Here is a 59,050-nt window from a genome sequence, read left to right as displayed (position 1 = left end):
AGAACTGCTGCTTTCCTCCTGGTGCTCCCCTGTCCCAGGGACAGGGATATTCCTGGGGCAGACTTTCTGCTGGGGCTGGAAAAGTGGTTGGTAGCACCAGGGACTCTGTGTCAGGTCCAGGTCTCTTCCTGGTGGGTTCAGCTGATTCCTCTCCACCTCCTCCTCCTCAGCAGCATTACTGCATGGCAATGTTGCCAGAAGTGCTGGTTGCATCAATGGAGCTGGAAATGGTTGTGTTGGTGTGTCAGGAAATGAACAGATTTTTCATTGGTGGTTCCAGGAGGGCAGAAAAAGGGGGTCAGTGGGCCAGTTCATCCCAGCAGAGTTACCTTTATGAACTTGGCGCGGGACTTTGTGAGATAATTTTTGTACTCAGATTCCATTGAGGATTTTTTTTGTTAATCTTTTCCTGGCTTGTTTATTTAAATTAAGCCCTGATTAACTTAAGAAGCTTTCTTTGGCACTTAATAGTTTATCAGAGTAAAAGATTACACTGCCAAACCACACACACATTTTGTCACACAGCTGATTCTGGGGCAGTAAAATTTGCTATGCTCTCTGTTTCACTTACTGCACAGAAAGCACTTTATCATGAAATGACTTAAGGCACATTTATTGCCAGTGTCCTGTGGAGGAGCAGAGGATCTTGTGGGTATAAGGTTAATGGCCTGTTTGCTTGTGGTTTATGATGCTGACATTTGCTGTCTGTGAATGCTGAACCTCACAGGCTTTGACATGTAAATGTGTGCTGATGGCAACAAGAGTGGGGTTGTAACTGGTGAAAATAAAAGAAAAACCAGATGGAAAGTTTTCTGACTGTATTTACTGGTTACTTGTAGCATGGGTCAAGCAAAACCTCATGCAAAGGTGAGAGCCTGTGGTGCCAGTGGCTGTGGTTTGTGTCCCTCCTTTCCCTGCACAAGGAGGTGCAGGGCCAGCAGTGGCAGCTGAGGGGACCCCTGGGCTGGACCAAGGAGTGACCCCAGGGCATGCAGTGCCATCCTTTAATATCAAACACAAACCTCAGCACCTGCAGGACAGCTGGCAGCTGCTTTCCAGGAGGCTTCTGCATCTGTGAGCCAATGTGCTCTCTTCTAGGTTATGTCTGATTTATGTAACTTTTTATTGGAAATCTTCCAGGATTAAAAGGAAATGGAGAAAAAGCAAAATTCTAGAAAGTCTTTCTGCTTCATCAGGCAAATAAAATATGTGGCCTATGGCTATTTAATATGTAACATGAATAATTACAAGTATCAGAAACTATTGAAAATAGTTCAGAAGCTAACTAAAGAAGAGAAAGAAAGAATTGTTGAATCTTGAATGAGTGTTTCAGCAGACATGAAAAGAAGTGGCTGAATTAATTATCCATTACTAAATATTTGCCTTGCTTTATCCTTCACCAAGACAGGGAAAATTGAAGTACTGTAGAGATTTGGAGATAAAAAAAGGCTGGCTAAATAAACACTTGTAATAATGTGATCTGTTGAAATTAAAAATGCTGCATTTTTGCAGGCTTGTTTAGTCAAAAAATGTATCAAATATACTGGTGTATCAAAAACTGAATAAATATATTTCTGATCCTGATAGCTAAGCATGAGTGTATTCAGCATCAGGTTGGATCATTTTTTTAAATTGTCTGGTTTGTACTTGAAGATTTTTCATGGCTCAATCCTTTCTCTTTTCCACCTGCTTCCTTTGCACCCCTCAGGTGTTAGAGGGGGTGCCTGGAGGCAGATGTCCCTCTGAGCACTGTCACAGAGGTTGTCAGCAGAAACTGGGAAGCTCAGTGTGAAGGCCCTTGCAAAATCAGTGCCCAGATTTTGGTCCATGTTCCTGGAGCTCCCAAGAGCATCACTGCTGCACGAGATCCACTGAGAGATCTCCACCCTGGAGAGCCTTTGAAACAGAAATCCCTTCCCATGAGGTCAGCAGGAGCAGCCACTGCTTCCAGGGATGCATTTTTGAGAGGTTCCTGGAGCTGGTGGCTCTGCCAGAAGGAGCAGCTCTGCCAGGGTGAAGTTTGTGGGGCTGCAGGAGGACTCAGAGAGTTTGGGGACAGCAGGACCAGCTCCTGGCCTGTCCTGAGCAGGAGATGGCTCCTTTGGAGAAATGAGGTTTGAGCAACAGTGGGCAACTCCTGAGTGGCCATTCCCACTTTTGGGGTGTTTGCCACCTTCACCCATGCCTCTGAACAGGTTGGTTGGTTGGTTGAAGGTGCAAAAACTGAGCATCAGTCTCCAGAAGACCCATGGAGAAATTACTATAAATGGTTTATATGAGATCTCTTTCTTCTGGGAGAGGGATGGGAGTGATGGAGAGCTGGATATGTCTCCTTCAGGAGCCCTGCAGGAGTCTGGTGGTCCCTGCCCAAGCTCTTTTTCATTTTGCATTAATTTCCCATTCACTCAGCTTAAATTCCCCATGTCACATAGTAAAGTCTGAATGAAGGGTGAAGCTGTCAGCAGGCAGAGTGGAAAAACACAAACAGGAGCAGGGGCTGAGCTTGCCAGGTTGGCTGGTCTCAGCAGGTTCATGCCTGAGGGCTCCAGTAAATATTCCTGCTGGAAAGGGGCTGATGTTCAGTCGCTGCCCTGCAAGTGACCTGAAATATGTGCTCGCTTAAGCAGACAGATACTTGCTTTTTAAAATGTTGTAAGATCATATTATGGCTGAACTTGTCTCTGGGCTGAGGCAATTCAGCCTCTGGTGTGGACCCAAACGAGCTAAACCAGCCCTGCTTTAGGAGGAAAGGAAAGAATCCTGTGCATGAAGGCATTTCTGTGGGTCAGTTTTCATTTTTTTTTCCCAGGGCTGCAGTCAGGGTTACGTGAATTACTTGGCATCCTGGATATTACAAAATGGAAACTATAAAACACCACAGAGCCACAAGTCCTACCCCCTGCAGCACCTTAAAAACCCCACAGCTCACCCTTAACAGGCGTGGCAGGCTGTGCTGAAGGGGCTGAGCAGAGACTGCTCCTGTGTTTTCCCTTTCCCTGCACACCAGCCTGAGCAGCTGCTGAACTACAGACACCACCAGCAGGAACAGAAATCAGATTTCATGCATCTAACAACCCATAATACCATTACAGTAGTTGTTAACCATCCAAAGTAGCTCTTGAGCTGTAAGCAAGCAGTCTGAACTCTGGACTGGAGGGGAAGCCGGGGAGCTGTTTTCTGGCAATATAAGTAGCTCAGACACCCACTTTATAGCAAGAAAAATCACAATAACCTCGTTCCCTTCCCTCCTCTCTCTCTCCCACTCACCATTACTAATTTATTCTGATTGTAATGGCTTCTATTTGCTCTAAGCAGATCCTGTTCCCTTCCTGGGAAGAACAGCTACAAGGACATAATATTCCCAGAGGAGGATCTGTGCTAGGATTCAGGCAGGCTCAGGCAGATATAATGATCTCTTGATGGGAGGCCCCTTTTCGATCAGGCAGCCCATGGCCATTCTAATGTGACTGTAATCTGAAATAAGACACCAGGAGCTGCATCTGGAGTGAGCCCTCCCGTGGTAAGGAGCTGCTGTTTAATTTATTGTCACAGGGAAACATTTTGCAAATGTTTTATGTCTCTTCAAAAAGCCCAGGTGAGTTGTTTGCATGTGCCTGCTGATGGGGCTAGAGGCTGTGTCAGGGGTGCTGAGGGGCACCAGAGGGTGCCTCTGCCACTGGCAGGGATGTGGGGACAACCTCAAGTGGGGACAAGTGGGTCACACTGTATGAGAGGTATGAGAGTTCAATCTTCCCTGTCCATTCTGGCTGCAAAGCAAATGCTAACACTGCCCTGGAGCACTGCTACCAACTCCAGAGGATTCTCTGGTTATTTCTGAAGTTTCTCTGCATTTGCCTCTCTCTCAGTTTCTCCCAGTGCCATGGGTCCTGGCTGGATTTGCAGCCCTGTCTCTGTGCCATGTTAAGCTCCTTGTGAGGAGGCAGAGCCTCCTGCTCAGGGATGGGGCAATTGAAGCTGTCTGAAGCTGCTCTGTGCTGGGCCCTTTGCTCCTCTGTGGCCAAGGGAGAGAGAAATGCTGGTGGAGGATGGTTCTTCCCATCAAGCTGAGTGGGCTAAATAGCTCTCAAGATGTTCCTGCCTCTCTCAGCTGGGTACAGAAGGAGCCTGGGCACCCAGTGCAAGAGAGCCATTTAGGTAATGGGTTCCTCTATTGATGGGGGCCATTAATGGAACAGCCAGCATCACTCAGCCAGGACTCTCCTATCAAGCTTTACTGCTTTTGTTTTGTTTTGTGACACTGGGAGCTGGTGGTAGCTCTGCAGGATGCCCCCCCTGGAGCCCCAGCAAGCCTGGAGCTGCCTTGGTGGGCAGTGCTCACTCCCTTGTGCACCAGAGGCATTTTGCTGACAGGGGCGTGTTTGGGGAGGGAGAACAGACAAGTTCTGGGGACAGAGGCTGCCAGTCTGCCAGGGAATTCCACCTCTCCAAAAGGCACAAAGGCCAAGGTGGGACAGAGCTACACCATGTGCCTCCTGACACTCAGCCCTGCCTGCTCTCCCCTCCTGCTACTGCTGCTGGAGGCTGGAGGGCTGTCACCTCATCACAAAGTCCTAAATTATGCTCCCAGTGCCTCTGTCAGCTCCAGAGCACTGTGTGGTGCCCTTGCCTTTACGCTTGTCTGCACCACCCTGACTAAGTGTGGGCATGGTATAAATAATAAACACTAATAAACACTTAATACCTTCCCTCTGTCCTGGGTTTTACAGCAACACATTCAGCCATAGGTCATGGGTGCCATCACATCCCTGTCATCAGTGCAATCTGTCTCCATGTCACATCTGGACAGGCCTAATTTAACAGAGGTGTTTTTTAGAACTAGCTAATAAATTCTTTGCTCTGTGTGGTTCCTGCTGTCAGCACTCCCATCACCTTGGTGTGTGGCCTGTGACTGTTTCCAGTCTGTTTTGGAGGGATTCAGGGCTCTGTTGGGTGCAGTTTGTCTCTGCAACAGTGAGCAGCTCCACTGTGCATGTGGCTGGGATGTCACACCTGGCAGGGCCAGGGATGGCAGAGTGTGCATGTGGAGCTGCAGCTCACCAGGGTGATGTGATCACTGCTCTGTCCCAGGCTGGGGCACAGACACAGGCTGCCTCACAGAGCTCCAGACCTGCAGAGAGGGATTGTGGCTGATTGATTGTTTTTTGTATCCTTGGAAACTGAAAGGGCATTAAAATTGCATGGTGTGTGCAGTGCTGATGCACTCTGCTCCTTGAAGTGCAGCCTTGGGCTTGGGGATGGCTTCAGCCTCCAGCTGCCCTGCAAAGGGCACTGCTTTGAGAAAAGCTAAGCTACAGCTGAACACCAAACTGCTCAGAGGGAACTCTATCCATTCAGAGGGAATCCACCCAAGGCCAGGCTGGATGGGCCTTTGAGCAGCCTGGCCTAGTGAAAGGTGGCTCTGCACATGGCAGGGGTTTGGAACTGAGGGTCCCTTCCAACCCAAACCATTCTGTGAAGTACCTTTGTGGATTGCAGTGCTGAGCTCCAGGAGGGTGTCTGGCTCTGAGACATCCCTGACCACAGCTCAGCACCTTCTCTGTTGTGTTTCTCACTCTCAGAGTTCCTGTCCAAGAGGAGTTGTCTGCCTCCAGACCATCCCACCCCAGCCACAGGGACTGAGGTGGAGTTCCTGCACAGCAACCCCCACCCACCAGCCTGAGGAACAGGGCTTGCAAAAAGCCCCAGAATCTGCCCAGGGCTTCATCATCCAACACTGAAAGGGAGTGAATATGATCCCTCTGGGATGGAGACTACAGAGAGCACAGGGGAGCAACAGAGTCATTCTCCAGCCTTTGCCTCATTTTGTCTCAGCTTTTATGCCTTAAAATAAATGTACTAAATAAGAAATCCTTGCTGCAGTGGCTGATGTGTGGATGTTTGTCACCTAGTGTGCACAGAGCCCTTGGGCAGGGCTGTCACCCGTGTTTGCTGGACCCAGCACTGCCTACATGAGAGCTGCCCTTGGCTTCCCAGTGTGGTGCTGGCTGCTGGACTGGACCCTGCCTGTGGGGTCCCAGTGTGCTGCCAGCAGGTGGGAGAGCTCTGGGGTCAGCCCTGCCCTCACCTGTGCTCAGGTGGTTCTCGGGCAGCTCTCCCCAGCACCACCTGCTCTGAGGGAAAAGGGGGTCTCTGGAATTGCCCCCAGGGCCACAGGAAGGGCTGTCCCCAGTCTGGAGCTGCCATCAGCCCACAGGGGCTGCTCCCAGGGCTGCCATCAGTGCACACGCACTCTTGGTGAATCACCAGCACCTGCCTGACCTCAGCCAACAAACCTCACTTTGCACCAGATCTGGGTTACTGTCTCTCAGACACCAGATTTTCCATTTTCTACAACAGCACCAGAACAAAGGCTCTCCCAGGATCTCATTTGCTCCTACCTTCTCATCGCTGCTAATTAATGCCATGGCTGCCTAGTCACACAGTGGGTGTTCATCTTTATGCATGTGTTCACAGAGAATGAACAAAATATCTGCATCACGGGGTCCTGAAAGTTGATTTGCTGGGGAAGACAGGTGCCTGATGCTTCAGGAATTCCTCTGGCTACGACAGGATCTGCTGGGCACCTTGGTGCTCTCCTCAGTAAGTCCCAGTGCTCTGGCTGCTCCTTGTCAAAGGTGACGCCAGGAAATGTCAGTGGGCCTGGAGCTGCCCCTGGAGCTGCCCCTGGAGCTGCTGCTGGTGGGTGACTCAGGGGTGCTACTGAGTGCCCTGTGCCTGCCTGAGCACAGCCAGACCTGTGGGAGAAAGGGAATGGAGCAACTCCGTGTGTGTGAGCACATGGGGAGGAGAGAAAAACAGGGAAGAGAAACCACAATTGGTTGTGGGCTTCAACTAATGGGCATGGAGTACTCAGAAATCATTCTGTAAAGTGCACCAGATCCCACAAAGCCTCGCTGGCAATGAGTCACTGGTTAATGTACCACTAACTTGGATTTATAGGTTTAATATTTTTCTGTTGCGCTGTTGCTGTTGCTGTGTAGATTGCTTCATCAATTTTCTTTCCTGTTCTGAGGTACGTTAAAGTAAGATCTTTTGGGGTTGTTATTTTTTAATAAATAGATTATATTTCAAAGAATATTGAAAAAGTTCCTTGCCATTTATTCTTCAAGACTTGAAATGGTCTCTCTAATGTCCTAGTCCAATTTACATGGTGGTTAACTGTCTCATGCCTATATAAATGTCCTTTTTCTGAGGACCCAATGAATATAACAGCCACTCTCAATGCATTTATTTCAATAGTAGTCATGAAGGAGGAACTTTTAAATGAAACCATCTTTATTTTTTAAAAACCCACCAACCTATTAATAAATGTTTAAAAAGTGTCAATATTCCTCCTTTCTGTGTCCAACTGAATACAGACATTTTACTCACTGTTTTTAACACGATACATGCCAATTTTCCCTTCCAGACATCAAAACTCTGCTCTGGCAAGAGATTTAAAAGTAGGTGCTCAAACTCAGCCATATCCCACGGAGCCAGGGGAGAGTGGCTGTGCTGTGACAGTCCCTGTGTGGGACAGGCTGGCAGAATGGGCAGCCCGAGGTGTTTGTGCTTGCAGCGTGAGATGTTCACCGCATGTCACCCTGCTGAGCCCGGAACCCACTCCAGCAAAGTGAGGGAAATGCATTTAAGACTTGTGGTATTTAGATTGCTGGGTATTTAATGTCCATAATTACTAATTTTTGAGACTGTACACATATGGTATACACACACACGATATATATATATATATATATACAGACACACAGGTATGTGTGAGCATGTGTACTTGTTGGGTTTGGTGAGCAGGACGCCTCCTGTTACCAGTGTCCCTTTCCAGAGAGGCTGGTGCGGTGCAGGTGACCCTGGGGCGGTACCGATGCTCTCCAGAAGTGCCAGGAGCACTTGGCTCCTCCGCCAGATTTCAGTGGGAACGGAGCCCCCAGTGCAGTAGCGAGGAGCCTGAATCTCTCCAGAAACGAGTCTCGGGTTTAAAACACAGAAAGGTGATGCGCACCTTGCTCGACTGCCCCTTTCCCTTGGCGGAGCGCCGAGGAAGATGAGCTCTCCCCAGCCATGGGCTCAGCACAGCCTCTCCCGGTGCCGGGGATCGCTCCGGTGCCCTCGGCCAGGGCTGCCCGGCCGCCCCGCACGGTCCCGCCCCGCCCCGCCCCGCCCGGCTCCCGCACCGCCGCGTTCCGGGGCTGGCGGCTCCTCCCGGCAGTGCGGTACCGCGCGGCCGCCATTGCATCACCGGCACCGCGCCGGCCGCGCCTGCAGCCCGCACCCATCCCGCACCCCATCCCGCATCCCCCATCCTCCATCCCGCATCCCCCATCCAGCATCCTCCATCCCCCATCCCGCATCACCCATCCCGCATCCCGCATCCCCCATCCCGCACCCCGGCTCCGGCTCGGGCGGGGAGCGGCGGGGCGAGCGCGGTTCCGCGGCAGCGGGCAGGGACTCAGGCCGGGCTCCAGCGCGGGTTCGGCGGCTCCGGGGCCTCCCCGGGCCCGCGTAGGGCGCAGCGGAGGCGGCGGGGGCTCGGCGGGGCTCGGCGGGATGCGGAGGTGGTGACGGGCCCGCGGCAGCCGCGCAGGTCCCGCCATGGGCCCCGCCTGAGCGGCGCGGCCGCGGCCGGCCCCGGGCCCGGGCCGGGCATGGGCGGCGCGGCGGCGGCGGCGGGCGGGCGCTGAGGGCCGGCGGCAGCATGGAGGCGATCTGGCTGTACCAGTTCCGCCTGATCGTCATCGGCGACTCCACCGTGGGCAAGTCCTGCCTCATCCGCCGCTTCACCGAGGGCCGCTTCGCCCAGATCTCCGACCCCACCGTGGGCGTGGATTTCTTCTCCAGGCTGGTGGAGATCGAGCCTGGCAAGAGGATCAAGCTGCAGATCTGGGACACGGCCGGGCAGGAGCGGTTCCGGTGAGACCCGCGGCGCGGGGCCGGGGGCTGCGGGGGGGGGCCCGCGGCCGGGCGAGGCGTGCGGAAACGAGACAAAGAAGAGTCAAATTGGCACCTTTTGTGCCCCCCATCCTCCCCCGCATCCTTCCCCCATCCCTGGGACCCGTGTCGCCCCAGATGGCCGCAGGCAGGTGTGCGGGATGTGCAGGTGTGCGGGATGTGCAGGTGTGCGGGATGTGCAGGTGTGGATAGCGAGGGGCGGCTCCGCCGCCGCTGGGGGGGATACGAGGCCCGAGGCAGCGCTGGGTCCGCGCTTTGCCAGCCTGGAGCTGTCCTTGCATCGGCGGATGCTGCTGGCAGGGAGAGCGCCTGCTTCCCTGCTTCCCCCGGTGCGGAGGCAGGGGCCGGGATGTTTCCCAGGCGAACACCACGGAACGCAGTGGAAAATGCGTTTGGGTGCTGTGCTGCGACAGCAGAACTCAGCTCTCCTCCGTAGGACAGAGAAAGGTCGGGACAAACCTTTGGCTGTGGCTGTGCAGGGATGACAGGTGCTCTCTGGAGAGTGCCAGCGCTGCATGGGCACAGACAATCTGGGGGCTTAAGCAACAGTAACCAAGTCTGGATGAAGTAAAATAAAGGCAGCTTGTGGGACCATGCCAAGTTTCCCACAGGACTGTGTGGGAAAACCAGCAGCCCTGGCTGGAGCAGGCTCGGCCCCAGCCAGAGAGGAGCTCAGACCTGCTGCTCACAGTGCTCATTTTGAAGGTGTGTGAGTGTACCCGCAGCTCCTGGCCTCCTGTTTTTTGTCTGTGTTTTTCATGTGTCTTTAACCCTGATCCTCTCCTCCATCCTGCTCCCTTGGGATCACTTCCTGTGTTCCACATCTCTGTGCAGCATCACAGTCTGTGCTGTAATGACTCGCCTGAGGAATGTTTTGGTTTCATTCAGTGGATGAAAACTCCCCGACCCCACCCCTCTCACCACCTTCCCTCGCATCTGTGGCACTGGCATCTGGCCCAGGATGTGCAGTAGTTGGTCCTTATCCACTGACAGGATTTTCCTCTGCTGCCTCGATGCCTTGCAGGCAAGGAGCTGCTGCTTTATTCTGCTGAGAGAGGAGGTGCTTTAGCTTGCAGTTGCATCAGCTCCCAGCTTTGGCTCTGGCTGAGGTCTCTAGAAAACACCTGAGCGCTGTGCCCTGTTCTGCCGTTGCTGTGAGGAGCCCGAGCTCTCGGATGGCTTCAATTTCCTTTCCTTTGCACATCAGGAACTCCAGGGCCCTGGAGGCTGCTGGCCCTCGGTGCTGGGCTGACCCAGCCCTGCCCTGGGGGTGTCAGCAGGATGAGCTGGTGACCTTCAGAGCAAGGGCAGCTGCACTGCTGCCCTGGCCAGCAGCCTGCAAAGGCAGGAAGGGTGCAAGGGGCAGGAGTGGTCGGTGACAGTAAAAAAAACCCCAGTGTGCAACTTTGAAACGCCCTTGCCAAAGTGCAGACTCGAATTCCCAATGTGAAAAGCTGGAGCAAAGCCAGGGGCCTTTATGGATCACTCTGAAATGTGGAAAAAAAATATAAGGTAAAATCTGGTTTGTGTTTATCTCTTTCAAATTGCTCTTAGCTCTGTGTGACGAATGGTGCCCCATGAAGACAACTCTTGGGCTCCTCCTGCAAGGAATGTTTCTTGGCCAGAGACAAGAATTAGCTGTTACTGGAATAAGCCAAAGCCCCTTGGATTTATCATAGGCAAGAAGCACAATGGAGAAGGTACTCTCCAGAAACCTGAAACTTTTTTTGTCATTTGTCAAGCACAGGGAGTTTTTGAGGAGGGAAATCTGTAAGAATGAGCTCCCCGTTTTCAGATCTGAGCATTTCCAGTCTGATTTACATAGTTTAACAGCTGCCCCACGAGGACAAAACCACTGTAGTTATTTTGAAAACACCTTGGCATTCTCTGAGCAGCAGCTGTGTTACAATTTTGCTCTTCCTGACCTCCTGTTGTGAGCTCTTTCACTCTCCATAAATTAGTAGCAATTTCTGTGCAGTCAAGGCTTAAATTACAGTTAAACATGTGCCACTCTACTTTGCCAGACCAGGCCCCAGCACATGCTGCCTGGGGCAGTGTTGAGGCTGCTTTGGAGCTGTAGAAGAGTAGGGTCCAATTCTTGCCAGATCCAGCAGGTTTTGCCCATCTCTCGTTGCTCAGATACTGCTGTTCCCTTGTCAGAAACGTGATGTTGTGTAATGCTAGCAAAAGCAAAAGCCTGTCAGCCCTCTCTCCCTGGAGCTGTGTCCCACCACCTACAGAAGAGCTGTTTCCTCCCAGCCAGCAGCTCTGCCTTGGCTCAAAGGGGAATACTCAAACAAACAGGCCCTGGCTGCAGGAGTCCCACCATGGGTACAGAGCAGGGGACAGTTCCCAGACATTGTCCGTGTGTTAAAACTTGGCCAAAGTAGCTGCAAGTCCCTGTTCTGCTCTGGTCAGTGTGTGTGTGGTGAGAGGAGGGCAGGTAGAGACCTCAGAAGTGAATTGGGGAGGGATGTGCAGCATGAAGGCAATAGGCTTTGCCTCCTGCAAATTGGTGAGGAAAATAGTTGTGGAAAAGGCTTTAAGAAAAGGCACTGAGACCTTCACCTGATTTTACCTTGAAGCAGCATTCAGCTTAGATCCCATCATGTCTTTCAGAAGTACCTGGGGCATTGTTGTTGCTGGCAGGAGGAGTCAGGGCTGATGGCACAGAACACAAGGGAGAAGCAGAAATGTCTGTGACAGTGTTGGGGTGAATTCAAAGTGCCAATATCTGTTTGCAGCTGGCCAGATAGCAAAAGGCAGATCTAATTCCCTCAGTGCCAAATGTGCAGAGTGACTGTTGTTCCTAAGCCAAACAGTTGGAGAGGAGAAATCATCCAAACATTGCCAGCTATGTTTTTCCCCCTGCTACTGGCTTTCTTCAGTTTTGTCTGTGAATTTTCACCCATCACTATGTTTGTCGATAAAACAATTCTTGAAAACTCTAGTTCATCTTTTCTTGGGGCAATTTTGACAGATACACACACTACAAGACCAAATGGCACCTAACAACAGTCTTGCATAGCCAAAAAAAAGACTGTCCTAAGGTAAAAATGCAGCAGTGCTTGTATTACTCCAGCAAGGAAAGTTCAGGCCTGAGCGTGAATTCCTCCAGGGACTGAAATCGATTGTTGCTTCTGGATTTAGAGCAAATCCATGACTTGCAGAAACACCACTGTTCATCAGCTTCTTGGTTTCCCTTTGTGTAGCAGTCACTGAACTGTAGCTCTGCTTTAGCCCCATGGCCTCAGCTTTGCTCCATTCGTGTTTGCTGATTTCCTGTGCTGCTTCTGGCTGCCTGGGGCTGGCCTGGCTCAGAAGAGCTGTGGGACATGTCCTTCATTTTCCAGCCTGCAGTTCCAGGGTCCTTTTGATGACTATTTAATGTCAGTATTTGCAGGAACATGAGCAGTGTTCATGCAGCTTCTCCTTGGAAGCTCTTGTATGATTTTGCTGTTTCTTGGTCAGTGCCATGATCAGTACCAGTGTCCCGTCACTGCAATGTCACTTTCATCCAGTTGTGTAGAGGAAGAAGCTGTAGGGATGGGTGGATGTCTCTGTCCCAGGGCTCTGGGTATATGGAGGAGAGCTACAGCCCCATGGTCAGCCTTTCCAGATCTCTGACCTCCTGCTTTTATGTGGCTGTCAGAGAGGGGGTGTTTGGTTCCAGTTGAATCCTTTGATTTGTCACAGTGCTTCTAAACCCATGGGTTAGATGAGGTGTCCAGAGAACTGACATGGTGGGGTGGGACTCAACAGCCAGAGACATACAGAAATCCATGAGAGAATAAAATGATGGGGGCATTTTGAAGAGAGCCATAATCAGTGGGGCAGTTACCCAAGCGTGAAATCTTTAAGCCAAAATAAGTTTTCCTTTTAGATGACAAGCTCTACAGAGCACCAGCTGGAAGCTCTAAGGCGTTGCCTGGATGGCCTTCTCTTGCCCTGTACTTGCAGGGTGGTAATGCTGCTTTCTTCAAGGCCATGTGTTCAGAGAGCTGTGAGCTAACACTGCTGTGGCTCCTTGGCTTGCAGGTCCATCACCAGAGCCTACTACAGGAACTCGGTGGGAGGACTGCTCCTCTTTGACATCACAAACCGCAGATCTTTCCAGAACGTGCACGAGTGGCTGGAGGAGACCAAGGTGCACGTGCAGCCCTACCAGATCGTGTTTGTCCTGGTGGGGCACAAGTGTGACCTGGACACGCAGCGGCAGGTGACGCGGCACGAGGCAGAGAAACTGGCTGCCGCCTACGGCATGAGGTACATCGAGACCTCGGCCCGCGACGCCATCAATGTGGAGAAGGCCTTCACCGACCTGACCCGGGACATCTACGAGCTGGTGAAAAGGGGGGACATTTCCATCCAGGAGGGATGGGAAGGGGTAAAGAGCGGCTTTGTCCCGAACGTAGTGCACTCCTCAGAAGAAGTGGTGAAATCAGATAGAAGGTGCTTGTGCTGAGCTCCTCTAGGGAGGCCGTGGTGATGAACTCTACTAACCAAACGTCCTTTACTAAGTGAACTCAGTGTGACAGAGTGGAGAGCCACGCCCCCGTTGTGAACAGCCTCCCGTGTTGTTTTGGACACCAGGACAGACCCTGGAAAGAAATGTTCAGTTCCAAATAACCTTTCAGAACTGGGGGCTACAAACCTGAAGGAGAGCGAGTGAGGGTGCTGTGGATGTTGTAAGGAGACAGGAAGCAGAAATGAGGGGCTGCACAACACAGGAGAGGGTATACAGAGCTGAATGGGCTGGTACATGCCAGGGTACTGTACATGTTCTCTTTTAAGTAAACCCATAGCTCCCTGCTGGCTTTTGGAGCCACAGGATGGATACTCAGTCGTATGACAAACAGGCAGACAGAGAGAAAGCAGGAGGACATTTTGGTTTGTGTCAGCTATTTCTTTCCAGGAAGGTCTAAAGGCAGCACAGATACCATTTCCTCATAAGGTCAGTTCCACAGGAGAAGTTTACTGACATGGTATGCACACTTCTGAGTTTTCTTTCTTATGTTCTTGAACCTAGTTTGATAGCAAAGAATATTTTGTGGGGTTTAAAGAGGAAAACTACTTATTTGATTGGTAATTAAAGTTTAAATTATTCCTCCCTTAACAGTGTTTTTCTTGCTGTGCTGAACCAGGACTCTAAGTGGCAATTCTTGCTGCAGTAGAGATTATTCAATGCAATTTTTACTCATTTAGTGCCTGGGTGAGTACCTTGAAAGTACCCCAAGTTCAGGCTTTCCAGCAGAATTAAGTGATCAAGAGCATAAAGAGAGAACCATGTCCTCAGGTGTTATGTGTTAAGACTGGGGTGTTGCAGCCAGGTGGGACACACCATTTCTGTCTCAGTAACAGCACTGTGCTGACCTTACCAGCCAGGTCACAAGGAGGAATGGAAAGGAAGGAGGGAAAAAAGAAACCCAACAAAATAAAAAACTTGAAAAGCTTAACTCAGGTGCATCAGACATCCTAAAAGGTGAGATTAGCTCTTAAAGAAGTTAAATAGCATTGAAAGCAACGGCTTCCATAGGTACTTTCTGCTGTTGAAGTGTCATTTTCTGTTTTGGCCTCTGTGGAAGAGAATTGGCACTGGGAAGGTGGAACACACAGCAGGAGTGTCTGAGCAGGTGGGAAGGAAAGCCTCAAGACACACTCAAGAGTAAAGTTTGTTTTCCTCCATGTTTTAGTTTGACAAAAGAGGATCCATCTCAGGCTGGCCATCATGGGATGGCAGCCATGTCACAAAAGCTGTATGTAGGTGGATGTTTTCTGGGAATGCCATTCACCACTTAAAAGCTTTGCTTCTGCCAAATTTTAACCCAAGCTTTTGAAGTGCAATGGGGTGACTGTGCTCCTGTAGCAAATTAGGGAACTTGAGCCTATTGAAAGTGAGCAAACAAAACTATAGTGACTTTTTTACTTGTGTTTGAAAGCTTTATACACCAAACTGCAATGGGCAGGATGGGGGATTAGGTAAAAGCCACAGGAAGCATCTAGTGTTTATTTTTGGCCTCTGAGTAGAGACAAAGAAAATATTTGTTCCAGCTTTTTAATCTGCCCTGTCTACAGAAATACAGGTGTTGACTGCTGTTGAGTTCAGACTGTTTTTCCTTCTGAACCTGTTCTCACAGTTTGCAGCAGCACATGGGCAGCTCTGTATTAAGAAAAAACCTGTGGTTTCCATACTGAAGCTGTAAAAAACCCAAACCCACAGCAAACCCAACCCAGCAACCCAAACCCTGAGCACTTTTGCTTTTGGTGTTCTAGGAACAATTTCAGTTCCTGGGCTCTGCAGGGGAGCAGCAGCACTGCACCTGCTGGGAGGGCACAGGGAGCAGATGCCAGGAGGGGGGCGGCAGTGGCCTGGGGCTTCTTGGTGAGCTTGTCAGTGCTGGAATAGGCTGTGGGTGCATCCAAGAGCTCCTGCTGAAGGGCAGTGAGTGCCAGGCACTTGTGGTTGAGTGCCCTGAAGATTAAAATGGAAAGAAAAGTGTGCCCTTTACAAAATCTGTTTCTGGGTGAGCAAAGGTGGGTGCAGGGAGCGCTACAGGAACTGGGCAGATGCCAGGGCAGAGTGTGGGGTTTGCTCAGACCAGCTCAGTCAGTTGCATTTCACAAAGGCAGGGACACACAGCACCAAAGGGTCAGTTTCTTTGTTCCCTGGATGGAAAGTCCACCTAGCAGCTGCTTCAGCTTTTTCAGGGGCCAGCTGGGCACTGAGCGTGTCTGGGGGTGTCTGACTGAGCCCCCAGGGGCACAGAGCCAGGGTGTGACATGAGGGGCAGTGAGGAGTTGGATCAGACATTTTAGCAATAGTGAAATCCGTAATTCCCTGTGTGAGAACCTGGCCAGAGGGGAAAGATCACTTTTCATGAGACAGACAATATTTTATTTAATGGGTTTTGGACATTCCCCGTTACTGCTCCCAGGGAGAAATTCCAGAAAGCCTAAGCCAGTAAGTGCATTCTGGCCTTCAGAGTAAATCTTCAATTTAAATACAGAAGCGTTGTAATTCTAAAGAGGAACAGTACAGAAGAAAATGTACATGATCTTAACTATTTAGAGTTAATAAATTGTTATATTAAATGATAGAGAAATCATTATCTACATCTTTTTCTAATTCCTTGCATTTTCTAGACAGCTTATTAAAATATAGGAAATGTAGATTCATCTGTACAAAATTTGGAATGTTTTTTCTAAGATGAAGAACTTATTGGATATGCTAAGAATTCTTTTCTAACAACTGGTTTTAATGCTTTGACTTAGAGGGACTTTGAGAAAGCAGAAGGTGATACCTCTCACAGGCTAAAGGTCAGGAGCTCTTATACTCTAGGACAAAAAGAGAAAAAAAAAAAAGCAAAAGCTAACTTTCTGTGGTCTCTACCACATGTTAAAAACAATCTGCATGTTAAACTGAACTTGCTCAGAACCTCCAGAATAAAAGCATACTTTACACTGTCCTCGCTTTGTTATGCACTGTAACGAAATGTGAAAATAATGCTGTATTTAGCTGTCTGTATGTGACTGAAAATATGCTTGTATTTAGCAAAATGGTTACTACGTGATAATGTGAAATTCAAAACTTGTAAAGAAACTTTGGTGGTTTTTTTTTTTCCCTTTCCCCCTGCCCATTCTCTCTTAGCGTGTTCCCTGCTCCCTGTCCCTGCTCTGTATTCCAGCCAGGGCTGGATCCACCATTCCCAGCACTGCCTCACTCAGCAGAGCCTGTCCTCTGCCTTGCTGAGAAAAGCCAGACCAGCTCCTCTGAGAGAACACCACCCCCTGCTCCCAGCAGCTGCAGCCACCGCAGCCTTGGCCCCTCCAGGAGGCCTCTGCAGGTCTGGTGGCACCAGCAAAGGGCAGAGCAGACCCAGGCAAGGATTAGTCATGAAGCTCATCTGGGAGTTCTGGGGTTTTTTATTTACCTCAGATCAAACACAGAAACACCAAACTCTGAGTTGTGATGGCCACAGCCACCTCCCATTCCCCAGGAAGCAGAGCCCTTTGAACACAGGAGCCATTTCAGCTCCAGGCTGTCATCCTGTCCCCTCTGACACGAGGCAGCAGCTTCCTGGCAGTGGCATTCGGCTGATTTTGCTCGGTTCTGCTTTTGCTGTGCAGAAATGCTTAACTGGTCGTTTTGTTGTGCACAACAAAGGCAATTGCTGCCTTAGGACCAGCCAGGGCTGGGGGGGAGGAGCACAGCCTGTTGGATCTCATTAATCCAAACTGAAGAAAAAACTGTGAGAGAAAGACAGTGAGAGAAACACAGGCTGTGTGTGCAGCTGCATTTCCATCCTTGCTGATGCTAGAAAAGGAAAATGGAGAGCAGCACCCTGAGCAGTGCCACATCCTGCTGCTGTGGCAGACACCTGTTGGAGAGGACAGCAGGGCTCCACGTTCCTCTGCTGCAGCCACAGACACCGAAACAACAGCAGCGCCCTGGGGAAGGAAGAGATGAGCCCAGGCACTTACTGCTGACCAGGGTTTACCTGCTCTCTGCCCTTCCCTGCAGCTCACTTTCTGACAGGCTCAGTGTGGTGAATCACTTGCTTTCAGTCACCAATTCAGATGTGCTGACTCACACTCCCCCCCCTTTCATTCACACCAGCATCCAGCAGCCACACTTTTCACGTCTGCTGCTTCCACGGAATTTTGCATCCCCCCACGCCCAGTTAAGGGAGGGAAACATTACAGAAGATCACACATCAAATTCATGACTTTCACACAAAGAAAAATGCACAAAACCAGATGTTTGCCACAACTGTTTAGTTTTACTATTTTAATATCATGAAATAAAAGTACAAAAAATTTACAGGTATATTGTTTCTTACATGAAGATTGAACAGTTAACATTTGCATTTATTTTGCAGTGAAACCTGTACTCTCAGTCACAGAATGTGATTATTAGCCACTGACATCACCACTGAGCATTTCATTTTAGAAAGAAACTGCAAAGGTAAGAGGCAACAATCTCGCAAGGCTTCGTAAGGACCAATAAATACTCCAACTGTACCAGCAGAGGTCATGCTCCAGTCAGCCATCCCGACCTAAGCCAGGCTTCCCACCTGGAGGCTGAGTTCAGACACCTCAACTGGAAACCTGGGGAATGGAAATGGGAGGCTCTCACAAGCTGGGGGCTCTTGGGTCCCTGTTCAGCGCCTCCCCTGAAATACCCAACGTGGGCACAGGTATGGAAAACAGGGGTGAGGCCTGCAGGTCTGACATGCCCTGTGCTGCTCACTCCCTTCCCAGTGCTCTGACAACCACAAACTGCTGCCTGTGAGGTGCTCAGAGCTCAGTGACAGGCAGTCAGCTCACCCAGAGTGACCAGGAGCTCATCCATATCCAGGAATGCCTGCAGGCTGGTGCTGCCATGAACTGACTGAAACAAACCCCAAGATTCCACTCTATTTTTGTTGTTTTCTAGAACATTACAGCTGCACATCTTCCCAGCCCAAGTTGAAGTTAACTCCATCAGCTGTACAGAGATGAGAAAGAAAAACCCTGCATTGCCTTAGCCTGTGAACATGTCAGGCTCCATTTCATACATGCCCCTCAGCTTTTCAGACAGGCTTTCAGGTAGAAATTTATTTATGATGGACTGGTCTGATCAAAATACTAAATCCTTTGCTGGACTGTGTGGTGCCTTTTCAAATAATTCATTTCATGAAGCATGCATGAAACCAAATTTTGAGTTTACAAATAAATAAAATGGTGCTCACCATTAGTTTTTATATATTTTACCATTTACTGAAATGCTGAAAGTAACTCAGTCCTGAATGAGGTTTGGGGGTGTTTAAATAAAAAATACTTGGAAATTGAAACCACATTTAAAATTGGAAAAACTATGCTTTGTTTTTGGATGGGTCTTGCTTGTTTCTTCTCTTTACGTCCCAATTATAAACTCTAGCCATATCTGAGGGTGTGGAATTAAGGAAACAGCTTTCTTATGCTATCAGAAAAGAGAAAAAAAGATTTTTTTAAAAAAGAAGAAAGAGCAGTTTACAGAGTTGGCCACTTAGTTACAACACTCAGTACAGAAACCATTTCATGAAAGGTCTGACTTGGTGCAGAGCTTCAGCTCTCAGGAACACTGGTAACTGTTGGTAACTGCAGTATTTAGATCATTACTTTAAAAATCTCCAAAAAGATATTGCAGAGAAACACAATTTTAGTTTTGCCTAACTCTTTGCTGATTTCAAGCTGCCCATATCAGCTGTATTTGCCTCTTTCAGGGATCCCAAACTCCTGCTGCACTAAGACAGCTCAAGTATCAACCTGAAAGAACAAGCAGTTGTGACTTCATTCAACTAAATCTAATGCTTCAGTTAATGGCTACACTCATTAAAATAGTTTTTAAGTAGAAAGTATAAAAAACAACCCCATACACCCAGGAGGTGGTTCATGACAGCATAAAGAAATTTAAAAAACACTGAGCACAGCCCAAGCCAGTCCCTTGCTTGCTGCAGCAGGGCTTGTGCTGCTTGGAGGCAGCTGCAAAGGCTGTGATGGGGCAGCAAAGAACAAAGTTCCTGTGCTCTAGAGGAAGGGTCACTATGGTGACCCTGTGGCTTTAAGGTGGTCACCTGGGCATCAACCCAACCTTCCAGCTCACTCTGCAGCCAGTCTGGGTTGCAAGCACTGCACTAGATTTCATGAGGACATACACACAGGTTTTGTTATCTCTCACACACCAACCTCCAACTTAGCCCTGCCAACACAATATTGCATTACATTGCTAGGACAGTTAAGTTCACAGGTGCCACAGAATTTTGAGGAAGCCAGTCTAAGATAAAAACACATCAGAAAGTTGGTTGTTACCTGGATGTTGGCTTTCAGATACATCTCCTTCCCCCCATGAATGAAAAGGATACTGACTTCTGTAGTGGTGAACTGATCTCTGAGAAAATCCAGGTCTTCCTCTAGAAGATCGAGGTTTTTTGTGGCTGTTGACAAATTCTTCTCTAACAGAGCCTGAGCTTCATCAATATCATATTCAAGCATCACATTGGCCTGAAAAAGCAAGATTGATAAAGCTTTTAATCTTGCATTGTAAGGACTAAGCCCCACCAAGTGTATTTTAGGCTGTTGTTCAAAACTAATCCCGTTAACAACAGACTGTCCTGACAGGCCAAGCAAGATTCAGGACAGGCAATGCCCAAATCCACTTGAGGCCTCCACCCCTTCAGTAACTGAGTAATAAATCTCCCTAGTGACTTAAAGTTAAGCTCTCTTCCTATAGCTAAGCAAGAAGGGATTTCTTCCCCTGTGGATCATTCAGCCTTTCAGGTATTAGCATCTCATCCTCACTGTATTTGAAAAGTGAGACCTTACATTTCTTAGCAGCACCTTTCAGGTGCCACACAAGTCTAGAAACAGTTTTTGTTGGATTCAAGATAGACCTCAGGCTCTGTGTGGAACACTGACAAACATCTGGCACTGTCAGTAACAAGAGCTACTACAGGTACTAGAGATACAACAGGTATAAAAGTCCTCTCTGATGCTGTGGTGATGGTTTTTAATTCCATACATGGTTATTTCAGTAAGAAGCTACCACAGGATGAGATAATAGAGCAGTATCAGGTGAAAATGCACCAATGAAGCTTTGTCCTCTTCAAGAACTGTGCCCTGAATGGAGGCACAGTCTGTGACTGACAGGATCCCACAGAAGGCTGCACTGAGCTGCCAGAGCTGGATAAGCTGCTCTCTAAAGCAAGTGGAGGACAGAGATCCCCAGTAACAGTGACACAACCTAACACAGAGTGCAGGCAACAAGCAGGAGAAAGGCCAAGAACACCTACATAAAATTAACTGTGTGTGGCATTTCATTACAGCTTTTCAGTGTGAGCTGTTAATAAGATGAACCTTCTCTGATGTTCTGTTAGAAAATAAACCTGGGATGTTCCATAAAAGTCAGTGTTTATGAATTCTGAAGACAGTCTCCTAATAGTAACAGCTATCAGAAATTTTTTTCTGTTTATGATAGAAGTGGGAAAGCTTGGGAACAACTGTCCCATCAGTCTGGATGGTTCATGTGTCCACAGTGTTTCTGTCCTAACCAAGAGGTTCTGTCTGGCAGCCAACACTGGGATTTAGGAACATCCATGATTTAAAAGTCTCAAAATAAGCATCAGCAGGTTAATCTCCACATATAATGAAGCCTCTAAATACAAAATGCTCCAACCTGATAGTGCTTAAGTACTTAGGAATCTAGGCTGTGAATGCTGATCCCAACAGGCTTTAGTGCAAAGTCCACTCTAAATGCTGGCAGATACCTGTGAGCAAAGCATCCCATCTTTCCCTAAAAGGTGCATGAAAAGGGAAAGCAAGATACTGAATACAAATAACATAGAGAAGATGGGAAGCTACTTGCCAAACTAAGTTATTTTGCTGGGCACATTCCCATGCCAGGCAATGTCATTAATTTGAACAAAAAGTGACAGAAATGGTAAGGGAAACACAAACAAGGTTTTTGGAAAGACCAATTGAGCAAGAAGACAATTCTCTGAAGTCTTACTGTTCAGGAACCAAGTAGAATGGAACAAGAAATCTTCACTAACACACTGAAGTTACCTGGTTTGATGTGCTCTGCTGCCAGGGCACAGCACCACCACGCACCCATCAACAGAACTGTGCCCACTACAACCAGGGCAGACAGCAACCAAAACTCCTTCACAAGTCTTTTATAAGTTATTGAAACAGTTTCAGAGGAAGGTCCATTTTACTTACCCCCAACCACAAACAAACTTTATCTGTAGGAGGAACTGAAGCTTTGCAGTAGAGATTATCTGCCAATAAAAATCTGGTTTCCATTGGATGTGTGGAATCCTTAAGACAAATGATAAAATTTACAATTGTTATTTTCACTGGAAATATGTTAAAGACATAAAACTTAGAATAAAGAGCACACTTTTCTGCTTTCTGCCATTGATACAGTATTAACTTGTGTGGAATTCTACATAACTTTACTTCAACATTAAAGTTAGAGCTCCAAGAATAATGCATTTTTAAAAGATATATTTAAAAACAATACAGAAATCTCTATAAAGAATGGAGATGAAGTCAAAGCTTAGCTGCAATCTATACACTATTAAAAATGAAGTTTGCATTACAAACATTAACTGGTTTTGAACTAGCTTTCAAAAAGTACTACATACCTTTAAAAATAATTCTGTTATTTATAAAGGCATATTAAGTGTGCTCTCCAAAACATTTCTTGCAATGTGTTCTGTTAGGGTGGAAAGGTAGTTAGCTTTTCTCATACTCATTAGATATTCAAAATAATTTACCTTTTTCTTCTGCATGTGTTTTAAAATTTCTAATGTCTGTTTAATTTCAGGAATCTGACTTTTTAGCCTGTGAATTAACAACAGTCATAATTTATTATTTTACAGAGACACAAAGTTTCCTAAACAAGTGATCACTTTTATTATACAGTCCACCCTCCATTTAAAAACTTGTTAACAGCTTTTTCCAGCTTACAAAAGCAGGTTTGAAAGACATGGCATGTAAAGGCAGCTCAGCTCCAGCTTCACCTGGCCCTCACAACAGCGAGGCTGGCTGGCTTTGGAAGCACAGCAATCCACTCAGCTTTCACAAGGAACAACAACAGGAACAGTAACACCCCCCTTTCACTAAAACACTACATTCCAAATATTTGTCATCTCCCAGAGGACAGGGAAACCTCAGCAGAAATACAGGGTGAAACCCCTGCAGGTAAAACAAAACCAGTGTGTTTATTCTGAGGCTCATGGACTATTCTGACACTGAGAGCCACAGGACTCTGCACTGTTCAAGCCAAAGCTCCCCAGAGCTGAGGGCACTGCTCCCCCTGACAGCCCTGGCAGAGGCACTGGCATCCCAAGGCCTTCTGGGCCACTAGACTTATTATTTAAAAAACACAACTGTGCTAAACATTTCCCAAATCTGCAAAAATTACAACTTACCTCCTTTTCTTTTGAGCAAGATTAAGTTCCAGAAATTTATACTTCTGATACTGCTCATCCAACTTCTTAAGAACTACATCTGCTGTTTCATTTCCAGGCTGTTTCATAAAAGAATCTACATCTTCCTTTAAGGGGAGAAAGAAACCCTCAGTGTTAGAAGAGTTTTATGGAAATCCCAGACACAGACATGCTATCATCTTACTGCAGCTACATCTAGAGGAGGTTTGAAATGTAAACTTTTTCTCTGGACTGAAGTACAAAGCATTTTGTTTCTTTTCTTAGTCATCTCTTCATTTCCCCCTCCCTGCCTTTTTTTTTTTTTTTTTTTAGGGAATTAAGGGACAGGTGCAAGGATTGCTTCATAACCATATTTGTGAGAACATGGTTAGTGGTGCTTTCAGTCCTGGCTGATGTCAAGGGCCACCTTACAGGGGTGGGTGTCCATGGGGCATGGCTAAACCTGGGTCTCCTACCTGGAAAGCAGGGATAATGCTTCTCTGTGGCTAACCAGATCATGAACCATTTTGGACAGAACTGATGAAGGAAAAGAGCCTGATCAAGCATGTTGTGGCAGAGGAAGATGCAAAGGGGGGAAAGCTGAGGTATTTGCTCAGACAGGCACTATGGAAGTGAACAGCCTGGTTTCAAAAGCTCCTTCTATGGTTAGCAGGAAGCCACAGAAACCTCCAGAGAACAACTCCAGCCAGTCCTACCATCAACTGACAGTGAGAGCCACGGACTGGCAGGAAAAGCTGCCAGAGAAGAAAGGCCTGAGCTGGCAAGGATGTCAAGCTTGGCATGTGCCTCCTTCAGAATCCCAGGAAGCAGCTCATGTGCTGGGGGCCAGTGTTCCCAGCTGCTGAAAGGTACATCAGGGATCAACCACGTGTTTCTGGCCTCAGACCATGTACACACAATTCCAGACAGCCCCACCCGCCCAGAGAGGTAATTCTGCCCTTGTCTACACAGCTCAGTAAAATCTGATGGAAGCCCTACCACAGGCCCCTTCAGCTCCTCCTTTTGAACTTGGTGTCTCTATTCCAGAAGCTTTCCACCAGAAAATGACTGTAATATGTTACTAAAGTGATACCAAAGATGGAGCTGCTACCCCTCATTATGATCCCTTAACTCTCCTGGCTAAAGAAACTTACTAGGAAATTACTGAATCTGGTAAGGAGTCCCTGCCTTCCTTATCATAAAGGAAATCTGTAGCAGAACATGAACTCCACAACCTGCAGCAGGCAGCACTGTCCAGGTGGTAGATCCAAATCAAGGGACCACAGCTCAGACTGCCTGAAAAATGCCTCGAGGTAGGAGCTACCTCACAGTCAGGGAAGCATTCCTGCCTCTGGATAAAGCTCCCAGAGAAGCCTTCAACAAAGAAAACAAGGATTAGGTATGGGAAAGTGTTGTGGAAGTGAGGCCTGAGGATAGTGTGAAATGGAACTCCCTCTTGTGGAGGCAGCTCTGCTTGTTTAAACCAGCTGGGGCAGAGAGCAGAAGCAGGGGGCAGCAGCTCCCCCACACGTGCCTGGCACGCAGCTCTGCCTCAGCTCCCATCTGTGTGTGCACAGGGACAGCACTGAAACAAAGATGCTGAGAAGTGAATCCAGAAGTAAATCCAGGCCCCCTGCATTCTGGTGATCTCCTGCCACTGCATAATGTCCCAGCTCAAGGTGAGCTCAGATTTACCCCCAGGGTGTTCCTGCTGGGGCTTCCAAGCCTGGTTAGGCTCTTGTCCCACCTGCCCATCTGCAAGGCTGAGGCACAGTCACTTCTTTAAGCTTGACCAGAGCAGCTCTGAGGCACAGCTGGCTGCCAAAGCCATTAGGATCCCCACTTTGTGGTGTGTTCACAGCACCACCACTGCAGAATTCTTACAACACTTACAGCTTCTGCAGGGACCTGCCAAAACTCATCTGTATCTTTTTAGGAAGAGAATTCACTGGGAAAGCAGCATTTTGCAAAGCTCAAGCCAAGGCCCAGGAATGCTCTGCAGAACCCTGAAGTGCAGCAGGACAGCCCACTCCCACGTGTCCCTAGGGTTCTCTTCTGAGTGGTGACCCAAATAAAGAGCTGCAGGCACGCACTCTGCAGAGCTTCATCACCTGGGGGCATGTGCAGAGAACATGACAAGAGACACCTACTGCAGACCTGCAGGCTCACACCTGCTGAAGGAGGCAGAACAAAGAAGGCATTTCATTTGGAAATGTCTGGGCAACAGCTCAAAACCACCAAGCTGAAACTTCTGTTTTGAGAGTTTGCTATCCAGTAAAACCCTGCGTCTTACCACTACTTACTCTGAGTGCTGAACATCACTTGGAACCTGGAGAGGGGCAGGAGTGTAAGAACAATGGCCTCAGAGAAGGCACGAGCCATAAATTGTGTGAGGAGCCTCTACTGAACCAAGACACTGACAGGAAACATCTCTGAAGACAAGAGCCACAGTGAGACTGCCCATGCAGCATGTGGTGTGGGGAAATGCCAAGCAAGAGATCAGCAAGTCTTTAAATGTTTTTGAAATAGAAACCTATTTTCTGAAATAAAAAAGCTCTAGTAAAACCTACCCTCAAGACAGTAGTATTTTCACTCTGCAGAGCAGAAAACCATTACAACTCCTCAGTGCAGGCTTATTTTGAATAAAAGAAAGTCTATTTTAACATCTACATCCAACTACTCTATGATCACCATCGAGGATCTCTTCTGCAAACACACCTGTATTTGACCAGAGTACCTCTCAAAACTGAGAATTAGGAAGCTTCCAAGATGTTCAGATCCAGAGATTATGAAGATCCACAAGGTTTTGAAGAACTGAAGAGAAGCACAGGACTTATGCACAGCCCCAGCACTCTTGGAGCCATGTGACACAGCACACAAGATATTTCAGACACAGGTACTGAAAGGAAACTACATGGAACCAAACACAGCAGCTACAAAGGCAGCCACCAGCATGGGATGAGGGATGTGACAGATGCCCTTAGAGTGTTTGCTGAGGCTGTTTATGTCCTGCTTCCTGCCAGGGTGGCCACCTTGACCACAGAGTCAGCAGAGACCACAGGTTCTCCTCTGTCAGGATCAGTGAGGTCTCACAGGGCAGCTGAAGAGAGGCTCTTCCCTTTCACTTTCATCTTTGCTGGTCTCTCATGAAGCATGGAAGGAAGTTAGCTGAAAGAAGCAACGGTTTTCCAGCCCACTAAGGATTTGTCAGATCCTAATTATGGTTAAAAGACCTTAAAGGAATAGGAAGAACTGGATCACTGGAAGTTAATGCACTGCACCTGTCTGGTCAGGTCCTATGCCCAGACAAGACACAGCAGCAGTACAAGCACTACATCTAGAAACACCAAAATGCAAGTCAAACAAATTTATAAAGCAGTTGTATCGGATGGGGCAGACATCCAACACTTCCCAAGATCCCCAAGGCAGCTAGGTACAACCACTGTGATCAATAGTTATCGATCAAAGGAAATAAAACAGCAATCAAGACTGTGTACCAAGAGCGAGCTCACAGCTGAAAGTGGACAACGGATGATTGTGAAATTATGCCACTACATCAGTCACGGATTCCTGCTTTTGAACCCCTCAACAGAATCATCAAACCCTCGGTAAATCAGTTTTTAAAGCTGAATAAACAAGTTCGGCCTGTTTTCCAGAAAATACACATTTGCTGGTTTTCAAGAACACATAGGCGCTTCTGAAAAGTGAATCTTCTCAGCAGTGTAGAACTTGCTTAAGAGACGAAGATGCACGAAAGATGTTTGAGCAGGGCACGTTATCCAAGGAGCAGGAGCGGCCAGGCGTGCCCCGCCCGGTGCGTGCCGGAGGGCTCTCCCCACACGGGGCTCTCTGCCGAGCCGAGCAGTGCAATAACGCGGTACTGCTGGACGCGGGCAGCTCGGGATAGAACAGGGCAATCACCCGGGAAAAGGCCCGGACTGAGGCTGTGCAGGGCCTCCGCCGCCCTCACCCCCGGTACCGCCCGCCCGCCGAGGAGCCGCCTCACGGGGCCGGGCCCGGCTGGCGGAGCGCAGCCCCCACCCCTCGGCCCCGCACCGCATGAACGCCGCCTCGGGGATGCCCAGCCCCACTGCCGGGACCCTTCTCCAGGAACCCCTCCCCAGAGCTGCCCAGCCGGCCCCACTCACCACGAACGCCGCCTCGGGGATGCCGAGCGGGCCGCGCTTCCCGCCCGCTGCTGCCGCCGCCTCGCTGCCTCCGGCCGCCGCCATTTGGGAACGGACGGTGCATGCGCGGCGTGCGCCACAGGCGTCATCGCGTCAGCGCCGAGCGGGGCGCGGGCACCGCCCATTGGCCCAGGAGGGCGAGGAGGCGGGGCAGGAAGGGAGGGCTCCGGTCTGAAAGGGAAGGGTCCGGCAGAGAGGGGCGGGCTCCGCTATGTAGGGGAAGGCTCCACTATGAACGGGAAGGCTCCGGCAGCGGGGACTGCCTGGGGTGGCCGGGACTGAGGGCCTTGCCTGCCCTGTCTCGGGAAGGCGATGGCGCCTGTCCCACCCTGTGCTTCTGCCTGCGGAGGAAGCGCCCTTGTTTCTAAACGCAGCTGCTCTGCCTATCCCACAGCGCAGATGCCAAACCAAATAGAGCCAATGCCTTTAACAATCTACAATAACCATTCCGAAAGGATCAGCGGTAATGCCTGCCCTGCATTCAGACGCACAGGCTGCTCCCGGCCCGTGCCCTCACAGCCGGCTCGGTGCAGCCCGGCCGAGCCCGCAGCTCATTGCTGCTGCCCGGGCCTCAGCTCTGACATGGAGATCAACACGAATGAACTACTAAATAGTCCAAGCTTACAACTGAAAACAGATCTCTGAAACCTAAAGAAACAAAAATACTGCTATTAAAAATGGGGTTTTCTGCTGTAGAAAGAAGGAGCAGCTGCAGCACCCCCATGTCCTTACCCTCCTGCAGGCCCTCCACACTGCTGGAATGATGATGGCGGGGGAAGGAAACCAGCTCCAGGCAAACTCCGCCAAGGCTCAGTGTCCCTGGAGCCTTCTCTTCTCCAGTGTAAACACAGAGGTGGAACAAGCCAGTTAAACACTCTAATTCAGCCATGGCTTATAGGCATTATAGAAAGCCTTAAGCCTGAGAACACAAAAAATGATCACATATACACATGCCTTGCATATGCCAAAGTTTATTTTTTTTCCAAAACCTGTTTCATCAAATATGTGGATACGAGCAGTTTTTTAAAAAATGAACAATTTGCATATTAACAAATTGTGAAGTTCCACAATTAAAATATCAACACAGCCAGTCTTGTGCTTAGGCTTATTTTTTAAAAAATTCATAGAACATAAATCCTTAGATTTTTTTTCCAGTTTGTGGCTAGTATATTTTCCACACATTCTGTATTCTTATAAAATGAAGGAACTCACATTAAGTAACATCTGTACAAGAATACATCTGAAAAAAAGCAACCTAAATTATCATAGCTCCTTTTAAATAAATATCCAATAAAAGGCACAAACCTGTTATGGGAGAAAACATAACATACAAAACAAGACCTATTAAATAAATAAAGTGTGGGTTGGGGTGAGGGAAATCTGTTCCAGCACCTATTTTGTCATTGCTCCAAGATAAGATTCCAGCCAAACATTTGGTAAAGGATTAAGCTTAATCACAAGGATACATATCTGAGATATACTGAAAGATTTGACGTTACAATTCCTGTTGTAACTGTACCAGTTACTACAATCTCTTTAAATAGCTGATTATGAGAATCTGCATAAAGTAGTGATGCAGAAATGTACAGATCAATGACAAGTCAGATACAGCTTCAGAGTCATAGCAACAGGTTTTCTATAGTCCTAGCTATCAGTAATGTATAAATGATAACATGTACAGTTTCCATTGCTCAAAAATATAATCTTTTCAATGGAAATAAATGACTGATACAGTGCCTTTAGATGTTATCCTTACAATACAAACTACCCCAAACAAAGTTTTCCTTTTTATGTACAAATTAAGCACCGATCCACAGTGCATACTATTCTAATTGTAACCCCCCCATCCCTGCCACACATCAAAATACCCAGCTGGGGATAGATACACCCTGTATTCAATCTTGTAGTCAGAAGTTCTGTTGTTACTTTTGTGTGTGTGGTTTTTGCTGTTGGTTTTGTTTTTTTCTTAAACAAAAGTCCATTTGTTATTTTACATACAAATACTCCACCACTATGTGCACAGAACAGATTTTTCTAGTACACATGTCCAAAATTTATTTTAAAAAAAATCAGTAACTTCTTGGAGGCAAAGTCAAACTATATCTTGAGAACATTAGAAAACCCCAGTTATTTAGAGAGGTACATGTTCAAGTCCAAGAGGCCTCACACAATCCACCTTTCCAAAGTCCCTCAGAAGCCATCCAATGGCATGTTCCATGACAGCCTGCCTGTAGCAGCACCAGGTCCCAACAGTGAGGCTCAAGTGACCCACTAAAGTACAATAATGCAAAGTGTACAGCACAAATCACAGTCTTCCTCCTCGTTCAGACAAACATGGAGACACATCTTAGTCATCAGCTTCCTGAAGTATTCAGAACATGATTGTGATCCAATGAGTCAGAAGGAAAAATCACATTTATATACATCTCTCTTGACTCCTCACAACTGCTGTTAGCAGTTTCTGCAGGCTGGTACAGTCACCCTCAAGAACAACGTTGGTGTTCAAAGTGGGTTTTTTTTGTGGAGAATAGCCATAAAAGCCTTGACAGCATCCTAAGTCCTTGGTTTTCACTTCTCATGTATGTTATTTAAACACATACTCTGCCATTTTGTGTGTTCCAACACATGCACAAGAAAGAGTTGGGCAAAACCCAGTCCTGTGCACTTGTGTGCAGAGAGAAGGTACAAAGTGATCTTGGCTTCACAAGGATCAAGCTGCAAGCTGTGTTTCAAAGCAACAGAAGAAGGCAGGTTATAAAGTTCTTAAAACATACTTTGTGGCTGTTTCTCCTTTTTTAATACTAATAAGTTGGTATCAGACAGCTTTGCTACAAGAAAGCAGACCAAAAGAACCATTAAAAGATCCAGAGCAAATCAGAAGTAGTGCAAGCTATTATCCAGTACTAAATCCATTTCTGAGCCAGGTATTTTCCAGATATTCAGAATGCTCTGAAATAAAGTTATAACAAATATATACTGCTTGCCAGGCATTTATTTGCATATTTTATTAAAATAACGTGTTATCACTTATACAACTCAGTATAAGAAAGAGACCTAACAGCTTACAGTCCTAGGAACTGCCTGCTTGTAGCACTCTCACTTCTGCCATTAATGCCCAGACATTCATAACTACATGGACTGATCTAATTTGAACACAAGACTTTTGACTGCTGAATGAATCTATGGAATTCACTATTTCTTCAATAAACAGTCCCCTCAACACAACGACCCATTCTAAATGGCATCTATTCCCTCAGCATGTGGAGGGCAACTATAGGCACTGAAGAACTCATTGGCTTAAAACTGTACAATTGTTCAACCCAATAAAGGTGGATTAAAGCTTGAAGCCCTTTGTAATTCAAACTTGAACATTAAACTACCATATACTGAGTCCTAATTCTTTCAAAATCCATATACGTCAAGGAACACCGAGTTTTAAATTTCTGCAAGGTTTAATTTTCCAGGAAATCAGCAGTTACAGGTTTCAAGGGTTGAGGAGAGGAGTTTTGTTTTGTTTTCTTTTGTATTGATTCATTGGGCAAAATATTTACCAGAGAGTTAAGAAATACTACTTTTGCACTCTTTGGACAGAATTAAGCATTTGGAAAAATAGAAGGGTTGTTCTCACTCTGAGGAATGTGCTTTATTTAGAAGTTCTCTACAGGAGAGTTTGACAAGATTCTCAGGCCTACCTGCATTTATGGTGAGAGTGAGAGATATTTCTGCAATTACAGACTCTCCCAAAAGATAAAAGACAGATGATGCTGGAGGTCTATTATAACAATAGAAAACTCAGCTTTAATATTAAGCATTATTAGAAATAATTTTACAGGAGAGCTTTTCATTGCATTTTGCCACAAAACTTCTGGAGGAAAGGTTCCCACTTCTATCTACTTAATTATAACTAATGGGTTTTTTTAATGCTATCACTTTTTATTGGACAGTGAAAAATACAAGGCATTTTCATAGCCAATTTCAGTTCTGGAGGAAGATTCTTAAGTACAAAATATGTTCCAGAAGTCTGTACACATCTGACCCATTGTGAACAGCAACATTACATAAATTAGTTGATTTTAAAGATTTTCCTCTCAAAAAGAGTCCGGATTTCTTAAGGTAGCATTTTTATATTGAAATTACTACAGAAGAAAAAGATTACTGCAGCATCAAAGAAACAACTATCTAAAAGTTTACATGTATTTACACATTTAAAAATAATTATTTTTATATGGTTTACAACTAGGTTCTTATTTCAAAAAAGAAGCACAAGCTATTCTCTACAGCTGGATAATTTCAAAATAGTTGCCAGTTCATGAGTGTCAGCATGATTGCAAGGTTTGAGTCTTTTGACCTAATGGACTTTAGAAAGAAGAGTTGGCTCTCTTGCCTCCACTGCAGTTATCAACAAGGCTCTGAGAGTGCTGCAGTGCTGGGGCACTGACAGAGCCTGGCTCCCAAGGCTGCTCTCCTTGAGCCCCTGGTGGGAGGTGCCACCTGCAGAGAAGGTGCCTGTGAAGTGCAGCTGCTGGAGCTGCAAGAGCTGTTCTGGAACACACTCATGTCCCCATGTCTGTCACAGACTTGCAGCTGCTGGCTCTTTTTACTTAGCCCTGTCACACTGACATACCAATGGAGCAATTTATTATTTTTACTATGTCTGTGTAATATGTGTCTTGTTGATTCACAGCATTTCAAACTCACATTATAAAGTTTGCAAATTACTATAAGTTATTCTAATGTGAAAAAGCTGTCTGATTTCACACAATGTTGGCCTTATGATAATGCAAGCACTGCTCTATCAGAGTATTTATTAGAGCACATAAAAATTTTATTGCTCAACTTGATTTTGTGTTGTGTCTTGGTTACAGCAGCCACAGAATTTATGAACAAAATAAATAACTTTGACATTCTCAGTCAATTCCTAAGGTAATCCACTGATGATTAAGGTTGTAGAGCAATCATGTAACCTTCTCCTTGATTTTGAACATGGTAATCCAGCTTGCACCTTCTGAGTCAACCTCAATAAAAATAGTTTTCTGCTGAGCAGTTAAAAAAAAAAATCAGGAAACAAACATGACTTCACACTGCAGTGACTGTTATAAACAAGAATCTCTAAAGCATTGCAGTTCAAAATAATATTGTATTATACAGGGAATAAGCAGTTGCCCTGTTCAGGAATACATCATGGAAAGATTGAAATTCAGTCTTTTCTTTTTTACCAGTATTTGGTTGTTGTCACATTTTGTTGCTTTGGTGGTTCTACATGAACTGTATCTGTGAAACAAAGATTATGTATTAATGCCACTTATATAACAAATGCTTTCCCAGTGTTTTAGAATAAAGAATCTATTTGGCTGCTTTGTTACTTTTAAGTCTATAGGCTTTGGCACTTGAAAAAACCCAAAGAACATTAAGACCAATGTATTGGGATGACAAGAGTACAGTTTCTCCAGCTTGAATGATCTCTTGTCCATGCATTTTTCCCTCCCACATCACCTGATCCTTGAAGAAGCTTCCAGCACTGCTCTGGTCAGCATGACTAAACCAAGTATCCAGCTAATGCCATAGGGAGAATAAAACCTACATACCTTCACCACTCCTGTTTACTTAATACTGAAACAGCGAGAAGTAAAAATCTGATTTTCACTTTCTTCCTTGCTTCCTGCAATTCCATCATCTGAATTTACCTTCTCACCAGAAAAAGTTGCTGCCCTTGAAGAACCCCTCACTTGCACATGCAGAAATACACCTGCAGCCTTTAATGAAGCATTTGGTTGTGTTTGCCAGGGCTGAAGCTTCAATATTAACAAGATTAAAGAGCACTGTTCACCTGAGTTTCAGAAACGGGTGCAAAAGGATTTGTTGGCCTTAGACCAGGCTGTGTGTACATCATTGTCTGGGGTGCCATCAAAGGAGCAGCTCCAACCTGAGGAGGTACCTGTGAGAAAAACAAAAACCCCACAAAACCAAATATATCAAATTCAAACTACTTCCACAAGATACATCATTTTGCGTTTGAAGTATAGTAGAAAAGAAAAATATAGACACACAGAGAATAAAGTCAAAGTTTTTAAAAACACTGCTATATCAGCCCCAGAGTCATCTCTTACAATGCAGAATGAGAAACATAGCAGATTTCACACACTATTGCCAACACATTTAATGTGCAGGATGGTTTGAACATCATAATTCATGACATGAAACCCACTGGTAGAGACAACTCAGTTTTCAGGAATTCAAAACAAATCAAGCTTCTTACCATTCCATATACAGGCACTTGAGGTGTGGTCAATGGGTATGTGATAGGAGCAGGTACCTTTAAACAAGAAAATTTTAAATTTTAGATAAACTCATGCATACTTAGTAATAGATCTACAGAACTTTGAAAACCACATTTTCCAATACTAAAAATAACCAATGTATTTACAAGAAATGGACTTACATATGCAGGATAGTGTACTCCATTCTGGCATAGCAAAAGGATAAGATAGAAAATTATTTAATAGGTATTCATGCTGGAAATTCTAACTAAGGGATGGATTCAAGTCCAGTACCATAACAGTTTTTAACTATGCTTATTTATTAAAACCATTAAACCGTGAGGAAAAAAGTGCAAGGACAGTAACATAAGTTAATAAGCTTAGAAAGTTACCACTAGTACAATTTACAGCAAAATTAGAACTTTTACTACACCTAGCCAGATTTGAGCATATTGCTTGCACAAGCACATGTGTGAGAAGCTTTTAGAGGGCATGGCATGCAATGCTCCTTCTTCCTCCCATTATTGGAGAAGGGCATAGGAAAAAAAGCCAAGACAGCAGTGACCATTTGGTTTAGGAACTGAATAGCAGCAGATGTTTAGTCAGGTTGGTGTTGCCCACATACTAACATCTGATGTCAGCACATATCACAATATGACAAAAGAAAAATGAAGAGCATTTTTAGCCTTATATCAGGTTACATTCACAGGTCCAGCAATGCATGTGCTTCCTAAGGCCATGCTTTGTTAAGCTGTGCTAATTCCACTGAACCCCAGGTGCTGGTTAAACCCTTGGCTATGGGACAGGATGCAGTGGTTCATGAATTGGAGGGGGAGCTCGGAGGGCCAGAGGCCAGCCAGGACACTGAGACCTCTGCAGTTCTGGGGCACACATTTTAAAGAGGCTCAGAGCTGAGCTAGATCTTGACATCAGTAATTGTTTGGAGCTCCAGGAAAAGGCATGACCAGACACCTGGCATAAAACAGTCAAATGCTTAGACCTGATGAACATATGAAATAAAAACATCACTTGAAATCCACAGTGATCAATGGGTACTAAGGTACCCTCTATGTTGCAGAAATAAAAATGCATCAGCACTCTAACAACACATTCTAGAGCACCTAGAGGGGATAAAGAGATTGTATGGTCTCAAAAAATCTCAAATGGGAATGCAATGACACTGTGCCCTCTCATCAAATTTTTTAGTTTAATTTTTGAGTCCAATACTGGATTTAATACTGTATTCAACTTCTCTAATTCTGAATGAGCATAGTCATAAGACAAGGAAAATAGGCATTAGGCAAAACTATGCTTATTGCAAAATTAAGTCAGACAGCAGTCCAAAATTCACAGGAAGTGTGGTAATTATCCTAGTTGTCTATGTAACTGAGATGAACATCTACTTCCCTCTAAGAGCTATATTTTAGAAGTGATTCATATTTCTATGAATATAACACAGTTGAAAAATCTTAAATCATAGAAAAGTCAGTTGCCTACAAATACTCCTCCTACAAATGAAAATTCTTCATTTAAATAACTATAAAAGATACATTTAACATTTTCTACTGTGTTAAAAATATGAAGTTGTTGTTGAGCATTATCAGAAGTCCAAAGTGCTGCTTGACCTCCTTATTAGGGTGCCTTGCAGGGGTTGCAGCAGTGTTTCATGATAAAACTGAAAAAGGAGCAAAGACTGGAAGGAACAGCAGTTTTGCCCTTAAAACACATTCTTTGGATTCTTAAAGGTGAATTTTTGTGTGCACATTTGCGTGTGAGGGGGAGTGGGAACATCTCAAACATGCACATCAGGAATTTTCTGGACTGGGATCATTTGTTTCAATCCTGAAAGAATTTATGAACTGAGACAGGTAATCCACCCTTCAGTTGAGTTGTAAGCCCTTAGTGGACAAGTTTTTCAGTGAGGGAAATAAAGCATGCTAAAATCTCTACCTCATTCAGTAAGATCCTATGATCCTGTAAGCATTCCCTGCTACCCCCAGTCTTGTATCAAATGCCTTTGAATTTGAAAATTAAATTTAATTAAATTATTTTTAAATGAATGCAAGCAGAGAAGCAGCATTTGCTAGAATGAAGCGTGATTTCACAGTACAGAAATTACCATGTGTGGAATAGTGGGTAAGGGAGTTGGGGTCCACGTGGTTGATGTGCTTGTTTTTGCTTGCCAGTTTGTTCCACCAGTAAGTTTTTTCTCTGTAGGCTGAGACCACTGCATATCTGATCTAAAATGAAGCCATGGTGTTAGTTTTCATGGAGAGGCAACAGCTAGAGTAAAACAACATGACAGGAAACCCAAACATCCCTTAATGCATGCACACAGCTGAAATCTATGAAGAAGCACTCAGAATTTCAGTAATGACTTATGTATCTCCTCTCCAGTAAGTGTGAAGTCTGGGGCTCCTGTTTGTGTTAAAAATGAACTATCAGTGCTGCACTGTGCATATAATGACTAACTGGAGTTTGAGGTAACTTTTTTAGTGTTTCATAAAAATAAAAATACTTCAATAAAAATACAGCAATTGCAAAACTAATTAAAGTGAGTTACTTTAAAAGTTAAGGTTGGCCACGTTGTTCTGACTGACCACAAACATACTGTTCCAATGCACTTGTCAGTTATTCTGGATTGTTTCAAGAGATGAGATCCTTGCCATGTTAGTGCCAGAGACTTTCAAACACTCATGTGAGAATATTTTAAGTACATATATGCACTTACTTTTTCGATGGAGTTCCTCCAAAGCCAAGATCTGTGGGGGTAAAGAAGCAGACAAAATCCTTAAGCATTTTAATTTTGGAGGCAAAAAAAGCTTATTTTGCTTTTAGTAAAAAATGGGAAAGTAAATTTTAAAAGCTGCACACTTACTTCCTACTAGGTTTGCAAGTGAAGAATCAAGGTCATTTGCTAAAATTTTTCCACTTTGCTGGCTGGTTACAGTGGCTCTTTGACTTTGTGGTGGTACTGTGGGTTGCAATACATCATCTAGAAAGTTAAAACCTAAACAAAGAAAATAAACTGTTAACAAAATGGTTACATTACATTTAATAAATGACATCTGTAGGCCAGGGAGGTATTGTCTTTAGAGCACTTATTTGAGTATTTATATGTGAGGGTTCAACATGATGGAAGTATTTAAGACTTGGACAGAAGCACAGTTTAACGTCTTATTTTTCATGGAATACTGTATTGTACCTACTAATCTAAAAGAATCTTTAACTGTATTTTAACAATACTTTGGTACACAGAAGAGAAAGACTCTAACTCAGGTATTCTTCAAGAAACACACACAACCAGTTCTGGACTTCTGCAAGTGCTGTGCCTCTGAATGGAATCAGAGGGAAATCATCACCATGTATCAAGAGAAAGCACAGAAGAAAAATGAATATGAGCTTACCCATTAGGAGAATCCAGTGGGCCACATTCAGAGTTTGTTCCCCCAGAGAGAGAGGAAACAGTTATTACACAGAGAATGAAATCAAAGATAATTTTAAAGTAAATAACTAACAACTGAACTGATTGCCTCTTATCAGCCCATAATCACCTTGCAAATATATTAAGTTATTAAATTTCCAACTGCAATAGCAATTATGCTAAATTGTTAAGCAATTTTTGCCTGTAGGGTATAAATTAGTCATAAGGCAGTTTTTACCACTTGCAGTCCTGTACTCTGGTGCTGTAGATTTTCCTCCAAAAACAGCATCAAAATCCACATTAATTGTTGAAGAGGCAGTACTCGGAGAAGCTGAATGAAGAGGAAAACCTGAAAAAAAAGTTGAGTAATGAAATGCAGCCATGAAGTAATATCACTCATTCTAGTGAAACCAGAAAGCTTTAAAAAACAAAAATTAAAAAAAAAAAAATCAAATTACCATCAACAGTCACAGGATGATACACAGAAGCATATGTTGGTTTATGACCACTAAAATCATCTTGGCAAAAGGAGAGAAGAAAATAAGATCAGTTTTAAAGAGAAAAAGGAAGAGGGAACCCAACAATTAAGTCTACAGTTAAAAATTAGGAAATTTTACTAATATAAAAAGGGTGTTTTTTTCTATTTTACATATTTGAAAAGCCAAGTAACTACTGCATTCCCCATTACAAAAGAGAAAGGAGGCTGCAGTTGGAAAGAAATCAGCTGAAGGTCTTAGGATGTCTAGACTGGGCAAGCAGAACAAAATAAGAGTTTATTTCAACTACAGAAATAAACATTTAAGGAAACATGTAATTTACTACACCTGGAATTAATGGACCATTTTCACTTATTAATAAAAAGTGAAGATGGGCCCATATCACAAAAAGACTACATAGCCCACATTATTAGCATTATCACCTCCACTTGCAAATAAATTACATGGGGTTTGGTTTTTTTACCACTAAACAGTTCCACTGTTTGTTTGGAGGAAAAAGAAGAATTGATGAAAGGGGTGGCAGATTTTACAGCTTCTTCAACTGGCTTCATGTCAAAGATGTCCAGATGAGGTGGAGAACCAACACAACCATTGGAAGACGAGAAAGGACCTTTCAGATGCAGAAGTGAAGGAAAGAATACAGAGTACAAATAATGGAAAAGAAAAACAGACTGAAATGATTGAATATGAGAATCTCTAGACAAAGTCAAACTGTAAATATTCTACCTAGTGATCAAAGTTAGATACAAATTTTTAGATAGATATTATCTAAACATAAATTTTAGGTACAAATTTTTAGTTTTAGATAAATATCTTAACAGCTCTTTGTTTAGGGAAAATAATTCTAGTATTGACATAAGGTGGGAGGGGGAGAATGACAGAACATATATCAAAGAAGTTAGATACTACATTTTTGGCTTCAATAATCTACCTTTTAAATAGCATATAGGAGTATCAATTCACCAATTAAAATACTAACATTTACCATGGTGTTATCACTGCCTTCTTTTGGCATTTAAGTAATTTCTTGGGACATCTAACCTGACCATTCTTTGGAAGGATGGGTGAAGAAACTGGGGTCCACAGCTTTTTTACAGGAACTCTGAAATTACCAACACCTTTTAAATGAGAACTATATTAAATATTGCTTAATTAAATGGAAACACTAGTCCAGGATCTTCTCACTTACAGCTGCTTAGGTTTTATTTCCCAACGGTTTTCAACTTAGATCTTGAGTTTTATTTCTTCTCCCTGTCCCCTTTATTGAACAGCTCCACTCTTTTGTTCCATCAACACTAATGTTATGTGTTCAAGGAAGTTGTTCAGAATTTTCAGATGATTTACTTCGTATTTCTTATGAATGTTTGGATGCAAAATAGTTAAGGTTTAAGATGCAGATTCAATTAAGTATGAACCTTGTATTCTAAGAATTCCCTTATCATTTAGACAGTCAAATCAAGGTATGAGCTCACCTCCCCAAGCATTGCTTGCTGATGTTGATATAGCTGGAGTACTTTGCACAGTTGGAACAAATGCAGGCTGAAGATCAAAAAGATCACTAGAAAGGTTGGGCATGCTGGATAAGAAATGAGAGACAGAGAGAATAATATAAAGATATGTAACAGGCATTGCATTCTTGCTTTTATGAACACCTGTACCAATCTCATTTTCTCTTATTTGCTAACAGCCCATCAACAACAGTGATACAATAAACTGGTAATTGAGCACTGACAAAATTATTATGGGTACACCAAGAAAACATCAGCAAAAGGAACCTGAGACGTAACCAGGATCACAGTTTTGCAGTTGATTGTGGAGCTGCAGGTCAGTGCAGTAATTTCTGTTTCTTTTGGAAAGCAAAATATCTCTCACCTATTTGTTGTGGGTGCTGGTGCAGCAAAGATGTCAACAGCTACAGTGGTATTCACACTTTTTCCTGATAAAGTGCTTGGGGATGCTGATGTGGAAGTGGAATTTGATACTACAGAGATTTCTCTTAATCGCTGCTCCTGAAAGGTGAGACAGTTGGCATTTTAGTCTTATTAATTTATTAACATTTCAGTTCTGGAGACATTTTCAAAGAAGAAAATTTTAATTCTATAAAGTCCTAAAAACAGAAAAATAACTGAAATTAGAGATAAGAATATTTGTCTTAACAAATCATGTAAAAATCAAGGTGAGACTTGATGTTTTAAATAATTCTTTTTCAATCCATATCTGCCTAGAAGTAAGTCACTTCTAGTCAAGCTACACATTGCAGGCTCCCTCCACAGTCACTCAGAGGAACAGTTCAATGGACCTTTGTTCAGGAAGGCTTGTTTTCCTACTTTATGAGTCTCTTCATGGTTCAATTCAGATGTTCAGAGATCAGTATGACAACAGGCAACCCAATCATAACATAGTAATGTAACACCCTTGTTTAAATTAATTTCATTTACATCCCTCACTACTTCTAGATATGTTCACTGCATTTTCACAGCACTGGTCAAAGAACAGGTGTATGCTTTACACAGCTCACATTCCTCACATAAAACACTGAGTGACCTTGCAAACTTCATCACCGTACACTATTTTATCAATTTACAGAAAATCTTTGAATACAAAACTTGATAAAAACATCCTACCTTAAGTGCCTGCAGTCTAACTTGCTCCTCCTCCAATGCCTGCTGCTTTTCTTTCTCATCCATCCGGCTGAAGGACATTCCTGTATTGGCAAGTGTGGAAACAGCACTGGATAGGGCACTGGCTCTAATAGGAGCAAGAATTTTAAAAAATATTAAAAAACCCACAGTCAGGTATACATCACTTACAGTTTCATCATCAAGTGCCTTTTCTAGTCGTGTGTCATCTTCCTTCCCAGTCACCACCTCCCTTACTCTCTGGTACATAAGAGCAGACACCCAAAAACAGTTTGGTGACAGAGGCAGGAGTGCACAGAGTGACTCCCTTGAGTTTCAGTGGGTAGGAACTGAAAAATGTGGAACACAGCAATTGTCTTTCCTTTTAAAGTTATCTAGACTAGACTGGAATGTTATTCAAATGTCAGAGGCACAGAAAGCTTGTCTGCACACTATGTAACAGCAAAGAAAGCACAGCATTATATATATGAATAGAATATTGTGGCAGGGAATCCTTAGATTCTTGAAAAAAATAATCTGAGAGGAAAGACAGCAAATTGGAAACATAGCTCAGCCTGATACATTTATCAATATTTACCAAGTTTCTGTGGGAGAATGTCTATGCCAAAAGAGATCTCTCATTATTCAGTCAGGAATATTTTCATACATACTGATACTGTACTGACAGAAAGAATAACACAATTTCTTTCAGCACAACACATCTAAGCCAATTTGGCTATTCTGAGGAGGGGCTGAAGAAATTTTATGAGAAGGTCAAGATAAATTCATGGTCTGAGAGGTAGGCCATGAATATATAAATAATAACAATTCAGATAAATACCCTCCTATCTTGAGTAAGAAGAGTATCAAAATCTAAACACCTTATAAATGTTACAAGTCAAAGGACCTTAAAAAAGTAGAAACTAAAATGAATAATATACAATATCTCAGCTCAGTGGTTTATTACAGCATAATCAGAAATCCATCTGAGACACAGGCAGACATACCTACACTTCAAATGTGGCTAAGCTATCAGACTAGTACTCACTAGATATTTCATTTATATTTCTAGGAAGATACATTCAGAAGTGAATAAAAATCAAGAATAGCACATGACTGAATCCTGAAAATTGTTAGAATGACAATGGCAAATCTTTAGTACAGGCACTGTTGTAATTCATTGGGTGCTCACCTGCTGGCAGCAGAGACTTCCTTTGTTTTCTTTCCCTCCACAGAAGCCAAATGCTGTTCCAGTGCCTCAAGCAAGCTGCTGGGTGCCTAAAATTAAAAGTATTTATAAAACACTGCTTCTATCAACACATCATTGTTTAGTACACAGATTGTTTTTAGTTGGTGAGAAAACCAAACAAAATCTCACACATCAGTAATGGTGCCTTTGGGTCCTGCTGCCATCCTACACACCCAAATTCCATCTACTCAGTGGTGGTTCCTTAAAAGGAGTGGGATCACAGGGGCAGGAGGGAAGGATTCCCCACAGTGGCTCTGCTTCTGTGCATGCAAGTCAGATTCTTGGTTTTGGCAACAGTATTTGCTGTGTTAGAATCAACTGAATAACCAAAGCTGATGAAGCACTATTCCCTTAAACTCACAGAAGTCCCCAGACAAAGACCTGGCATTTTAAATATATTTTCCCAAGTAACAACAAAAACCCAGTCACTCTCCATTCAAATATTTACAGTCAAAGGCTTGCAGTAGAAACACCTGACAACAGCAGGATGTTAGGTTTGATAAAACAGGGAATCCAATCCAATCTGATCCAAGGACACTACTGCAGAATGAGTAGCTTTTCAACATGTAACTGTACAATAAACCAACTCAATTACTCTAGTGAAATAAATCCTGCTGCAGATTTAGATGAAGGGAATGTACCTCTAAAATGTAAATCTATTTGCCAGCTCAGTCCTCCTCACTTGGCAGGGTTTCAGAGACATTAAGCCTCTCTTACCACTTGCCAACTTTCAGGAGGTAGAACAGATATAACAGGCATTGTTTGGAGGAAAAATAAACTTGCCCTTGCTAGCCTTCTGTACCAAAAGCTAGAACAAGGCATTTCCTGGAAAGAGGAAAATATTATTCACACAAGGCTTTGGCAGGCAAGCTCCCCTTTGAAATACTGAGCACAATTCTACCTTCCCACTTTCATTGAAGACAAATTCAAGCTAGATTAATTCAGGGATGGGAAAAAAAAAAAAGGCCATCAAAATAATCCTATAAAACTGCTTGTCTTAAAATGAAGACTTGAGTTTATATATTTCTTAAGTAGAGCAAGGTAAGCTAAGACAGTGTAGTTACCTCACCTCAGGTCATGAATAAATTCAGCGTTCGACCCAGACAGCTAAATCCCAAGAGAGACATTTTGAAATAACCTTTTGGAAAGGTATCAGGGACAAAAAACCCAAACCAACCAAACAAAAACAACAAGTAAAAAACCAAAATGAAAAAACCTCAGTCAAACTAAACCTCCCCATACTTTTATCTTTCAGAAGGCACAGTAGCTTGCAAAAGGCATTGCATGGCACAGCTGCTTAGATAATCTTAGTAACAGGAGACCATGCCCTAATTCCAGAAAGCTTCTCCTCGTATGTTTTTCCTCCCAAATCCACTCAAACTTATTTGTATGGAAATGCATATTCTGTACTTACTTTTTTTAAAACCCTCTGAACAACCCCCTCAACCACAAGAACTAAACCAAACAATCCAGTAACCTCCTCTGAACTTTCTCACTACTGCAGATAGCCAACAAAACATCAGACTTGGAGTGAACAGAGTAGTTTTAGATCAGAAATTATACCTGGGCTAATCCAGCCACTGACTTGAGAAAGGCTGTATTTCATGATTCACCTCCATCCCCCACCCCCCAAAACACAAGACAAACTAACATCCATACAGAGGGAAACAACCCAGTTATGTTCATGAAACACAAGAACAGCTATTAACAGAAAACAACATCAACAGGGCACCTACAAAGGAAATTATTTTCTTCACAGAAACAGGCAAAAGTGGCAGTATTAAGAAATTACAGCAAATTCTTTTGAAGTGGCACTAAATGGATGGACAATTATTCAACTCATATTAAATGCCATGAATTTTTCTGTCTAAGTGGAATGTTTAATAGTGGCACTGACTGAAATTGCCAAAATGCACAGGATGCTGAGGTCTACCACCAGCTCAGAATTGCTTTCCTCATGTAAGTGCTCTTACAACAAAACAGCTGAGCTATTAGAAATAAAATGTTGTGGGCACAGTAGATATTAAGTATTTTCTCACTGAAAGTTTCAGATAAAAAAAAAGCAGCAAAATGAAGTTAAATACCCCTATTCCCAGTAAATAAAAAAACCCCACTTGCTTTCAAGAGCCTTTTAATGACCCAATTAAGTGGCCAAGTGCACACTAACCCAGTGAGGTATAAATAACTTCAGTATAATGTGATTAGCATAATACAGCCCAGCTGAATACTGCAGTACTAATCAAAAGACAAAGTATGACGCCAAGATCAAACAGCAACAGAAAACTTCAAACTACTGTTTTCAATCATTACCTGCCCTTACCCTGATGGTTTCAGTCATAGTTCCTTTATACCACATAGGCAAGTTCTTAAAGTGATTAATGTTAAATGCTAGGAGCAAGCATTAGAGATCTGTGCTTTGAAGCATGCATTATTTCAGATGGAAATCATACTGTAGGCAGTAATGAACACCACTGACAATGGAAGTTTGTGGCTTAGGTTTGATTTCCATATTAAAAAGACACTGATTAAGGTTAGGCAAATCTTCACACTAGATGTATTTCTCATGATTAGTCCATGAAATTGAATTTCAAGAAGCTAGTGTAGGATTAGATGTGACTGTTCAAACATTACACATTAGATTGTTAGTTTGTCACTGACTGCACTCCATCAGCTCCAGTGCTCGAGCTCTAAGGCACTGCAGTTTGTGCCCCAGTCTCCTCAGGCTGTTTACTGCATGCTGCAGCTTACTCTGCACTACAGAAATAATGACACACACTCTGCTCTGTTGGGCTGGCCCTAGGTGAGAAATAAAACATCCCTATAGACTGAAGGGACTCACAAAGAATAACCCTGTTGACCTCTGTGGACTATCAGTGTTTCCTGTTCACCAGGTCAAAGCATTTTCTCACCTCCCTTCTGCCCCTCAGTTTATCCTCACTGGAAGGTGTTTCCCTGCATTCCACCTTTCAGACTGAGTTTTCCAGCACACAACCTGCACTGCACATGTCCCTCATACTACTGAGTAAAATAAAAGCCAGCATTAAGAGCTGATGCGGAAACATCAAATTTATTCTTCAGACTTAAGGGGACAGAAAAAAATTTCAACTGAGCCAGCTCAGTGCTATCTTTAAGTGTGTTGGAAGACATGTAGTGAAATAGAAGGCTTTCCTGTAGGTATGGCAAGATACTTCTGCTTACTTACCAAGGACTCCTCTGTGATAAAAACCAGAAGTTCTTGAAAAATATTATTTTCTGTGGGTTTTATTGCTTTAAATGACCAAAAAATCTCATTAAGAACTGCAAAGTGTAATTATTGAATACATTTCATCCATGTGAGAAGCTACTATACATATTTCCCACATATAAATACATGAAAGAGAATACAGTCTCAGGACAAAAGATTACTATGCTACATACCAACCTTTAAAAACACAAAGAACAAAATAACTGGGTAAATCAATATGCAATGTACACTGACCTGAGTAAGATCTGGAATGTCACCCTGATCAATTCCAACTTGCTGGGTTTACAAAAAAAGGGAAAAAAAAGTACATTATTACATGCAGTGCCAATGAACATAAAAACCAGCAGTGTCTGAAAAACCAGCAGTGTTACATAGAAACTAGTATACTAAAAAGGGATATTCATAATTTTCCAAACTGCTGCAAGTTTCACTAGGAACACACCTTAGAAATCAAAACTACATTAAACTGCATCTCAAGGCAAACTCAGCTTTTCATCCAGCCTAACTTTCATGCAGAAAAGCCTGCTAGAAGCATTAGAAACAGCCACATTGCTTACTGGAACTAGTTATCAATTTTTAAGTACTTACAGTAAAGGAGAGCCCTATAAATATCTTTAAATAGACTGTAATAGTCAGTTTATACATTCTGGAGCATTCATAAAATTTATGACAGTTCAGAAAGTTTATGATGTGGTCTGGCTAATAAAAAGGATACCCAAGAATCCCACTCCATGTTAACAAGCATATACAAAATTTAAAATATCTAATCTCTAGAAAACTTCCTTGTATGGTGAAGTTAAGCAAACAATTTGTTTCAAGGTGTTTCTATATTGATTGTGTACCAATACAGACAGCTAAATTATATCCTTTCCATACACATAGATTTATTTACCTCTGCTACTTTGAGGAACTCTGACAATTTGGTCATTCTGGCTAGAAATTTTTTGTAAATATCCAAGCCTTCTTTGCACTGGTTCTTCTTCATATCAAAATATCTTTCTGAGGATGCAAATAAAACTCTTGTAAGATAATACCCTCCCAGGCAAAAAGCTGACACAGTATTATAGAAGTCAATTTGACACAAAGTTCAGTAACATGACAGTAGTAACTCAAAGCTATTCAGATATTCAAGCTTATAGGAATACCTGAAATAATAAGTCAGTCAATACAAAACCACTGATTTTTCTGTTTCTGTGTGTTAGACTATAATGCAAAAATTTATTAAACATGGATGTCTATCAGTGCACATCATTAAATTCGGTATTATGGTGAATATTTTCAAAAAGTCAGTTTTTTTTCAAAAAGCTGGCAATGAGACAATTTACTTTATCATTTGAAAATATTCCTGGTATTTATTTACCTTTTTAGACCCTGTATCAATACATTTTGATACTGAAGTGGCTATGTATACTGAACTGACCTACCAAAAGGAGCATCAACCACATCTTCTACTTTTTATGGTTTTGCTCTATATACTTACAAATATGGCACTGAGTAAAAATTAATGGATTAACAGAACAAACTGATGGCTTCATTCATAAATTCGCTTAAATAGTAATGAAAAGGCTTTGCTAAGAGCTTATCACCCTTTAAAAAAACCCCTCAATTTCATCTCATCAGCTCAGGCAGATTCAGGTACCAGTCAAAGGTGACCAGTCAAGTTTTAAAGAAAGAACAGGAAAACAGAATTCAGCCATACTGTGAGTATATTAAATACTCAAAACACCACATATCTCACCAAACCTTTACAGTCCAATTGCAAAGGTTATCCATTGCACTTTCATGGCATTTTTGTTTCAGTCTCACCAATCACCCTCTCATTTCACTTTCTGTTTCAATATGCATTCTTCCAGGTAGAAGTGGATGTGTGAGCCTATGCTCCTGGTCACTAAAACTAAGACAGGCTTCATTTAACAGCAACAAAGCAGAGAAAATTTATTAAGAAACTGAAGTAATGAATTGTCTATGTTCTTTACTTTTTTCAATATCTTTCACAAAATTCAAAAGCTAAAAAAATTCTCACATACCTAAAAGATTAATAATCCCCTCATTGTATGCTGCAAAAAGTCTAATGGAATCTTTAAAGAGGAGCATAAAGGCAGCATTTATAACACCATTTGTTAGTTCATTTGGATTTGCCTGTGTAGAAAGCAATGAGAAAATAAATTAGTATTTAACAAAATAATGAAACTCTCACTTCAAAGTGAGAGAATGTTACTTAACACTGAGCTTAAAGTACTTACATCAAAATCAAGGAGTGCATCAAGCTGGTTCTGTATGATTGGAAGGGTTTTCAGAAGCTTTTCAGGATTCATAGTTCTCATCACTCCATCTATCCTACAGAGTAAAGGACACACATTTACAAAATACAGTGATTTCAGCACACATTGTACTGTTTCAACAATGCAATATTGCTTCAAAGGGCCAAAAGAGCACCATTCTATGACATGCTCAAGAACAACTGAGTTCCTCCTTGTCCCACCCCCTGTAACAGGAAGGGTCAAACACAAGTAGCAGAGTAGCCTTACCCTCTTTTCATTTTGGTGAAGTCAACTGCTACAAGTCTATATGAAAGTGCTTTTTCATTCAAGTATCTGCTGTATCGCCTAATGAAGGTAGACATATCATAGCCTAGAAGTTAAGCATTTGTAAGTTAGACATTTTGAAGGGAAAACTGAAGGTTTTCAGTTCTTTTCAAGAACTGTTCTCCTACTAGACTATTTTACATCAGCTTGCATAAAAAGTCCTTCCTAGGCACCTTCCAGGATCTTGAGATGTGACATTAGTTTCTTCCCAATTGGCTAAGATTGGGAAAGCATTTTGTGCAATTATGAGAATAAGCACCTAAACACATTAGAACATTAGACAAGAACTGAGCATGAATGCTTAGGCTAGCACCAAGCAGTTATTGCTAAAATGTACTTGAAATTAGAATAAAAATGTATTCCTAGTAAAATGCTGAAGAGATTGGTAACTTATCTGCCATCCCTCAAAACCCACATGAAAACCTAAAAGTTTTCTACCACGAGCAAATAATTAAAGGACTTATCAGAAATTTGAAGAAGTTCTCCCTATTTATACAGCACATCCTAGTTACCATTCCATGCACCTTAACAGTAAATATTTACTGCTGAGTCTTTAAAATGCAACAACAAAAATTATTATTGTACTGATAATTCATCAGGTTTACTCTAATGAGCATTAAGAGCTCAATTTGTAAGATTTACAGCTGTGCAGCTGTGTGTGCAATGCTGCATACATTACAGACAGATTCCTAGTACTCACCTAGGTAACTCAATGTCACTTTACCTGTGTCTACATTCCTGGCTGGACATTCTTTGGTGTCTCACAGAATAAAAATCAAAACAGCCTTCCACTTAAATGTCATTTAGCTCCTAGTGTGCACCAATGCATGCACCATCACAGAGAACAAAGGAGTAGAGTGATCTCCTTCAGTGAAAAGATCCTTACCCTGCATGGCACTTTTGTCCAGGTAGTTATTTAGGTTGAACAAGGTGTTCCGGGATGCAAGATACTGGATAAAGCGCTGTTGGTGAAGAAAAAATGGAGAATGTAATTGTTGTAAGAGTAAAACATAGAAGCATATTACAAGCAAACTACACTTACCTTGGAACTATTTCTAGTAACCTCTATGTACAATAGAAATCAGTTAAAAGGGGAAAAAATTAGAGGAACGCCTGAAAATACTCATTAGCAAAGCCTCTGATGCCCAAAACTTGATTTGGCAGAAATATAAATTTAAACTAAACAAAGAGACATCACTGCTCATGAATAAAATACAAATAATCCTAGAGGAAGCTGCCTAGTTAACTTTGTACTTGAGAACAGACAAGCTGGAAAACACAAAACAAAAATACTATTTGCATATGCCAGGCTCCTGAAGTTTGCTGTAGCTCAGCTGCTGCAGTGTGAAGAGCACACTATGTTTTACAGGTCATTTCTATCAAGTTCACAGAGCTTGGCAGAGAGCAGGAACACCAAGCTCTCACAGCAGGTTAATGGCTGGAAAGCACTTCTAAGAATTGTCACTTCAGTGTTACCAGTGGTGAACAATCATTTCTTAGGTCAATGACCACACACAGCTTCAGGACTGTCACCTGAGCAAAGTTTAGCTTTTAACATAAGGCTTGTGCAAGAGAGGCCACATTTCTAACTCCATGTTATTGACTAGGAAGCTTTGAATAAATTGTGATGAAATAATTTAAGTGAATTAAATGCAGTAGAACAGTGCTTCAGAGGAATGCTAACAGGAACAACCTATGAAGACTCAGCCCATTACATGATGTCTTGCAAGATCAAATATTCTAGTCACCATATTCGTGTCCCTTTTACCAAGTACTCTTTCTTATCTGTTATTAGGTTGGCTGCACATTTACAGAGTGCTAACAAGACTCTTCTGCTGTGCTCTTACTGATAAGTACCACCCTAATGAAGTAAAGCTCATCAGAAGTCTTTCAAGCCTTTATTCTAGAAAGGTCACTCATTATTCCCTCACAGACCAACCCAGATACCTGCAGGTAAACTGCAAACACTGATATATTTTGGTATTGAAATAATGAAGGAATATTTCTTTCTTCTGGACAAATACTTTAGAGCTATCAGCAGAGGAAAAACAAAGTCTTTGAAAATCTAATGCTTTACAGATTGAGATAATTTTTAAAAAAACTGTCTAGTAGGCTTTAAGAGAACAAATCATGTCTTACCTCATTTCCATACATCATGAGGTGGTGTGTTGTAATTAGAGCTTTGAACACTACAACCCAGCTACTGTTTGCAGTTCTTTCAAAGAGTGTATCTGCCAACTGTGGAATATTCACATTCATTTCATTTGTGCACTGTATTAGATCTAAATGAAAGGGAAAAAAAAATCAAAGCATTACAATGAATTACATGCTCAGAGGATCAACATGTTATTTTGTGGTTTTTACATTGAGAATTCATACTGGAAGCATTAACTTCAGTTCTTTAAGAAATAATTGAGGTTTTTCCACTCCTTGCTCAGATTCACTACATTTTACTGGAACACTATGTACGAACTTCAATGGCATTTTAACAATTTTATGGAGTCCCAGTATCTCATCAATAAATAACCTGTTCCATTAAAATGGAGCCCAGATTAGTCTCTGAAAGCCAGTGTGAGTGAGCTGGGTGGATGTGTGACCTTCTGGATGCTCAATGCCCAAAGCCACTCCATCTAACCCAAAAAAAGAAAATCTGAGAAGTGACAAAAAGCTGAGACATCCCAACGTCATGAGATCAACAGGCAGCACAACCCTGCCACTCCCACCTAGGCCTGGGTACTCACACCTGATGGCAATGAGATGCTATGAATCTGTAAAATATGCCTCTTTTCTGTAAGAATTAAGAGCAAGAATTTGCATCTGCACCCTCCCACTTAGCTTAAAAACACCTGATCACAAACCTATGAGTATTTTGTGGTGGATTGTGGTAGGTCTCGGGCTTTCATACAAAAAAGCTCTTTGTGTCCTAGACTGACAATAAACTCAGTAGTAGAACATTAACTTGGGAGGTCAGAGACAGAGAGGTTCCAGACTTTGCCTGAGATTTAGCACAAAACCAGGGCAGGCTCCAGCAGACACATGGGAAGAGGACTTGCCTGAGAAGGCTGAAGAAGGCACTTGCTTAGAAAAGAGCAGAGAACTGAACCCAGGACTACTCTAAGCCCCTCAAGACATGCACATCAGACATTTATTTTCTCTCTGTGCTAAATTTGGCTCAGGTGTGATCAAAGTACACCCTAAGGACTGGGCAAGGCCAGTAAAACAAACATTTGGTTTGAAAAGCTTCCTTTGTGGCCTCTCATTTAAACTGAGCCTGTGAGCAGCCCACTGGCAGCAGAGCCCAGTGCTGCTTGTGCAGCTTGTCTGGATGAGGAGCTGAAGGAGGGCAGGTGCCTGGGCAGCAGCTGAGAGCTCTGAGGTGGTGGCACCACTGAAACAGCCAACTGCAGCACGTAGAGCACAGACTGTGTCATCAGAAGCACTTGAAATGTCAACTTAGAGCTCACACATTGATAATTTAGGACAAAATATTTCACAGAAATACTGCACTTAAAATTCGTGTCTTTCTAGTGCACAGAGTATATTACAGATGGACTTTAACTAAAGATTGGTTTGTTAAGACAAAGTCCGTTGATTAAGAATTGCTGTTTAAAATAGTTTAATAACCAGAGTAATTTTAACAGAGTACAGAATTTTAGTATCTCATCAAGGTAAACAGCTATAAAATGCAAGCTGTAATAAGTTACTAATTTCATTCAGATGTCAGATTTCCAAGCACGTACAAAACATTGAAGCTGGGATGAAAACTTTCACTCCTATTAGCAACACACAAAAATGCTGAGGTAGCTGCACAAAAAGAAGAGCAGCATAAAGCAGCTTTAAGCAAGCCATACATCAAAACCTTATTGCTGAGTAGTATTCAATTAGTTCAATATTTACGAATGTGAACTTTCTCAAAACCCAAGTATTTTGTTAGCTACTGCTCCCCGCTCATGGTTATATCACCATCAGATGCTCTGTCAAATTAATAAGTGCTTTAACCTAGAAGTCCAAACAGCCTATAGGCAATTATTGCCCCATATAATGAAGCAACAGCCTCATCAATTGAATGAGGATCTTGTTGTGACATTTCTAAGTAGTTATCTCAAAACATACTAAGGCAACTAAGTCCTCCTAAATCCAATCAGTTTATAATCAGGTATTATAGAAATACATGGAAAATACTGAGCAGTACCTAAGAGCAGCAGCTGCTGTGTCTGTACCCCACACAGAAATGTTACAGGACTAGTAAAAGTCCTACCCTCAGTTTATAAAAACGAACCAACCAACAAAACCCCAACCAACAAAAAAATCTCACAAACTCCTTCCAGTGCAATTAAAGCTAGGTAACAGTTAAAGAAATTCCATTGATCTGCTGAGGTCAAAGACCACACAGCTTATCAAAAATATTAATTCAGCACACACAAAGTCCTTTTGCTTCATATAACCAGTAAGCAAGTCCAATTTTTCACTGAAGAATTTTCAATATTAAATGTGCTTATTAAATAACAGATGAAACTAGAGGGAATATCCAGGTTAAAAACCAAAATCTTGCTGCTCTCCAGTCAAGCTAGTCATTCGTATTTTGCCAATGCCCCCCAAAGATTTGTGTCCTGTCACCTTCCCTCAAGCTAAGGTCTCCCAGCAGATGTTCCAGCAGACCCCAAGATGATGCCAACACAGAATCCTTTACACATTCTTATCTCTGTGACTGCTATTGAGTGTTCTCACGGTGCTGCTGGGGCACAATGTGACAGGAATCCCAGTGTTACACCTGCATGCAGTGCTCTAACTGGAGAGCTCTCCTTAAGCCCCACATCCATAAACCAAGTTTTTCTTTATGCCAGAATAAAGGTTTACTTCCCCAGGAAGCCATGCAGATCTCTCCTGTCACGGGCCAGTAACAGAGTGAAGCTGACAGAGCTCTGCTGCATTTGAGAAGCTCTTTTGTTATTGTTTCATTCTCAAGTGCGGACAGTTCTGTGCAAGATACACGTCTGTCCATTTCAAAAGGCAAACAAAATTAAACACCCCACATAGGCAGGGCCACTAGAAGTCTAATTCAAGCTGTGGCTGAGTGAGCTGCCACCCCATGCACTCGAGCCATGCTGAGGACAACACTCACTGGCTGCCCTGAAGACAATTTTTACAGGGGGTACCCAGCACAGCCTGGCCTTTGATTCCAAACCTCCTTCAACAGCCAAGCACTTCAGTCACAGTTACCAATATCAGAGAGAACACATGCTTAGACAAACAAAATGTCTCTGAAATACTAAATATCCTAAATAATAAATATCCTAAATATGCAAAAAATGTCAGTGCATTTTATAGGCCAAAACTGAACTTTCTTAAGAGCATGTTGCAAAACACCAAGTTTAAAAATAAGGCAGCTTCAATAAGGCTACTTGAGGTAATTAAAAAAAAATATTTTACAACTAGCAATAAAAATAAAGCTGGCATTACATTTTAATCCTACAATTGAGATACATAAAAAGAAATGCAAGTGCCATTTCTCTAACATGATTCTTCTAAGCCTGCAATGGGAGTATCTACATAGAGACAACTGCAGGGATCTATTACAGCTGGTGGCACAGAAGGAAGAGGCTATTATCCCATACAGCTGGAATAGAAAGGAACACATGCACCTGAGAGACTGACAGCTGGGCAACAGTAACAGGGATGTTGGCAGCAAACACTGGAATGAAATGCACAGGGTGAGTGATGCTCATTTTCTTATCGCAGTACTTATATAAACACTTCACAACTCCAAGCATTTTGCCAATTACCCAGAGGAATCATTTCAACTGCAAGTGAAACTGCAGCACTATTTCTAGAATGGAATTTAGAGACATGTTAACATCACACAGGGAAAAAAAAAAAAGAAAAATGAAAATAAAATAAAATAATAAATCTAACAGCTTTAAACCAGAAGAGTACCACAGGGGTTTTTCAAGCAGCCTGGAGGAGCTGTGAGAATCTTAGTGCCTAGAAGAGTACTTAGTATTTCCTTCCCACAACTCATCTGAAATACTGGCACATCATCTATGAAGCTATACAGCTCTCCAGAGAACAGCATAAATCCAGATATTAAAAACAAAATTAAAAATACATATATCAGGTTTTTGGAAAATTCTCAGAAAAAAAACTGACATACTTTTCAACTTTTAAGTAATAGGAAAAGCCCTAATTTTCTTGAGTCAGGAATCTCTCTCAAGAGAGCTGTAAATACATAAGATAAAGGCAACCATAATAGTTTGATATTCATGTATTTCTTTCATTTTGTCACAGGACTGGAACTGCTTTAAGACAGATGTAAAAATTAAGACCATTTTCCTCAGTCCCAGCAGTCTTAAAAAAATACATTTTCTTCTAGAAAGTTGCATCATAGATGGCAGATTACAAAAATGTAAAACATCAGAGCCACTTCAGCCAACTTTCTCAGTGTAGCCAAGGAATGCAACAATTTTTGCTGGAAGACTTAAAAGACGGCATTCAACTGTTACAAACATTGTTTTGCCCATGTTTGCTCATAGTGCATGCCTGAGAGCAATCTTGAAATTTCAGTTATTGTATAACAGCTAAAGCTGAATTTTGAGTTACTTTACCACAAGCAAAGCAATTCAGCTATTCTGTCCCACTTCCCCACTAAACAAGGACACAGGACAGATAGCCCATAATGTTTTAAGAAAAGCTATATACAACCCCCATTTATAGATCCCCACAATATTAACTATTTTTTTGTTCAAGTTAAATTTCCTCAATTATTGTACTGAAAAACTTCACAAATTGCTAAAGAACTTCAAATGAATGACAGCCACTAGTCTGTGTAAAGGATTCAGAAAAAATGCCTTTGTTCTGTATCACAACTTGCACATCTCTGCAAGACCCACACTGCATCAGCATTCACCTGACAGTCAAAAGCTCAAGTTGCCAAAAGAAAGAATGGGCAGCACCAGAATCACAGTGCCAGAATTACCACTTCTTAGAAGGCTTCCAAAGCTTGTATATATATGGGAGTTTTAAGTTTTGATTAATAACATTAACTACCTCCCCCTCCCCTGTGCTTCTTTAGTGGGTTGTATACAAGTTAAACAGAAGCTGTTTCTTCATTACTGTGTTAATTTAAAAGTTTAAGCTGCAATTAATTTAGGGGTTTGTTTTTTCCAAGTTTTGGTCTACACACAAGTCTACTCAGCCAGTTACCACCTTGGCTACATCTTTAATTTATTCTTTTCTCTTTTGATTCTTCAGTGGTTAGACAAGAGGATGTTTGCCTCCAAAGGTGTAACAGCCCCACTCTGCTGTAACCCAGACTCTGAGGGCTGAGGGAGTGACAGAAATGTCACCAGGAAAGAAGAGACAAAGACCTTCAGGTGCTCCACTATCAGCCTCTATAGAATATTTTATATTATCTGAAAATATTACAAAATATTACAGAAACAGATCTGTTTACTTATTTAGGACACCATGACCTACCTTAAAAGGTAAATCCCCAAGTATGTCCACTGACATTGCTTAGGTTTTTGGGGTGGATTTTTTGCGGGTGTTTTTTCACTCTTGAAGTAAAATATGACTATACTACTCAGCAGTTAGTAGTCAGATAAACCACAGGACTCTTAAATACTCACAGACACTGTGTCTGTAACACCTTTCTGTAAAAACCTATATTCTAATACCACAGTTTTTCTTGCTGAGGAAACTTGGCAATAAGGGGATTTTAAGAATTAATCCGAACAGAGGGCACAAACTGATACTCCTCCACAATCCCTGATACAACTGCAGCAACTCTCAAAAAATTGTTCCTGGTAAAGCTTTTTCCTGAGCAGCAATTACAAATAATACCAGATGGTGCAGCATTTTGAATGACACACACACACACAGTGACCAGAGTACAACCACCAGAGTTTTACATTAAATCTAAGCTATGCTTTCCTTCATAATGTACTTAAATTGGGAAGCACTTGCACTGTATCTTGGAAAAACATACTGTATGATTTTTTTTCCAGAGATTGCAGTATTTTGTATCTACCTGCTCACATTTAATACAAGTAAGTCTTGTGTACAAGTGAAAAAATAAAAATGCCACTCAAAGGGTTGCAGATGTTTGAAAAGCAGTGCCTGGGTAGGCTCAATGAAGACAGGAGCATGGTCATTGGGAATTTTTAAACCCTTCCAGAAATATTTAAGGTACCATATTTCACATCTTTTTTTTTTTCCCACCCCACCAAAGCATTCCTCTATTTCAGAGGAATACCAAGTGACAGTAAGATTTTTGTCTGTCTTAGGCCAAAGTCTGAGCAAATGAATTACACCAGAATAGAGAACTCACGTGGCACAGAAGGGGACTGTCAGGAGACTGACTGACAGCTCTGAACAGCCTGGGATCAAAAGGAACTTGTTAGTCAAAAGGCAGGATCAGTTTATGGTGTTCTCAAGTAAAGAATTGTTCCATGTTTCCATTTTCTTCTTTTGTAAGGGTGACATAGCTGATGACATTATTTCAATAGTATTTTCAAACAACACACTACCTTTTTTAGGATTCAGAACCTTTCAAACTATTGAGCAAGCTGTCACCACTTTCTGGCTTCCTGTTATGTTGCCATTTCTGGACTCAAAGGTTACCTCACTGAATTTGTACCACAGGAAGAACACGAGACCAGAAGAAATAAGGTAGCTTTAAAAAGGTATCTTTAGAAAACAAATTGTCAGTTACCCAGTTTTAAGGCTTTTCATTTCAACACAATAGCTGCAATGTTCACTACTGTAGCTGGATGCCACCCATTCAGATCAGTAACAAATGAAATATATATTTGGCTGGTTTTAACTGTTTGATCCACACCAAAAGCTCTCACACAAGCCAGTATGAGCAGACCAGTGTCACAGGGTCACACATCCCAACTACCCTCAAACAATATAACCCAAAACGCTTCTGCCGAGAGCCTGAACCAGCAGCACCTTTAGTACCATCAACTTGCATGAATCCTGCAAAACTACCCGCCTGCCTTTGAAGAAACCAGCAAAAGGCTTCAAGCCTTTTTTTCCTCTCTTTAATGGAAACATACTTATTTCGCTTTTACAAGCTGCAGAGCGGGTATGCTACAGAACGTACAAGGTTTGTGCATTTCTGAGCAATCAGACAGGAACTCCAATTGCTACTCTGTTACTAAAGCGAAGCAACACCACTGGCACTTCTGTAGATTTCAGGGTAACTCTCTGCATCTTTTGGGGCAGACAAAGAGGTTTTAACATACTTAGTTTAAACATATTAACGGCAACACACTCTCATCCAGAAGAAACGCACTGATCAACCTACGCCCTTCCCTTTTAATCTTTTACCTCGTTTTGCGATTTGTAAAACAGAAAACTATGGTATTTCGGGAAATGTTCGAAATGTTTAAACGGCTGTAGTCGACGGGATGAACAGAAGAACTAAACAGTGCTTAAAAAAATTAAATTCTGCCTTGCAACAGTAAACACACCTTTTCCCCAGGTGTCGGATTAATAAGCACCACTGTATCAAGAGCACAAGAGCTAAGCAGCTCTCAGCGGGAACAGCTCATGAGCTTGGAATATTTTCGCTCCCCGGGCGCGACCAGGTGTTACAAACCTCGCTCCCTCCACGTGGAAAATAAGTTCTGGAGATCACAGCAGTGAGGTCCACCCAGATTTACGCGACACCCCCTCCGTGCAAGCGGCCGGCTCTCCCCTCTCCCCCGCCCGTGCCCGACGGGCTGCCCCAAGCTCGGAGCTCCAACTCCGGGCCCACCCGGCCGGCTCCTACTCACAGTCCAGGTGCTTCTTCTTGGGGCCCATCACCTCGTGGGTCGTCGCCTTGCACACAGCCTTGGCGACGGCCGAGCCGGTCACGCTGTGCTGCGCCGCCGTGATGCGGTCGGTGATCGACTGTCCCGACATCATCGCCGCGGCCCTGGCGGCGGCTCCGCCGCGTCCCCCCGCAAGGCCGGGCCGGCGGCTCCCCCGCGGCCGGGGGCGAGCGCAGCCTCCCGGAGGAAGGGCGCCGGCGGCTCCCTCCGGCAGGAGCGCTCGCCGGGCTCCGCCTCAGCGGCTCCTGTCGGCGGCCGCCGCCGCCGGGGCTCTTCCCGCTGCTCCGCGGAGCGCCGGCGGTGATCGCTCGGCTCCCGGCACCGCTCGGCGCTGCCGCCTCCGCCCGCGGGTGCGCCCCGGCTTTCCCTTTCACATTACGCTCACAGACAAAATGGCGGCGGCCGCGGCGTCAGGTGACCGCGCGCCCGCCCCGCTCCCGCCCCGCCGCTGCCGAGCGGGGCCGGGGCCCGGGCGGGTCGGGGCCGGGAGAGGAGCGGGAGCGGAACGGGGCCGGCAGCGGGATCGGGGCAGTAGCCGAGGCCGCCTCTCACGCCGGGCCTCAGGTGTCCGCGGGCGGTGGGACCCACCCCCGCAGCGCCGAGGCGCTCCGTGACTCGCCGCCCCCAGCACCGGAAAATCACACAATCAGCTTGGATGGAATAGACCTGTGCGATCATTGATCCCAGGCTGTGACCCAACACCACCGTGTCAACCACACCAGGGCACCGAGTCTTTTCTTAAGACTTTTCTTTCTTAAACACCCCAGGGTCGGTGACTCCAGCACCTCCCTGGGCAGCCCATTCCAGTATCTAATCACCTTTTCTGTGAAGAAATTCCTCCCAATGCCCAACCTAAGCCTCCCCCGGTACAGCTGGGGACTGTGGTCTCTGTTTCTGTCACTATCTGCGTGGGAGACGAGGCCGCTCCCCGGCTGGCTGAGCCTCCTTTCGGGGAATTGCCCGCCGGCTCTTTGTTCGTGGGTGGGTGTGAATGACGGACGGCACCGGCCGGGCCCTCACGGCTGGGGCGGCGGGACAAGCACCGGCACGGGGCGGGGGCCGAGGGGAATGATCGAGATGAGATTTTCATCACAGACCACAACGGTTTGGGGTGGAAGGGACCTCTGAGATGGTCTGGTTCCACCTACCTGCCATGGGCAGGGACACCTGCTAGACGCGGTTACAGTAGTTTTTGTGGTGATGAGTTTTCCTTTCTCTTGTGGACTTTACTTTCAGACGCAACGTCTGGGGAAAAAAAAAAAAAAAAGCCCAACCTCTGATGCTGAGCCTGTTTCAAGGGACTGTAGAAGCATTTAGGTTGGAAAAGACCTCTGAGCTCATCGAGTCAAACCCTTAACCCAGCACACCCAAGCCCACCACTAAAACCTGTCACCAAGCAGTGCCGCATTTACCTGGCTTTTAAATCCCTCCAGGGCTGGTGACTCCACCACTGTCCTGTGGAGCCTGTTCCTGGGCTTGACGACAGTTTTGGTGTAGAAATTTTTCATACTATCCAATCTAAACCTCCCCTGGCACAACTGGAGGCTAATTGTCTTGTCCTGTCACTTGTGGCTTGGGAGAAGAGACGAAGCCACAGCCTGGATGCCGTGGAGCTCTACTCACATGGAGCCAAACCACTGGTGGGTTCTCAAAACCTTTCCAGCTACAGTTACCCAGCACAACCCTGTGAGGGAAATCCATCCCAGACAGACCCAGAGCTCTGACAAAAGAATGCAGCATCACTAATACTCAGTCAGAGCAAACATTTCCCAGGCCATTCCACAGAGGAGTATTTTTTTAACTTCTGCATTTATAGTACACTAATATAAGTGTGAACACTCATACAAACAGAAGATAGAACACAGCAATAGTTATTTTTACTTTGAAGTAAAAATACAAAAAGTAAGGAGAGTAAAAAGTAGGCAGTTGAATATGAGTGTTATAAACAAAAATCTAGCAGCTTCTGACAGTCAACTCATATTTTAGGGTGCTGATTAAAACTGTATTGCTTAAATTATCCCTAAAGTGAAATACACCATAAATATGTGGGTAGACTGCCACAACACCAACCGTTTGCTATTGCAGTACACATATAAAAGCACTAAAGCAGGAAACACTTGCACTCACAGTACTGTGTATTTCACTAGTACATAAAACTTTTGTCTTTTCATAATATTTGTACGATATAGAAGGCATTTCTTAGGTGCTTCAGCATATTCCTTATTTATCATGACAGGGAACAAGGACTACTG

At 43.7% G+C, this 59,050-nt stretch overlaps 2 protein-coding genes across 7 annotated transcripts; one reads left to right on the top strand and one right to left on the bottom strand.

Moving 5' to 3' along the window:
• Nucleotides 1-8,167: 8,167 nt before the first annotated feature.
• On the top strand, nucleotides 8,168-16,564 carry RAB39B (RAB39B, member RAS oncogene family). Its single transcript, XM_071442446.1, has 2 exons — nucleotides 8,168-8,925; nucleotides 13,003-16,564. The coding sequence occupies exons 1-2, from the start codon at nucleotides 8,711-8,713 to the stop codon at nucleotides 13,427-13,429; spliced, it is 642 nt and encodes a 213-aa protein (XP_071298547.1). The 5' UTR covers nucleotides 8,168-8,710; the 3' UTR covers nucleotides 13,430-16,564.
• Nucleotides 16,565-17,724: 1,160 nt separating this feature from the next.
• On the bottom strand, nucleotides 17,725-57,222 carry VBP1 (VHL binding protein 1). 6 transcript variants are annotated; one of them, XM_071442445.1, is made up of 26 exons: nucleotides 56,760-57,217; nucleotides 49,117-49,259; nucleotides 47,864-47,939; nucleotides 46,921-47,023; nucleotides 46,636-46,729; nucleotides 46,420-46,531; nucleotides 45,285-45,391; nucleotides 44,627-44,668; nucleotides 41,092-41,177; nucleotides 39,906-40,029; nucleotides 39,154-39,290; nucleotides 38,754-38,857; nucleotides 37,745-37,891; nucleotides 37,243-37,302; nucleotides 37,023-37,133; nucleotides 36,239-36,355; nucleotides 36,092-36,122; nucleotides 35,480-35,600; nucleotides 33,543-33,566; nucleotides 33,360-33,416; nucleotides 32,931-33,038; nucleotides 22,920-23,044; nucleotides 22,263-22,329; nucleotides 21,703-21,801; nucleotides 19,848-19,986; nucleotides 17,725-18,889 (listed from the first exon to the last, which is right to left on the bottom strand). In XM_071442445.1, exons 1-26 carry the CDS (start codon nucleotides 56,890-56,892, stop codon nucleotides 18,819-18,821), a joined length of 2,538 nt encoding a protein of 845 aa, XP_071298546.1. In that variant the 5' UTR covers nucleotides 56,893-57,217; the 3' UTR covers nucleotides 17,725-18,818. The 6 variants fall into 6 exon arrangements, with proteins under 6 accessions (XP_071298546.1, XP_071298544.1, XP_071298540.1 ...); XM_071442439.1 differs by lacking the exons at nucleotides 17,725-18,889; nucleotides 19,848-19,986; nucleotides 21,703-21,801; nucleotides 22,263-22,329; nucleotides 22,920-23,044 and adding an exon at nucleotides 28,059-32,374 and having other exon boundaries at nucleotides 56,760-57,222; XM_071442441.1 differs by lacking the exons at nucleotides 17,725-18,889; nucleotides 19,848-19,986; nucleotides 21,703-21,801; ... (1 more) ...; nucleotides 22,920-23,044; nucleotides 33,543-33,566 and adding an exon at nucleotides 28,059-32,374 and having other exon boundaries at nucleotides 56,760-57,216.
• Nucleotides 57,223-59,050: the final 1,828 nt, after the last annotated feature.

Source organism: Agelaius tricolor, unplaced genomic scaffold (genome assembly GCF_023055355.1).
Source record: "Agelaius tricolor isolate 1412-34295 unplaced genomic scaffold, bAgeTri1.0.p SCAF_17, whole genome shotgun sequence".
Taxonomy (NCBI): domain Eukaryota; kingdom Metazoa; phylum Chordata; class Aves; order Passeriformes; family Icteridae; genus Agelaius; species Agelaius tricolor.
This window is presented reverse-complemented; position numbering and strand designations above follow the sequence as displayed.

Bases quoted from the DNA above. Each gene is read 5' to 3' on its own strand.
- VBP1 (XM_071442445.1), bottom strand. From the start codon at position 56,892: ATGATGTCGGGACAGTCGATCACCGACCGCATCACGGCGGCGCAGCAC. The intron at 45,392-46,419 runs GTATGTGAGAAT...TTGCATCCTCAG, and splicing joins GGGGATTATTAATCTTTTAG to AAAGATATTTTGATATGAAG. The intron at 33,417-33,542 runs GTAAGTCCATTT...TCTTGTTTAAAG, and splicing joins GAGTACACTATCCTGCATAT to GTACCTGCTCCTATCACATA.
- RAB39B (XM_071442446.1), top strand. From the start codon at position 8,711: ATGGAGGCGATCTGGCTGTACCAGTTCCGCCTGATCGTCATCGGCGAC. The intron at 8,926-13,002 runs GTGAGACCCGCG...CTTGGCTTGCAG, and splicing joins GCCGGGCAGGAGCGGTTCCG to GTCCATCACCAGAGCCTACT.